The sequence below is a fragment of the Varroa jacobsoni genome, unplaced genomic scaffold, assembly GCF_002532875.2.
Source record: "Varroa jacobsoni isolate VJ856 unplaced genomic scaffold, vjacob_1.0 scaffold_389, whole genome shotgun sequence".
Taxonomy (NCBI): domain Eukaryota; kingdom Metazoa; phylum Arthropoda; class Arachnida; order Mesostigmata; family Varroidae; genus Varroa; species Varroa jacobsoni.
In genome coordinates this window covers 1-53,152 of record NW_019213291.1, presented here as the reverse complement: position 1 = coordinate 53,152, position 53,152 = coordinate 1, and the positions used below count along the sequence as shown (strand labels likewise).

General features: G+C 40.0%; 4 protein-coding genes and 2 long non-coding RNA genes across 11 annotated transcripts; 2 read left to right on the top strand and 4 right to left on the bottom strand.

The window, feature by feature from the left end:
* Positions 1-4,249: 4,249 nt before the first annotated feature.
* LOC111259977 (uncharacterized) lies at positions 4,250-21,270 on the bottom strand. 5 transcript variants are annotated; one of them, XM_022832392.2, is made up of 15 exons: positions 20,788-21,269; positions 20,021-20,593; positions 17,094-17,108; positions 15,625-15,673; positions 15,176-15,329; positions 14,499-14,620; positions 8,934-9,192; positions 8,342-8,461; positions 7,856-8,000; positions 7,566-7,678; positions 7,245-7,319; positions 6,854-6,955; positions 6,572-6,667; positions 5,849-5,977; positions 4,250-4,575 (listed from the first exon to the last, which is right to left on the bottom strand). In XM_022832392.2, exons 2-15 carry the CDS (start codon positions 20,103-20,105, stop codon positions 4,447-4,449), a joined length of 1,593 nt encoding a protein of 530 aa, XP_022688127.1. In that variant the 5' UTR covers positions 20,106-20,593; positions 20,788-21,269; the 3' UTR covers positions 4,250-4,446. The 5 variants fall into 5 exon arrangements, with proteins under 5 accessions (XP_022688127.1, XP_022688126.1, XP_022688129.1 ...); XM_022832391.2 differs by having other exon boundaries at positions 20,021-21,269; XM_022832394.2 differs by lacking the exon at positions 7,245-7,319 and having other exon boundaries at positions 20,021-21,270.
* A 1,768-nt stretch (positions 21,271-23,038) lies between these two features.
* Positions 23,039-28,274, top strand: LOC111259965 (protein BCCIP homolog). Its single transcript, XM_086968097.1, has 9 exons — positions 23,039-23,213; positions 23,781-23,892; positions 24,672-24,872; positions 25,260-25,351; positions 25,852-25,998; positions 26,360-26,497; positions 26,656-26,799; positions 27,510-27,587; positions 27,928-28,274. The coding sequence occupies exons 2-9, from the start codon at positions 23,820-23,822 to the stop codon at positions 27,988-27,990; spliced, it is 936 nt and encodes a 311-aa protein (XP_086824223.1). The 5' UTR covers positions 23,039-23,213; positions 23,781-23,819; the 3' UTR covers positions 27,991-28,274.
* Positions 28,275-31,228: 2,954 nt separating this feature from the next.
* Positions 31,229-34,431, bottom strand: LOC111259964 (uncharacterized). The gene is made up of 2 exons (XR_002679965.2): positions 32,920-34,431; positions 31,229-32,205 (listed from the first exon to the last, which is right to left on the bottom strand). It is a non-coding gene; the product is annotated as an uncharacterized LOC111259964 (long non-coding RNA).
* Positions 34,432-34,546: 115 nt separating this feature from the next.
* Positions 34,547-37,769, top strand: LOC111259961 (organic cation transporter protein). 2 transcript variants are annotated; one of them, XM_022832375.2, is made up of 3 exons: positions 34,585-34,663; positions 34,807-34,905; positions 36,137-37,769. In XM_022832375.2, the coding sequence occupies exon 3, from the start codon at positions 36,193-36,195 to the stop codon at positions 37,723-37,725; it is 1,533 nt and encodes a 510-aa protein (XP_022688110.1). In that variant the 5' UTR covers positions 34,585-34,663; positions 34,807-34,905; positions 36,137-36,192; the 3' UTR covers positions 37,726-37,769. The 2 variants fall into 2 exon arrangements, with proteins under 2 accessions (XP_022688109.1, XP_022688110.1); XM_022832374.2 differs by lacking the exon at positions 34,807-34,905 and having other exon boundaries at positions 34,547-34,663.
* A 2,496-nt stretch (positions 37,770-40,265) lies between these two features.
* LOC111259962 (uncharacterized) lies at positions 40,266-42,279 on the bottom strand. The gene is made up of 2 exons (XM_022832376.2): positions 42,067-42,279; positions 40,266-41,213 (listed from the first exon to the last, which is right to left on the bottom strand). Exons 1-2 carry the CDS (start codon positions 42,177-42,179, stop codon positions 40,430-40,432), a joined length of 897 nt encoding a protein of 298 aa, XP_022688111.1. The 5' UTR covers positions 42,180-42,279; the 3' UTR covers positions 40,266-40,429.
* A 3,511-nt stretch (positions 42,280-45,790) lies between these two features.
* On the bottom strand, positions 45,791-53,146 carry LOC111259963 (uncharacterized). The gene is made up of 3 exons (XR_002679964.2): positions 51,105-53,146; positions 46,669-46,831; positions 45,791-46,076 (listed from the first exon to the last, which is right to left on the bottom strand). It is a non-coding gene; the product is annotated as an uncharacterized LOC111259963 (long non-coding RNA).
* Between the last annotated feature and the right edge of the window lie 6 nt (positions 53,147-53,152).

The following is a 53,152-nucleotide window of genomic DNA, read 5'->3' as shown; positions in this document are numbered from 1 at the left end:
GAATTTAGGAATATATATTAAGCTAGATTGGAAACGCGGTGTGTTTCATGCCGCTGGAAGCCAGCTGTCTTAGGCAATGGTCAACTGGGCAGTAGCACCGCACGTAAAGCCCAAAATTTACATCCCATTTATATCGGTTATTAACTTAGGGATAATTAAAGAGGTGATCTAGGTTTGAAGCTGGACATAGACGCGCTTCGCTTTATGATGCAAGGACTTAGATTATCTGAAACGTCGAAGGCCAGCTTTCTGACGCAATGCTTAGCCCTAATAACTCAAAACTTTTGTCAAGTGGCATAGGGGACCGGAAGGTCTCCAAATGCTTTTAAGCAAAATGTGCTCACGAAATTGATTGATTATATCGAGAACTATCTTTGACACCCTTTACAACCCTGTAAACCTTAGGTCACCTCCCGAACTTACTCGAAGTCTATGAGTTAACCCACATATATATTTTAGCTGTAGCGCTGAATGTTAATGATTTTTTAAATACGGATATTTTTTTATTTAGTTGTCCACTTTCGGAATAATGACAGCTGTTTTTGTAGGCGATTTTAGATGCTATTGGACAATGAACAAATCTAAACGAATAAAAGATACCGCTTTATGAATTAATGTATCATAAATTTTTTTTTTTAATTAGAAAAAGGCAGCTAATTTAAGCAAATCGAACCTTCTGCTTGATTTTTACTGTAGAAGCTTGCTGGACAGTTCTATAAGCAATTAAAAATGTTAATTGACAAAAGCTTGAACTTTCGATGACAATAGTAGCCTCTAGCGATCAAGTACTTTTTGGCGTGCCCTTAATGGCAGTGTCTGGCCCCTCACAGCCGTAGCCCACCAAACTGAAGCATTTTGATTGACTGGTAGAAGAAGCAAGAGACATCATATCTACCGGACACCAAAGCGAAGCAAAATGAACGTCTTATGTGCAAACGGAGCGAGAAATTGGGCATTAGAGATCCCGGCCAAACCTCGCCTTGTACACGGAGGTGAACCTTCAACAACGGCATCTATACTAATGAGGTAAGTGCCCTTTCATGTGTGGCATGCCTGAAAGCTGTCGGCGATGCAACGTTTTATTATGCGAGTGGTTTTTCAGTGGGGAATGCTTTTGTGTAGAAAGTTGGATGAGTTGCCTTTGGTTGAGGCCTCCGGTTGGGCTTAAGAGTAGAGGGTAGATAGCTTAAGCATAGGAATTGGATGAGTTGCCTTTGTTTGAGGCCTCTGGTTGGGCTTAAGAGCAGAGGGGTAGATAGCTTAAGCTAGGAATTTGCATATAAGTTCGTTTCATAAGCGTACCAAATTTGGTGTTCATGATATTGGCAGTTTTGGCTATTGGTGGCATTTATACGTTGCCAGAAACCTTTCACAAATGTCGACGCAATCAATGCCATGAAGCCGCATCGATGACCGCCGCCTAAAGGGATCGACGGGTTTTTTAACGAGTCACAATAAAATTTAGCAAAAAAAACATCAAATTAAACCTCTATTAAGGCGATTTTAGTTGTTCTCTATAGTGTTTTTTGATGCTTCTTTTTAATTGAAGAAATAAGATTGCTTTAACTATATAAGTTCGACGGGCTAACAGCCTGTCGCCCGAGTAATAATAGAGTGACGTGGCTTTGTTTTCCCTTTTTCAGCTAATCTTGAATTACAATCATTTGAAAACGACCTAACATAGAAGACATTGACATACCTATACGTAAAAGCTTGTTTCCGACATAGGTCAAGTAATCAGACAACGTTTTTACGTGCTAGCCATACATAGTCTCTTCCTTGCCTAGAGCTTTTCGCGCTGACCGTATCTTACTGCATGAACTATGTCATAGACTGATGCGAACCTTTGCTGCAAATGTATGGGATCCCGCTTCTGGCAAACGCCAAAGCAAGGCTTAGGAGATGCCTCATGTACAAATGTATTCCTGACCTGACAATCAATGGGGACTGGATCGCGGCAAGCCTTGCCTACATGCTATGCATAATTTCATGACGACAGGTTTATTTATTATGTTTGTAGTTGTATATGGAAGATTATCTGAAACATTTGGACGGAAATGTACGCTTATGGCTGCGCTCTGAATGTTGCTTCGTCATAGAAGTTCCGCTGCATTTGTTCCGAGTCTCATCGGCCATAATATACGCTGCGTAACGTTCATTTCGATAGCAAAATTACATGTTGGCGTTATAGTAATGTTTCTGAAGATTATTTTCGAAAAGGTTTACATAATTGCAATGTAATATGTAATATAAAACGCTTGAGGAAGGTCGCGAGACACGAATAAAGATATAGGACTTCTCAGGAAGTCCTTATCCAAACAAATCAAAAGGACCAACAAAGCGAACACTAAGGATTAGGAATACTAGAATAATTACTAGGAAGAGAAAGCTGAGGTTCAATAGGTGTCTATGACAAATATTGTTTCGTGTAATTTCGCTTCCTGTAAATTGCAATGAGAGTAGAGCTTGTAAGGATCAACCATCAATTGAATCAGAACAATATAATTTAGACGAAAACTCTTAAGGTTAGAAAATACCAGGAGACCTGAAAAAATGTACAAATAAAAGTATACAGTATTCGACCAATATATCATGTTCATAAGTGTTTTTAGCAGCTAAATCGACTATTTATATCCGAATTCATTCTTTCTTTTGTGAAAGCAAGTTACGCTATTGGCTTCGTCTATACGATTCTGAAAGTTCTCGACAAACGACTAGCAAATGCAAATTGAGAGTATGGCATGTCCTCAAAAATCGCTGGGTAGCGTTCATATAGGTAGTATTGGTTAAAAATTAGGATCGAATCAAAGCCTCAGTCTAGACGGCGACTATGGGTTTATGCTCGCTGGCAGCTATCTATTTGCAATAGTGTCTAATGAAAGAGAAAAATGCCCGTGCATATTAATGCCAGCTAATTGTGCCTCAACCTTGTGCCCAGGACCACGTCTACTATCCCAGTGAGTTTCCATGACGACATATATAATTGCTCTCAATGATCACATTGTTGAACTAGTGCCCCACAGCCACTACTGTGCCATACGATGCAACAGTTTAATTAGAAAAAGCAAGGCAATTGTGATACGTATTTTTACGACCGATAGATAGATAGATAAAGATGCCATGCTGGTTATCCATGTTTTTCAAGCCACGGCTACCTCTAGTCGTATAAACGATTTGATCGCACGATGTTTCCAGTAATCCTCGTTCGTCAACGAAATGTACGCCAGGCGAGGAGAGTAAAAACGACTACACGTGCTGAAAACATAGGCGACGCTCATCGATCATCTTAGTTCACTTTATTTAACAATATTTCTTTATTTCAACATGACTCTCTAGTACGATGAATGCGAGCACAAACAATGTTGAAAGTTTACCTCTTAGGGCGTTACGCCTTAAGGCTTCAACAGATCTAATCAACATTAATAGGCCATTCTCCATTAATGATAATAATAATTGTTCAGCATTGTTGAAACTGTGTTACGTTCGATGTCGATTCTATTTAGAAAAAAATGTCATATAAAATGTTGCCCGTTATAATTATGTGGGTGAATAGATACATTGTATTACCTCTTGACAATTAATTCTGACTTTATAAATTCAAATTTTTATAAGATATAAACAATTGTAGCTTTTTTTTTAAAAATGAATTTTGCCATTGCCACTATTTACCGGTTACTCGACCACCTGAGTGAGTAAAATCTCCATTCGTACAGTTCGAGTAGCTTTTCGTTTCATTCACGACAACTTAGTAAACATCGGAACATACAATTATCAAGTCACGGGTAGTTTCGAATTCGGGTAGCTCATCCGCCTCGCGTAAGCAGATTTGTGCTGCAGGTTAACATAGATGCTGCATTTATTTTACAGGTACCATTGGAACATGTTCAATTACGGCGGCAACGATGGTGCTGACTTTAATTATAAGCACACTACCGAACACAAACAGAAGATCTGCTGAAAATCCAGCTGTCTATAAATTTTGAGATGATCCCAGAAGAACTTTTACGGCAGGGTGTCGTTCTCCAATCGACCTCGGTTTAACTATCGACATTAATTAAAGTACTGAAAAACCGGTCTATTCCGCTTCGATGGAACACGCGTTTGACAGTTAGCAAAAGACTGATAAGACAGATCACCAAAATCATTCAAGATAGCCGATTGCCAAACGAATGCGGGTTCCGTGAATCGATATTGCAGATGCCGGAAGGCTGCTTAAAGAAACCACTAAAACAATGACAAAGCGTTCGTCTAAATGAACAGCTGTTAGTGCTTAAGTTTATTGATGACAAGACTGTTCTTAATACGCTGGCACACAATTCATAAAAATACGGGCGCTTCCAGAAATTATGTGGAAATGTCTTTCCCTGATTTGGCTTGGTAACCAACTACGTAATCAAGAAAGACGGACAGTAGTACTCTACTTAACTGCAGGACAATTCATTCGAATTATGACACAATTTCACCGTCCGCGCTAGAGATCTTATCCTGAAGATCCTTGAGGGCCGAGTCCACTCTTTTCGACATGCCGGAGAATTTGTTCAGATCTGGACCGAGCATGTTACATAACGCAGGCACCTGCAACTCAGCAGAACAACCAACAACATCCGGCATTGGCCTTGCAGTATATTTTTCAACAGTGAAGCACCACAATTTAGCCAAATTATGATTCTCTTAATAAATATGTTATGTTTCACGTAACTTAGGTCTGAAGAAGATATTCATATATTACCCCTCGTAAGACTATCTGCCCGATGCCCGAGGTGAGCTCTGTGGGTAATAGTGTAGTAGTGATTAGGAGTAAGCATGTAGGAATTTCATAATCATGCTTTTAATAGGCTCTAAAAAGAGTTTTTAAAAACACGCAGCTACGAATGGACGTAGAACTAATGGATGGATATTCGCTCGAAAACTTACGTTTCTTCGTAAAAAGTTTTTGTATCACCGGCAGACTTCGTAAGAAATACTTTGAAATCGTTTCTTATACTCCTTTAAGTAACTGAGCAATCTATTTTTTAGTAAAAACTCTTTTTCTGTAAGTCCGCTTTCTTTTGAATGAGGAAAACGTATTTTATATTTGGGATATCTGTTCAGTGGAAGATTTACAAGCGCTATATTGGCATTAACATATATAGGAACTATTAAATGGCTGTAAAAGAGATATCATCTTTTATCTAGAAGGCTTTTATTATTATTATTATTATTTGAAATACTAATGAAATCGATTTGCTATCGCCACAGTCAAAGGGATTTGAAATGTTGTTGCGAAATTAGAAGATTTCAAAATCCAATTGTATTAGAGTTAGCGTAAAACGTGTACACAGTTGTCTATTTTTCTATATTTTAGTTATTTTGCCAAAAATTAACAGCTTTACAATCTATGAACAGAAGCTCTGGTGGTCTATGCAGTCAATTTAACCAGATAAAAATCTAGATTTCAATTTGACTATGATTCTAGGCTCCATATATACATTCTAGGTAAATATTCGCTGTTTTACACCAATTCATTTACCTATAAAATTTGTAGTTTTGATCCAGCGCACATGCCCAATTCATTTACTGTCCTATTATTGCTCTAATTTATATATTGTTATTTAGTTGATTTCTTAGTTTTTTTGTAATCTCGACGAAAAATATATAAACAAATATCAAACTAACAACGTAATTCGTTCCGATTAAATTGTGTACCTTTGTATTTGATTTTGGCCGCATAATGGGTTGCAGTTAAACTTCCTACTTGTTTCCACATATCTGCAATTTTTTTTACGGCGCATCAGAGTCACATCTGACACGGAATTACAGCATTAGGCAACAGCTATTTTATGATAATTTTAATGAGGATCAAACTTACATCATTATAACTTATCTGACAAAAGCGAAATAGCGCCACCAGTGCTCTCCAAGAGGCCTCTTCGCTAAGCTCGGAATGAAGATACTGCAGGAGGGCTGTCGCGAACTCCGTTGCTTGATCGTCATAAAGCTGAAAAAAGGAAAGAAAGCTCATAACGACGCCTGTCTATTATGGCCTAGGACAACGCCTGCTCACAGGGACATAATAGTTGCAAAAAGTAGCTGAACACCGTGAACACTTTTTTTTCGCTAATTTCAACCTTCACACATCCCCAACACATAATTTGATCTTAAATCTTTCTTTTGCTTTACAAAGGCGAATAAATACAAAACTCTCGGCAGCCAACAAGGGTTGCGTACTTACCATTCCCTATTTCCTGTCATGATCCGTTCGCGTACCCGCTCGGACAACTAAGACACCTCTACATTTAAATATTCTATGAGATTTCTAATTGTCGTTAAGACGGCCGGTGTGAAACCGCCAAATTAACATTTAAGCATATTAGAAAGGGTTAAAAATTTGTTCAGCATAAAACCGATTTTCTTCACAGTGTTCTCTCGTCAGGCTGCTAGCATTTTTTGTCTTGTGCTAAAAGGAATCATCAGCCGTCCGAGGCAATGCTTAACTCGGACTGTATCGGACGGACGATTCCATATAAAGTTACTGGCTATAAACTCCTTGCCAACGTATCGAGGTAATGGGCGACGGCACGCCCCCGCTTACCTCTTTAAGAGCGAGATTATACATGAGCGCGGCCGCTTTCTCTTGAGTTTCTTTCCGGTTGCATAACAATGCATGTACAACAGCCCGCGTCGTTACCTGTAAAGGGTAATGCTGAACGATATATAATAATCGGGCTTCGCTGGAAAAATGCGTTGCACAAAGCTGGAATGGGTATATATATATATATATATATATATATATATATATATATATATATATATATATAGAGTACTTGCAATCTGACCTGGTGTATGGACAAACTTAAGACACGTATATTTTTACCTTGCAGTTGTTGCAGGCACCCGGAGTCCCATCATCAGACGGCCACTCGGAGATGTACATGAGCCAATCGAAGGACGAGTTGTTCTTACAAAAGTTACACATCTGTAAATAAATAAATATGTAATTAAATGATGCGGCAATAACGGCCAAAGGCAAGCCTGCTCAATATTAAGGACTTTTATTTAACTCTAATGGTCTGGTAGCGCACGCCACAATTGGCGTATTGTATTCATGTATGAAGATCCGGGCCGCTACACATGAAATAATGGAAATAAACCCTATTAAAACAATGGAAGGATGGAAGCCTACATAGAGACAGTAATTAAAAACGAGATCAGCGTTCAAATGAATATAGTAGTCAGTTCCAACGTGACGCAATGGAAATACTTACTAAGATCATAACAGCATCTTGTTCATCTGCTGGCAAACGCTCAATTTTATAGACATAATTCAGGATTACATGGCTCTGTGAAATGTCAGATGACAGAATGCACAGATACACACACACACATAACATACGGAAATCAGAAGGTTGACGGATTGGTTGGGAAGGTTGAGGATCTTGAAATATCATTTGTTACCTATCAGTAATGACACTTATACAATGATTAGTTTACAGATTTTGAAAACCCGCTCATAAGTGAGAAAATTTCGTCACACTTACGAACATATGGGCAACACCTGTGAACTATATCAAGTAAGTCTTTAATACCTTCCTGTCCTGATGCAAAAAAAGTATGAAATCGTCCTTCAGTGCGCACGCCGCCAAAAACTGAATTGTGGCCAACCGAATTTTTGGTTCTTGAGAGTCGCCAAGCAGGAAGCCTGTCGATAATAAGAAAAATCCAGACTTTTCGTTTCATCTTTGTTTACCATAATTAATCTGAACTACTTTGGTTATAAAGAAATTAGTGGGGAGAATTTCGTGTGCGATTGTTTACTTACCGACTTAGTGAAAATCAAAGTTAAAATGCTCATAACTTTACAAGTGAGGGCACATACCAAGAAGGTAGAGATGGAGTTCTCCTAGAGACCAGCTGCCACAGTCTGTGTTGATATACTCAGCGAACTCCCGAAAGCATACCGCATCTTCTTCAGACAACTTTCCCAGCAGTCGTTCCTCAACAACTTGTAGGGCGGACGTCCCCTAAAATGCATACGCCGCAGAACTCTAACAGTTAAAAATCTCAACGTTGAATAGATGTGTTTTAAGTAGATTCAAGGAGTACCATAACTGTGATTTTAGCTAAAATTATTCTTTCAAGTGTTTTTATTATTACGCTTTTTTATTTATTCTCCAAATATTTTATTCAAAGGAATGTCTCTTGGAGGAATTCTGTACTGAGTACCTTGTTGGCATTCACGGGCTATGAGATGTTTGCTGACAAACACATTATTAACTATACAAATGAGTCCATAAAATCGTCCCTATTTCTTTACTCTGATTCGAATGACACACGAAGTATATCGTCATCTTTCGTCACGTACGTCAATAGGTTCAAAACATATTGCCGGATCGTCGAACTTTCTTGTCTTGCGAGGCGTGAGCGAAGGTCGCCGCTCTGGCGATTCGCTGGCGCGACTCGGATTCTCGACGATGTCTCCCATCTGCCAATTTATAGTTCATCAAAGGTTATAGTCATTAAATTTGTGGCTGTTTTCGAGTTCGAACATGTCTAGCATACGGTAGACAAAAGCACGCGTACGTGCCTGCACGATAAAAATTATTAAACGAACGATCTTAATATAACTATTATATAACCCTGATTTTCTTAAATGTAAAGTCTACATTGTTATCTTATGTCTGGCAGTTATTCGACTAACCACGAGCAGACTATAATAGCCACAAAAAACACTGTTATTATTGTTAATATCATTCAGAAATATTCTTTTAACACTAAGGGCTCAAATCATATATGTATATGATTTGAGCCCTTTGTGTGCCTATTCTCGAGATATCATACGCACAAAGAGATGATTGAATCCTAAAATTAAGTCAGCTGGTGACCAGTATCTCATCTCATCGTTATTTTTTGAATTCCTAGTGCAATAATGAAAAGTTTTCCTTTTTTGTGCTAACCTGCGATACACAATTACTGTCCGAAGACTGTTGGTTTGCTCCCTGTACGCCTGTGCTTCCGTTTCGAATTAGCGGACTCTCTGTTTGCTGTGGTAGCGACGTCCGAGTGTCGTCTAACCCAGGTGCCGCTTGAAATTCCTGGATGACACGGTTTTCTAAATTGATCCTGGCGTTTTCTCCGAACGATATCCCCCGAGCGTTTTCACTTCGTAGAGATGTCTGCGAGCCAAGGAGCCGCCCGATTTGGGCACCGAACGGTCTAAGGAACGTTATAAGGTTTATTATCAAGAGCTAAATGCAAACAAAATGACCTGCCGTAGAAAAACCTCTATGTCTATCTACAAATATGTTCAAAGCCCGTACGCTCTATAGGCACATATAAGCTGACCATAACGGCTTATATGAAGGTTACAAAACTTCATTACTTCCATAATCAGCAGCAACCTATTATTCTAACTTAAATCATGTTCCATGTATTCGGTTATAAATAACTAAATTAAAGATTATGGATTAATCTCATTTAGTCTTACGATGATCATCCTCTAATCGGCAATGAAAGGGACCAGGCTTCCCCTAGAGGCCCATCTACAGTCGCCCAAACAGCTTTGCACTTCTCATATCAATGAATGAAGAATGTAGGTATGAATCCTAGACAGATCGGCCATGTCACCGGCAGATTCAAACCGACTGATATTTTTTTTTCCGCTGTTTCGCCGAAGGCATGCGATTGATATCATCTATATGATGACATCGAACACCGTTTTGTAACTTCTCCACTTATGCAAATATTCATTTTAACATTAAGCGTTGGAATATACTCGGGTGCAATAGATTCGGTTCGTTTTCGTGGCATCAGTGACGCATAGCCATCAAATTAAAACAATATATCTCGAGACTGAACGCAAACCTACCACAGCAGTCGACTTGACAATACGTAAACTCGAACGTTTGTTGCACGAGCGTTTTCGCAAACGAACTTCGAACGGCTGTTATTTGTACTGGAAAATCGTGAACACATCGAACGATAGACAGCAACTACCAATGAAGAACAATCGTCTCTTGTTGCTAGCGTATCTGTAGCGGTTAACTGTGGCCGGAGAAGTAGTTGTTTCTTGGTTTCCAATCTTGCTTTGAGGGTGGCTGGCTGGCTGGCCGGCTGGCTGGCTGGCCCTCCGACTATCGACCCAACCGAAACACTCAAAGGTCTTAAATTCTCTAGCCCAACAACAGCAGTCCCAACAGATAGCATCAAAGCTGAAGGTTATATGCCCGTGGTCAATGGCCCACGATACCAGAAGACGAAAACAGCGATAAGCAGAGAAAGGCGAAGGCTGACAAGCCAAAACCAATGGCACTAAGCCTCTGCATCAGAGGCTGCGGTTACCGCGATAGACCCGACTGTCTCCGTTGTCTAAAAGTAGTGACAACAACGGCGGAACGAACGCACACTAATGGCAACAAAAAGCTGCCATGGAGAGTGCGCCCTGAACGGTTAACTCGCTAGACCAGTTAAGCAAACTCTCATCTTTACTGGTAACTGCCTGAGGAACGAGTCATCGGAAGAGCTTCCCGAGTTCCTTTAGCAGTGACTCTAACTAAGTCTAACCTATCATTTGCGGTAGAGGTAAAGGCATGCCAACCAGCGTCGTCAAGTCTGAAATGCTAATTGAAGAAAAATTAATGTTGCTCTCCTCTAATGCTGAAAGCTATGCAACTGAACTTGTACATTCTATGAGAAAAAATTAAGTTTGTTTTATATGGGCTACATTTTCTGCACAGCTTAAGCTGTCCTCAGACTGGAACAGATGGAAAAGCTCCGAAAAAAAAAACAGCCGAACCCCCTGCACTCGACGTTTTGGGTCGGACAAGCCCGCTAGTCCAGACTTCTAATAATATGATAGTATAGTGGATTGTCGCAATAGGTGGCTCTGTAGGCGAGTGGCTGTGGGCAAACCTATCCCCTCATGCCTATACAAGCCCTATTAGCTAAAAAACAAAGAAATAGTTAAGGCTCTGGAGCCTGTCAACGAGCCAATAGGAAACAAAAAAATTTAAGCGTTCTATATTTAAATACATTTCGAAATTATTAATCTATGAAAGATAGGTCAAGGTGATCCGCGCCAGAAATCAATCTTAATTAAGTGTTAGAAAAATTTTCTGAATTAGGTACGTCAAAGCGCTAACAAGAGGTTTAACTGGAAGTCGCCTAATCGTTGAGGTGCCTCCTCAGATTGATCTAAGGTATGATCATCATCTTATGTGTGCTTATTCCTCTGGACTCTTAAGTTGAATTCCCTAAGCCCTAATAAGACTCAGGAGTATATAGGAGGATATCTTTGCATCTGCATTGTTATCGCTTCCCACACACAAGCTTCTGCCAAAAGAAAGACCGTAGTCGGAGAGATGTACACTGCTCAGCCGAGTTTACCAGAGAAGTAAGGTTACGCTCGAAACTGACGTGATAACCCTGGCTTGTCACGCATATTTTTATGGGATTTGTTTCAGTACCGGTTTTGGCATACCATGAGATTCTCTAAGGTACAAAGACGGGGAGACTGGGTGCATATTTTTCACCAATAGGACGATGATTTCGAACAGGATGTTTCGGTTAACCAACGACCAGACCTACGGAATCTGACATGCACTAATTCGCTATCAGTGCTTTTTTTTTGCTGATCAGTTTAATTTTGTGACATGAGCTCATACGAAGATTTGACGCTATGGCCAATATGTTTTTTCAATTTCATTTTAAGTTGATATGGTTTGCCGTCGGCCATATTCATGCCTCAAATATGACTTGTTACGAAATTTGCCATATTTGGTTTTTCATCGGTACGTAAAATAGTGTGTGCAGATAACATAGAGAGAAATTTTTCGAAGATGGTTTTAATTTTCCAGCATGAGCCCATTTTCATTCTAAAAAACGACAAGGCCGATTTAATGTAACCTTGTGCGTTTGCGGGCATTAGTTAAAAAAATTAGTGTCATACGCAAAGTAGAACAAGGTTCTAATCACATCATTACATTCGGAGGCGATCGGAAGATCGCTGTGCACACAAGATCTGCACAAGCCTAAATCATCTTAGAAATTTCCGTAATTAAATTTCAAGCATATATGGGATTCAGTAACTGCGTCTTAGCAATATTTGTTTGTTGTTATACCATAAATATATGATTCATGTCGCAACACAATGAAGTGCACTGTGAAGATATAGGCTTTATTAAATCGACTGTATAAAACAACTTTCATGTTCCGTAAAAACCTCTACAATAAAAGAAATACAGCGCATAGAAGCAGTCTTGCGTATACTGCTATATAGAAACTCTCGTAATACCGAAACCTTGCTCGGGTCTCTGCAGTGTAAGCTTTATCACACATTCTGAATGTTTCGAACCGAATTGATGATAAACTGTGTCCCAATACAATTCACTCAGAAAACAATTTGTCAGGCTCCGTGATTGGAGACTATTATTCGAAATTAAAGCTGTTCTTGGCTGGAAATCAACGAGGCTTCATTCGGTGATTGGTAGGCATAGTACCTACGATCACTGCTTCTAGTTACAGACTCCAATCACCTCGTAAGTTGGTTCAAGTCTCCTATTTTTTTTTTTCCTATTTAGTTTTTATTGGCTAAAAACAACACTATTCTCCTTGTTTTTCCTTCTTCCATTATTTTATTTCTTCTTCTATAAATGAGTCAGCCAACGAGATTAAACTGTCATTCTAAAGCCGATTCTGTCAGACTTCATCAACGTTGGCCGGTAGCTCATACCGCCTCACTCGCGTCTGTTGCACGATGTCAATAGGATGAGCGAACCGGCCTCTAGAGGCACGATGACCCACTGAACGTTAGTCTAGGCTTAAAGCACCTACTATCTGCCAAAAGATACTTCATGAGTTTTAAATTATCACGTGTTTACGCACACGGGTGCAATACGCTAGTCGGGGCCTTGTGTGTAGCCTTTCCAAGAAGCGGACTACATCTGAAGCATTCGCAAGCCGATCAGATTGTCTGAGAACTTATTTTTTAAGCAAATGCTTGGATTCGCTAGTTGACAAATCCATAATTTCTTGATTGAATCGAGTTGTACGTGAATTTGAATATGAGCTGTTTCTATAGTTTTTGCATATATAATTCACTTACTAATTGCCCCGAGAATGGCATGGTTATGACGTTCAGTAATAAAAGCCCCCTTTTTGCTTAACTCTTCGGCTCTATGACGCCTCTTCTATGAAACACAACTATTTATAGTACTATACAATTCTAACTCGAAGTTCATAGCAGACTATTACCGAGGTAACGCCCCAGTAACGTGTCCGCCCGATCAGCTTAGCTGGCCCACACCTTCTAAAATAGCTCAACCTTCAAAATCAGCTACAGTGCATCTCGTGTTGAGTATTGTCAGCTGTCTAAGTCGATGTTTAACGCCAGCAGTACCGAATGTACGACTTGGGACATTTATCAGTTCTTTTCAAGCTGGTCAACAAAGGTTCTGCCCATATACATTTTTGTTACTGTTTGCTTCTTCACCATAATTAGTCTTCTTGAGAAGGCTACGCTAGCTATTTGCTTTACTAACATGTGTTCAGGAAATTCTTACAAGATACGTTTATAGCGCCTTAATAAGGTCAGCTATTAGAAATACGCGCAACTATACTTGAGTTTAAGTCTACATTTTTTTTTATTTGTAACCATATTGACTAACTTCTTTCTAAGCCTTTTTATGCATACACAGATTTATGTTGTTCGCATTTCAAAAAAACGGTTTCTCGAGGGGTCTCAGGTTAAGGAACAATACATTACAGGCGGCTGAGACGGAAATTTCCATCTTTATCGGATTCTAAATCGGCTAGGCGCAACAACCGATTTGACCCTAGTGGGCAATGGTGCGACCAGTTTTGCTAAGCAATAAACAGCAGTCACGCGTTCCTCTAATGTTTCTCTAAACACCATCATCGGGCTTAAAGTGCGCACACAAGCTGGGATTTCCGGTACTGCCTTTCGATGAACGTTTCCTAAAGAAATTCACGTCACTATAAAACTCATTGGAATTTAGTTCCGCACACGAAGTAGAAATTTGAGGGAAGCCTAGGTTGTAGGTATAACAGCTATAGCAAATAAAATATTTTAAAACAGAAATAATTAATAATCTATGAAACCTGTGCTTGTCTTTTGCCTTGCAGTTGCATCAGAAGCTTGATACAGATGTTTTCAGCTTCTGCAGACGGTCGCTTACGTTAATAATAATGCATACTCGAACTGAATACGTAGGGTAAAAATATAACCGTGATGTAGAAAACCAACTACGAGCACTAACGAAAACCGTTAACAAACCGCTGTTCAGAACTTGAAGGTCGTAACAAACCAGCGGTTTGTTATAACCTTCAAGTTCTGAATTCAACGAAGTACGTTAAACATCTGATAATTATTACAGAATAAACAAGTGGTGACATGATTTTGCCGATAGCATTATATAATAGGACCATGATAAATAATGAACAACGAAATATCTAGCTATTAGCTATATGAAATGAGGATACGTGCTCATAATAGCCATGCTTACGTATCGAGGATTTCTTCTGGTAAGTCAAGTATTTCTTGGGGGATACTTCTTCCTGTCAAGAATTGCGCTACCTCCTGTGTAAACGTGTTGCAGTTGTGCCTGAATAGGTCGTATGCACTCTCCTGTAAATGATCAAGGTAAAAGGAAGCAAACAGACACCTTTAGATAGAGCAAAACAGTATGAGCCAATCGCCTGACAGGTTTAACGAAAGCACCCGGATAAAAAAGTCGTATACTTTTTAGTTCCAGTCGTATTTCGCCCGACCCCTATTCAACTGCGAAGATTAAATTATGCTGATTACGTCGCACGCGTGGTTTACTTGAAAAATCTGGTTTCGACTTCTGGGAGAATTCACTGGGGGTAACCGTATAAACAGTACAATACACTGATGAGGGGACTTGATTCCATTTACGGTCCTCATTTCATTTTAGTTCTCCACGTATTAAAAGATGGATATATTTTTATACTGTTACTTATTTTAAACAATGACAAAAAGTGTCAGCCCAAAAAGGCTCTATTAGAAGCTATGAATGACATTGAAAAAATCGCTTAAGCCATTATACCGGAAGACCTTTCAAATTTAGAAATCTTCATTATTCTTTGGCAAATTGCCTGTATAGACTTAGCGTTGCGTCTTTTTTGCCTACATTCGATGGCTCGGACAGAAATTGCTCACCTTAAAAGAGCTTTCACCCAGCTCGAAGATGTACTCGAGGAATAGGGCATACGGTATTTCAGTTTGCCCCAGTTGCACGATCTGCATCGGCTCCCCCATAACTGTCTCTCCTGGACCGCATGATTCGATGCCCATGCCCCCGAAAAAATATTCCCTGTATGCAAAACGGCACAACACGACATGAATAAGTATGAAGTACGGCGAATGTTCAGGGTAAAATGCGCTGGACATAGAAAAGCGACGAAGAGAGGGATGCGCTAAATTCACAACATTTAGAGTCTCGTCTAACTCCATGCTGTTTATAGAAGATAGTCTCGTTATTCAAAAAGTAGGACGTCACTCGAAGATTACTGGGTATCTATTGCATACAGTTGTTTGCCAAAACCGCATATAGTTTGTTATTTTAACTAGCATCTCTCCATCGTGTCGAGTACGAACACAGTACTAACCGGCCGAAAGCGACGATCGAGGTGTGCCATATCGCAGGAATTTCCTTTCCTAAAACAGAATCAAGGCACAACGGAGTCACTGGTCATCACTGGTCGTTAACAAGGTCGATCAAGGCTCATCACATACTACAACGCATAGTAAACAATTCATCAGTAAATAATTTATCCTTCGACAGTTTTCGCTTGAAGCTTCAATTGGGACTTCACCAAAGCCCAACCATGCCGACAGCCAGTAATCAATAATAAACTTTTACTATGTAACCCATGGGATAATTGACAACCTGAGCCTGAACGTAAAAAAATCAGAAATAACTACCGTAGGATTTAAAATGACCATCCTTTTCTTCATGTATTTCTTTAGATGACAACTCGCAAGTTTTTCGCAAGATATTCGATTACTAGATTTTTAATTACTTTCAACAGCGTAGCATAGCGTAGCTGACCTAACAAGTTTGTGAGTCTCCCCATCATTGTTTTTAGCTCATGCCATCGATGCCTATAACTTGCGCCTCATAGATCCTACGAGGTCAGCGAACCATCACGCACTAATTCACAATTTTTAAAGGATCGCATGATCGTTGTTATGCCGAAGTCAACAATTATATATGTTTAACAACGAATGTACGAGCAGTAAAATTTTGCTACTCACGTCTCATGGGTACTTAATGAACTGTAGTTAACGGTTTAGAATGTTCGAGAATTCGGCAGCCCAAGTACTGGTAAATACGTGGTTACTGTGGGCTTGAATAGCGTCGGTTTTTTTCTATAGTGAGCTCGGCCATCGTTACTAATTTATTTGATATTTAACTATCGGCCGTAGTGGCCTAGTGAAAACGTTAGGTCACCGTACTATAGAAATTCACCATGCCGAAATCGTTTAGGCCCTAAAATCTCTTTTATTATTAGAGTTCAGCGACAAATGGCACCTATGCTAGACAACTGTCTACAATGGTGCACAGCCCAAAGTAATGAGTCGTGGTTTATATTCAATAGACGATTAGCATATTTGAGCGGATTGCTTCACAAAGTCCTTTCTCAACAGTACAAAATAGGTAAGCTAAAAACGCCAAAGTATCTTATCTATAACTATATAGCCTTCAATAGGAAAACTTATACACAATTGTTTCACACACAGGTTAGCAACAGTTCGCTTGCAGAAATTGCAAGTAAGCATAAGGGTGTACGCCTTTACGGACGGACACATTTTCTATGAACGTCTTTATATATATATATATATATATATACGTCTTTATATATATATATATAAAGAATATCTAATAATAGGATTAAAGTTTACTGGGTAAATTTGAAGCGCGGCCGTTGGTAGTTTGCGATCACGCGGTTTACTGATAAAAGCCGATAGCGTCACTGCAAATGTATTACTTCTTAAGGTTACAATTCACTCAATATACCGTCATTCCTAACCAATACTTCGACCTGTCGTTGATTTGCACTCTGTCACTGCTTACCATCAGGGAAATATTCTGAAAGTAATTGTACAGCTAATTAGATTTTCAGCCGAAAAAAAATAAAGAACAACGCTCAAGCATCAACTTCCTGATAGACATAGATCTACAGGACGGCGTAAAAATCAGTTTAAAAAATGTCGTTTGATATATTGAAGAATCTCCATTGCACTTTTTTTTGCTGTCATTTTTAGCACATTTACCTTTTCTGCTATTAGAGCAGACGCAAGATAGCGGGTTTCAAGCAGTCAAGCGACGTTTACCCCAACCCGTATAACAGACAACGGAAGGCTGTTCTAGGCCATGCAGCAACACACGCATGAAGCTGCAGTTGGAAAGCGTTCATATTTAGGTCCATTTTGACGTACAACTATGGATATGATCATACGCAAAATAGCATCTGAATACGATACGCACGTCGTTCGACACCCCTATTACAATTATAATACATTGTAGCTATGATAAATACTTTGTTATTTTTTCATCCTGGCCAAACATTTTCCTTCCGAGTGCCTCTCGCTATTACTTTCAGCCCTCTTCTCCTTGCGTGTCTTTTCCCTCTCCAGTTATTACCGTAGATGTGGGCAGTTTCGCTCTCTTTAAAAGGAAAGTGAAACTATTTTAATTTCGCTGGCTCTTAACGGCACGTTTCCGTGTTTCGCACCACTGTCACTGAAACCTGTACCGCCTCCACCCCATTGAGGGCCTACAAACGGAGGCACAAAACCGCTGCGGCGATGGCGTGAACGACACACGAAGTCTCAAGAATAGTTTCTGGTTTGTTAGGCGGCGCCGATTGGCCGGCATCTCGGGCAGCCCGTAGGAGTACTTTTATCACTTGGTAACAAGCTATGGCACGAAATTGGGCACGATGTGGATAGCAGACAACCCAAGCTGGGCCTCTATGATACACATGTCTGTTACATATAGAAAAACGCGAACAGTATCGACAGACAAGAGATACTGAATGCTTGCTCATCGTTCAAGATTTCACCGCTCAGGGAAAGAAAAGCGCTCTGATCGTCTTCCAGTATATGGTCTATTCGCGCTACTCTCTTTTTGGGTCTGTCTACCCTAGTTCAGAAATCGGGCTCAGTCAGAGAGTTAAAGCCCAGAGTGTTCAGGTCGTTAATGTTGACTCAAATACTTCATATTCGACGGCACTGACGAGATCAAAAAGAAGTTTTCTTAGTAGGCGCACAGAGGAAAAACGTGCTATAACCCGTTTTCGATACATAACGGTAATCACCTAAAAGGGTTGGCAGGTCCCATAAAAGAAAAATTGATGATGATCGCTGCTAAGGTTACCTTTTGCCCAGCCGGCTGAATAAAACAATCTTCTCTAGTACCTGGCTTGAACGTTTGAACCCGGGAGTCAACTGTCGGACGTAAGCACGTTCACTAAGCAAAAAAGACGCAAGCAGCGTATTTTTGGTATCTACAAGTATAGGGATAGTACAGCACGTAGCAAAGTAAACAATTATGAGTTTTAAGTATGCCGCTCTAACGCTAAGCGTTGCTTGGCATGTCGTCCTGCTTCAATTAGCAAAGTATCTGTTGTAGAAGGGAACGTTTTTTAGGTCCCCCCCCCCCCCCCCCCTCACTTTGCCACTCAGTATGTATATATATATACTTAGAGATACTTTTGCTTTTTAAAACAGTTTAACTACTTTAATGTGTGACGTTTTTCTAAAATCTTAATAAACTAGCATATGTTAGTATTCGTCGTTTATGAAATACGTCAACAGTCAACCATGATAAGCATATATATTCTGGTATTTTCGTACGAGAAATTAGCCTCCCCATTTCCATCACGTATTTAATTCGAACCCGAGCGTAGGCATAGGGTTCGGTTGAAAAAAGCCATCGGTTTCTTTGACAGTTTGAGTATCGGAGGTAAAACTTCACATATTTATTTTCATTCTGTACAATTCTTTGCAAAAGAGCTATCTTTTTGCACTTTGCCAAATCTTCCACCCTGGGCACACTATGAAATATGAACACATCGGTACCGAACAGCCATCCTATACCACAGTTGTTTGTCTATCTAGTCGCTGAATATGGCAGTTGTCTTAATGTTTATTCGCCATACGGTATGACCCGATCGTCTTTTGCAAATTGTCTCTGTTTTTTGCTCTGCGAACAGCAGAAACAGCGCCTGATTCGTCATTGAGCGGGAGCAGAAGAAAATGATTAAGATCGCACCAATAATCGCTCGGTTACTGGCACGAAAGATGAAGTACCTATGAGGATTTAGAGAGTGCGATCCTCGCGCATAACTGACTGAAAAAATAATAATCTGTAATGTTTAAACTGAAGTGAACTGCGACAGTAGGAAGTTACTCCGTTGTTACAGCATAACAACGTTAAACGTCAAGTTGTAGGGCCTTATCAACGTGCGCCATATTTCATTATAATCGGAGTCCTTTTCTGAGTTTACAGAAGAATAGATCGGATACCACAAGTCTTTACCAGCCTCAGTAAAGGTCTATTTTAACGTGAAGTGTATTTCATTAGCACCATCGTTTTTATTTCTAATGGTGGCAATAGTTTGTGTAAGTGTGAAAATTAACATTGTAACTATATGATGTTTAAAAGGTTTATGATCTCAACATGTTAACCTCATATCTGAAATATGCACAGCACTTAGTTAATGGTGAGATATATATTTATTGGTGGCTTCTAATAAGTCAGAACCATACACGCCGATTAACTAGCTATAGTTAACAGAGATCGCTTTTGGGGCAGCAGGAAAAGTCTGTACACAGAGAAACGGGCGAGTTTCAGAAAGTATGAAACTTACTACACGTACTTTATTAAATTATAAGTAAAACGAATAAATCGATGATCTATACATACACACTTTAGGTCCATTTAGCATCGTGGGTTATATGTGTTGGGTTCGATCATTAGAAATGAACGAGACTCACCCAGAAACATGGGGCTCAACGCTCGAGCCATTCCTCGGGACAGGTCGTACACATACAAACGCACTTCATGCGCGCTTTCCCCCATTTTGGTGTCCGTCTTTTCGACTTGGGCTTAGATTGCGCTTTTTCTGTTGTCTGTTTTCTCACAGCGAACAAATTCGAATTCCCTTTCCTTTCTTTGAAAAATAACAGATCTACAATCCTCTCTACCCTCTTTAAACACACAACGTCGTTCCCACAACCAAAAGCTGCTTACTCGTGCCGTCGGTAGCTATATAGTTAAGATAGGTTATAAATTACTTTCCGAGAATTTACGTAAACCACCCCAGTTGTCATTCTTAGCACGTCCACAAAACTACACCACCAAAGTATTCTTTTTTCCACTGTGTATTAACCAGGTTCTTATTCTTTTTCTATCTGTGCGTGTTGTTTCTCTTCGTTCTTGACGGCGCTCCACTTCCAAATGTTTCCCCTTCACCGTGACCAGTCGCAGGACAGCCGACGAGCTGTCAAATAACCGTACCAGGCGACAACAACTGACTTTATCCCGATTGATCCTAAATAAAAGAGAAACTACGAAAAGAAAATAACAACGGTGTTCAACTGGCACGTAAACAACAGGACCGCTGTTCTTAGAGCAATGATACACTGGAAAACACAATTAATTAGCAACACTAGTAGTAGCGATACCCCGGTATGCCTCAAACAAATAATGCCACGTTACAGTTCGTTCTCTTCACTTCAATTGATGACTTCAGGCCACAAACCTCTCTGTCCTCCGAAAATAGAACAACACTCAAGCTGCGCGCGAGCCAGTTACCACCCTTCGCGCCTTTGGCAACATGGTACGCTCTGGTCTTCGAGCTTTGCCGGTACTCACAGCGAAGAAACGTCTCTAAGCTATACTCCAATATAAGTGTCGGCAAACAAGACTAAGCGGGTATGAGATTGCGAACAGCTCGTAGAACGAGCTAAGCTAAAACTGGCGGGAGACCACATTTGAATGCTGTCGTATGCAGGTCCTTTACATTTTTCGTCTTATTTGCGTCTAGCACTGAAGCCGGTGTTACTTCAGACAGACTGTATGCTGCACATTTTACGCTCTCACGAGGACCCTATATGTATGGGCTTTAACGTGAAGACTAAACACCATGTTAAGTTTGGTATAGGTGGGCCATTGGGCAATGAGAACGACCTATAGCGACAGTCGGATATTGTGGGTGACTGGCAAATACCAGTAGCCCATAACACGGGTGCATTCTAGTGATCGGCTGGAATGTTGACAAGGCAGCTTTGTTAGACGACCGCTCGGCGGCGCTGCAATAGGCGGAGCATTGAGGTTAGCGTAATTCCGAAATTATTGCGCAAAAATAGGATGATGTGTTTGAAATGACAAAAGATTTCGCTTTTGTGGTACACTTTGCTGGCGGTAGATGGTTAAAGAAGAAGCAGGATTAAAATATAAGAAAATTCAGGTGGAGATTGAATATATAGTAGTATTTTTATATGGTAAGCAGAATGAAAAACTACGTCAAATCAGAAGGAGGAACATAGGTATCAACCGAGATATATTTAAGGGGACGTTTTTCATTTATTCTGTTACTGGGACGATCCGGAAGAGTTGTGAGTCATGCTAGCACATATCAATCATAAGAAAGATGAAACTATAATCGTATTCAATAGACTGCTGCGATACGTGACGCTAAATATGATATATATGTTGGCTGGTGGGTTAGATCATAGTATGAAGAACGATACATTGAAACGTTTTCAAGGTATCGTTCTTCATTGAGAATGTAGAACGTCTATTATCAGCTACTGATTCCATGTGTCGCTAATATTAATTTGAGAATTGTCTTATTTTTAGCATTTTCTTAGGAGTGCTTCAAAGAGTTTCTAAGTAGTTTTCTGGAACATGTTGAAAAGCAGAATTGTTTCTATTATCTTCAGATTTTTGGCTATTCTCAGTTAATCTCACATTAAGAATCGTTTGTTGCATTATTAATTCTTGAGTCATTCATAGATGATCGCGAACCAATAACATGGCTGTTGGTAATAGTAAGTTTATGTGAGAAGCCACGATTTGTAAGTCAAAACACAAGGTTGTTACGCCTAATTGCTCAATACAAAATCACTTAAACATTTAAGCTATTGTATAGCTAGAGGTAACTTTTGTGTGAAAACGATACCTAGTTTAGTATTTATTCCATATCCATATCCACTTGGCGCAATTTAGAAAAAGTTTTTGGCATTGTAAACACCGCGTAATCGGTAAGCGATGGCGTGTCTAGTTAAAAATACGTAATTCTGAGAACGGAAGACCGAGCCTCGAAATTATTGGCACACTTATAATTTTTGCAACAATGAAAATCAGTTGTTACAGTCAACTTTCCGGAGGATGGGTCCTGTACATATTTCCAGATTAAAGACAAATCTGCTGTTGATGGACTTGCAAGTGTTGGTTCTTTGCCTCTATGCCCCCCCCCCCCCCCCAAAAGGCTGCGACATAGACGGAAATAGTAAATCACGACATTTAATTTGCCTAATAACAACGTTTAGTGTATAATCAACTTAATCTCATCAAAAAGTGTTGGAACATCTTCGCTACTGACGGAGAAAAAATTTATTATTTTTTCCTACACATAGGCGAGAACAACTGGGGATTTTTGCTGTGAAGGCATGTTTACATAAAAAAATTGAGGTAGACGTCTCAGAATAGTTTGCAAAAATTATTGGGAAATTCAGTGAAGCTAGGTTTTGCTACTTGTTCCATTGGCATATCTCAGAACCAGCTTACGCTACACAGCGGTCTAACCAGTAGCGTACAAATGTCGTCTGTCGAGTTCCCTTTAATTTATATCAGCCTGCCGTCTTTTTAATGTGATGCAGTGTCGATTTGGCGAGAATTAACTTCTGCAGTGCCCGGCTGCGCGCGCCAACTGCGTTCAAATCGTCGAACATACCGGAGCCCTTTGGCGCTTACTCACCGCATCGTCGTCGAAAACATCGATAGTGCTCTTGCGATCCCAAACACACGTGATTGCTGCCATGTCCATCTCTCATTGGCGGCGCCCGCCGTTCGATTGTGAATTGTTTTGTGTTTGGACGGAAACGTTTTGTCGAGTGTATATGTTCGACGAGCTTGTGCCGGAGTAGCTCTTCAAATTCAACTTTGCCTTGGTGACAAAGTCGGGTAGGTAATTCTGGCCGGAAGGATCAATCATTAATGATGACGACGTAAAATAGAACGGCAGTAACCGTATCTGTTCGAACCGTACTCGGCGATTAAGTGGTACCGCATCAAAATTTGACCCGAACGAAAGCATGATAATATATGCATGTGTGAGCATTCAGCAATAACGTGTCTGTGAATTAGGAATGGACCGTAGAAGAAAATTCTATAATTCTCAGTTAATCTCCACCCTGTCAAAATATTTGAACTCAAAGGTTGTCGCGCTACTGCATCGGAGTGCGACATAGGACAACACAATTTCGTTGCAGTTATACGTATGTCTACATATCTAGATCCTCTCCGTTCTAGATTTTCCAGTCGATTTTTAAATGCGCATTGGATCAACTTACAAGAATCATCGATCGACAGCGATAAATGGCATAGCTACCAAGAGGAAATTGTTTTTCTTAGAGACATAGCCAGACGTATGTGAAGTTTTCCGTATAGAAATTTGCTAAGTTTTTCGCTCTATTTTCTTTGTTAAATTGATAGTTGTAGGTGAAATATAAATCAGGTATTTCATATTAGTTTTGTTTTGCAAGCACAACAACAACAAGTTCAGCAAAAATGGCCAACCCGAAGCGGGCGAAAAAAGCTGGGGATGTCGCGGGTGATGGTAAAACCCAATCGACCCCATTGGGTGAGTGAGTCACTTGGCTATTTGTTGAACCATTTATTTTCTCGTTGTTCGACAGCGTTCTGGGCAGTTATGTAGATTTTAGTGCGGGACAGAAGAAAACGATTCTTTTTCTTTACTGACTGATCGCAAATGAATCGTTTCTGTTTAATTTTCAAGGCTAAATGGCATTGATGACGACTTGTTCTAGATCTGCGAGTCGTAAACATCTATTGTTTTGTCGCGTTAACAGCCACAATCCGGTGACAAAGCTTCTACATTTACTAGTTACTATACTATGTATGGTTCAGTTTTACTGTGTTTACTATTAATCCCACTTGGGTGGAATAATTCACGATGACCTTGATTATCCAGTAATCAAAGTTCACTGGCCATCGTTCGCCAGATTATCCAGTAATAACTTTTAACTTATCACCTTTCGTAATAACATCGCCAAAAGATAGCGCTATTGTAGCTGAGGACTGTCTGCGATCGTGCTACAAGTTAATGCTACTTATTGCGAGCCTTTTTAATATTGTCTACCAAAATGGTATAATAACTACTAAGATTGTCATTGGGATATTATTATGTGGGATGGAGGTTGCCTTACAATTGAAATTGTGCCATATTTGAGTGGTATTTAAAAATATGCCACTAAAAATACGCAGTTGGGCTTAAGTTACATATTCGATAATTTTATAGAAGCTAGCATTGATATTATGGATTTCATCAAAATGTCTATGTGATTATGTATATACATATTAATCAATTGGTTGTGATGCTTGTCGCTTCGTAATCAAAAGAAACCGAAAACGACGAGGAGCTGTCATCAGGAGAGGTAATGGACGACGACGATGAAGATGATAGTAGCCATGGTAACTCCGAAGACGCCGATGACACTTCTGAGAGCACCGATTTGATTAATACCGTGGTTAACATCGATTTCGAAGCGTTTCCTCCCGTCGATTCGGACTTTCACGGCATCAAGAAGCTCTTGCAGCAGGAAAGTTGAAATCGTCTTGACGTGGCGTGCCTCGTCGTGAGAGAATCCGTAGTTGTTCAAATGACGTAACTGATCTGGTTGGAGCGCTATAATCCCTTATATTCCGATACTATCTGCTTATACGATTGACGATACGTTGAAACAGATGTGTCTATTACTTATTCTCTTTGTAAGCCATGCTACTTAGTTAAAAGCTGGTATTTATTAAGCCCTATTTTTTCTTGCACTTAACCTTCCGTAGGCTCCCAGTTTTTTGTGACGTTTGTTTCTCTAGCTATACAGGTGGAAGTTGCCATTTCAAGTTCAGCTATAAAAGGCATTCTAAACATGAACTAGCCCTTACGTGCGCTTTATTAAATGTGTTAAGACGGTACGGCTTATGTGCAGGTGTTTCGCAATGCCCACGTCAACGTGTCAGATTTAGCGCACCACCTCATCGAGCTGAATAAACTATCCGTGATCCTTCGACAAGCTGATCAGGTAACTATCCAGTGATGCTGGCACAGGGAATGTTTAGTTAAATGCTAGTTAATGAATTAATGATAGTTAGCATATGACTTATCGGGTATAGCTTGTTGAATCTCCGAGCACTTAAGTCGACCTTTTAGGCCTCGCAGCCTTATTCCCGCAACGGTGCGGTGGCTACGTGTCTGCCTACCAAACGTATGTTCAGTACGAGCAGGCTTATGTTCGAGACTGAACGTAGATAGATACACGGTTCGTTTCGTGCAGGTAGGAACTTGTTGTCTTCCGTAATGTCTACCTAGGGCAGTATCGGAAATAAAAACCTGATACATTTAGCCCGTTTTTTTTCAGCTTCAGCCAAACGTGTTGCCGTCCCTTTGCTATTGATTTCAGTAAGATTACTACGAATAAATTCCCGGTATATGGGTTGAACTTTTTAAAGCTTCACTGAGATATCGATTTTGGCCGCAGTTACTAGTTACAAACTTACAAAATTAACCTATATGTGCCCTCAGGATATGAACGATGATGATAGTGATGATGATGATGATGATGACGACGGGGACGTATATGGAATTTCGGGGGTGATTCCGCTTGGAAGCGATCGAGAAGGTGCAAAGAGTGTTCAAAACTATCTTCTTGAGAAAGCCACTGATGGAAAGGTTAGCGCACGTTCTATACAGAGATGTTAAAAACAAAGAAAAACGAGTAACGAAACGTGCATGTTGTTAACGCGATGTTTTGTAGTCTATATAGGAGTGAAGTTATTTTGTAACCGTAAATATCAACTACCAGCTGTTAACTTATGGAGTATAGTTTGTTTTTGCCTTTTATTTCACATAACTGTATAGCTTGTTTTGAACGAAACGTGGGAAATGGTGAAACTTTAAAATTTCCGTGAAAATGCCTGTTAACCTAAACCATTGATGCTTAAAGGGAGTTTCTAGCGAATTTGGATGTAACACTTACCAGGTACAACCTAGTCCATCTCTGCAGTGTGGTATGGTTTTTATTTTAATTTAGGATGAGTCGATCCGATCGAAGCTTGAAACGGCGCTGTCGACCGGCAGCGTAGCGTTATTTGTATCAGAGCGTTTCGTGAATATTCCACCAAGGGTAGCGTTGCCCCTCTTGGAAAGTATACATGGAGACTGGAAAGAGGTAAATTATTTGCTGGCCGAAGTAACAGATACTAAGAAAAAAAATAACATTTTTAGTACCAATACACGAACAGCTTCCATCGATTATTTTGAGATCGTGCCGAATTTGTCCTACTAACGGCTGAACTCATGCTCTGGGGCCAATCTAATTATCCATAGGCCAAAAAGGTGATACCATCGCTGTCAAAGGTTCAACACGTCGTTATGATCTGTAAACAGTACGCGGGTGCTAACGAGGTAATTTTCGCAAACGGCGAAGAGGAGCTGTTTGTTGATCTTGCTGAACTCCAATTCGACTATGAGGTAAGTCGATGGCGTAAAATGCTCGTTTTTAAGGCATCAGTGTTCTGTTGAGACGACAACAGACATGTATTTGTCCTTATTGATAGTTACGGATTAAATGCCAAGACACTTTTCAGATACTTTCGAAAAACGTATTGAAGTTCAGCCATTGCTTTAAACAACGGGTTGAAACCCCTTTAGCTTCAAAGCTCCAGCTGGAAGCCTATCGCTTGTAGTGCTAAGTTTCTGAACACGCTAAAATCTTAGTTGGAACGAATCCTTCAGTTTAGCCAACGTCACAGCACATATGTCAAATAAATATATAGGCAATGTATTGCCTCGTCAATTGCAATTTTCAGGCATATGGAAAATTCACCAACACGTCTTATCGAAAGGCACAGCGCACCCTTTAATCTTGTATCCGTATATCCAAGCTGAGAATATGACTTATTGCCATACTAGCGTTAGGAAACAATGTATCAGAGCCAGTAGCGATGATTGGACAGCTGTGATGGTGTAGTGGTAACGTCGTTACCTACTGTGACACTCAGTGACAGATGGCCTTTGCTTAAAATAGGGTTTAGACAGACTTAACTTCACGCTAGGACGGGCCAAGGAACACTTACTTATAGCAATACTGAACGAAAGACATAAAACAGCTTCTAGTTCCATAGAACCTTTAGTCCTTATTCACCGAACATCACCTCGTTTTTGATCACTTTATTGCACAGGTCCCACGACAGGATGCCGATACGGCGCTTGCTGGCAAATGGAAGAAGAGCGATGAAGAACTAAAACAGATTCGCAAGGTACGATGAAACATCTGATAATATGAAAATAATTGCTTTCATTTGCGAAGGTCTAGACAGCTTTTGTCTCTACAAAATTTCTTCATAATGCCTTTCAATCATACACAGAAATTTATTTTTATTCTATATAATTCTGGGTTCTATATGTACCGCCAACTGAAGCAACGCTTAACAGTACTATTGGAGGTGAAACTTCAGCGACCTATATATCGATGATATACTTTAAACCCGATCATAAGGGGTGCGAATCGCTTCAAACAATAACATCCAGTAGCGAAAGAAATTGACACGGAGGCGGAGCGTGCAGTTTGGTGTAAAAATACGATGTATTATTTGACAGGTACTTCTGCTAGACATGAAAAAATTCCCTCAAATGATTCGGCTGATTAAGGAGAACGTATGAAAGGGGAGCACGTTTTCCAGCTGGATAAACTGTAATTTCCCAAACGGCGAAAATTTGCAAAATGCTGGAGATATGCTTGTATCACCAAATCACTCGAGTGTACTACACGGTGAATAGTCTAGGATTAACATTTAAAGTTATTAATTGTAAAATGTATATGAACAAACGTGTTTTTCTATTTAAGTACTTTCAAGTGAATGGTTCTGCTTTCTGATGATGATGATTAACATAAGTAAGAAAATAAAATCCAGCTCGAATTCGAGGATTGTATTTCCAATATAAGACACCTCTGTTTGTTAATTTGTATTCACAGTAGCTTCTAAAAAAGACCTTTGATCTAACGGTAACATACGTCCTAAAAAGCCACGATCTTACGTTACAGAGAAGTTCATACATACAGTAAGTTGAATTTTGGGTTTAATATTTGCTGGTTTTTTTCTAAGTTTCATTTGGTACAGCGACGACAGATAGTAAATTCGCGAAAATAGGTAACATGATGATAACGGGGCAATTTTATCTTTTTAACTCCATGTTTCTTCCGAACAACTGAGCGCTGAACAAGTTCCGCAAATGTTTTTGGGTATGTGGCCGACCCCCTGCCTCCAAATCTTCACATTTAGCGGTATCAATACGGAGGTTAAACTACGTACGCACGGTTTTGCAAATGCAGAATCTCCGCCCACGGTAAATTCAGCTGTAGCATTAAAACAATAATTGTAGACTATAAGGTATATGCGGGGATGTTAATTGAATTTAATTAAATAATAATCAAGTGTAAAAAGAAAATACGTACATGTCTATGCCACTGTAGAGCGAAGACTCATTTTTGTTTAGTCAATTAAAGTGCTGACGCTTTACAGTGAAGACTTTCGAGTCCAGTACAAAATGGCTATCAGTATTCCCTGTACTCGAGACGCTAGTGATAAATGAGGGGTTTTCGTGTGAATTACTCTATATGATTATGGTAGCTTTGTGTCCGTGATTTGTCCTACTGAATTTAGAGACATGGGAAGTGTTTCAAATTCGAATCCGGGTCTAAACACGGTTCTAGAACAAAGTCACTTTGTGTATCGGTGTATGTTGCCTCACACGTAACGCCTAAAATTTACTCAAAACTATGTCGGTACCGTGTGATATTGTTTTCATTACTGAGAGTTGAGCCAGCGACTGCTGATCTTCTCGGCTGGAAGCTTAGCCATCCAATCTACCGTCCTGCGAAAGAATGATGAGACGATTAAGTAGTGAAAAACCAAAAGACCATTTTGCGTTCTCTTGTGTAAGAATAGGATTCTTAATCGATATCACGATATGATTTGGAGTGCAGAAAAGCTTTCTATAAACGCTAAGCAACAACTTGAGCTTCGTTGGAAGCAGCTCAAAAATAGTTCACAACTAAAAGATCTGCGTGCGTGTATCGAGCACTTTTCTGTGCCGAATAGGACAAAAATAAGCTTGTTTTATACAATATAGGTCAAAAGTACGCAGAAGGACAACAAACACCGAAGTCAAATATATTAGACTAGAGTGGAAATTAAACGTTTTCCTAAATTGAAGCGGGTTTTCTTCATAAGTGCATACTTCGGTCATTTAAATTTCATTTATACACCTTTCCTGGTAGTAGTCACTTACACGGGTCGACAACATAACATTATGATATCGGAGCGAGTATGTAATACCATTTAAAATCATTTTCGTCATATAGATTGTACGAGTCTTGCTGAATTTATGAAACTACTTCAAGAGATTAAGTATAGAAAAGACGGCACCAGCGGGCAAGGAGCAGCATGATATATACCACGATTTCCGCTGCATTTGAAGCACCTGCATGTATTGCAAGAACTTGGTTTCTGGCAGAGTCTATGATGGTATGTAACTGATGCACGGCAAAGCGAGTGACGACATGTCTGTCTGGCCGGTTGTTCCTTATCATAGCTGAAGTAAAGAAATCCCTATTGATTTTTGTAGACTTTTGCTCCGACTTTTTAGCGTTTGTCTTGAAGGCTTCTGTTTCCTGCTAGTTCAAAGCGACATTATAGATGCTCGGACACAACTGGCGATCTCATGTCACTGTGTAGTGCCAGTGGTTGTGTAAGCAAGAGGGCTTTACCACGACTTTTTTTGTTTGTTTTGCCAAACGACGCATATTCCGAAGAAGTTCGGAGTGGTTACGAGAAACAAGTGATGAGGCGATCTGATCGCCTATCTGTCCTCCTGTCTATTTTAATGAAGTGCACAGTGAAGTTTCTGTCGTTCGCAAAAAAGACAAGTCAAGTACGGAAACCGACTTACATAGGCCAAGAGGCAAAGGGCGACCTTGAAAGGCAGAACGTGAGTTCGGACATGTAGCGTCGCAGCGAGAAAACCCATCTTATCTCGAGTTTTACACCCGGTATGGCCGTTAGGCATTCCATCAGAAGTCTGGACTCCAGCACGGAACGCTATGTGTCTCCGCTCGAGTTCGAACCTAGACCACAACGTATCCATAAGATTGCCAGGCAAGCGCACGCGTTGCCCACTAAGTTAACGAGGACACACAGGAGTTATTTGGGCAGTTAACGACTCCTCTATAAGTGAATAAGGCCAGCGGTAACATAGTTCGAATAGCTTTCGCCCACGAAGCACCAAGGCGCATGCTTAGTGGAGATACCTTTAACGCGACGATCAGAGCGATGGTTTGATTAAACTAACGTGATAAAACCGTGGACTGTAGGCTAATGACCCCGTATCGCCTCCCATAACGGGACCTCGATAGCCATCGCCTTTTCTCGTATGGGTGCCAGTGGTAACACCCGCCGGCGACCATGTTTTCGACAGATTTACCTAAAGCATGTGATTTATCAATTAGAGACATTTAATTACGAAGTTACAACGTTGACTTTTTATTGCCCGAAAGTTCTATATATATATATATATATATGCAAGTGTCACCAAAGTTCTTCTATAGAATAGAAATATTTCGGTATATTTTCATTGAATATACATAGCAGGAAAAAGTGTACATGACTAGCGAAGATTCGTTCTTACACCTGCTCTAAGAGGAACCGAACCCGCTGGAATCATTCTTTTTTCGAATTATACCATTACGGGTAAATATCAATCAATCAATCAACTTATTTAATGCGCCTATTACGTAGTGTACACACCGCATAGGTTAAGTGTAGAGGTGGTTACGCAAACGATTTACCAAAATCATTTATAATCACTTACCAAATTAAAAATAGTCAGACATTCGTGAATATACGGGGAAAAACTTACGGACTTTATTAACCACAAAGAAAAAGCCTACTAGCTTTTAGGATTTTGAGCATTAAACGAATCGAAATATCTTTCAACTTAAGCACCTGTTTACGACTATTCCCAGTAACTTAAACACGTGCTTGTTTAGTCTGCAATACAAAATGCGAAAACAAACTCGCGATTGATTCTTCCTCAACAGCTCAATCCAATATCATTAATAATATATTGAACAATTATGTAAGCTAACAAAAAAAACTACTTCTTAAACCTGTGCTTAAGGTCCTATATGTCGACAGGGGAGCACCACTCAGAGCTCACACAGGCATCCTGCTATCCAGCCTTTGACATACTAAAGATTTTAATCATATAAACACCTCAGTCAATTTTGTTATATTTATAGGTATAATTCAATTGACATATATGTTTTGCAGAACTAAAGGGGACACGCATACGTTCAGTTATTTCTGAGTCGTTCTCATTAAAAAATTACTTTAGGGCTAAGCTGGCCATAATATCTATTGCAACAATGCTATAATTAATATTATATATTCACGTATAGAAAATAATAATAAAGCGAAATAGGGACAAAATGTTAAAATGCGTCTCGTAAGCTGAAACAGACCATTTAAATTATGAGAACAACTTCGCCTTGAAAGGCTCTTTAAGAGAAAACTAATCACATAAGAATATTGTTTACTATCTGGCACTAATTATCAATACTAACGATCAATAGTATGTTATTTCCTTACTTAATTATACCTGTCATGCAGTATATCGATCTCTGGCCAATTATCTCTCAGCATCTACTAAGGCTTACTCATCAGGTGGAATATAAGTCGTTCTTGGGGAGTGCACAAATCTGAGTTTGAAAGCAGTTTTGGCAACCCGAAATAACGTTTGCCGAGGCACACTAAATCCCATCCAAGTTCTGCGAGTAATTTAAAGGAGACCAAATAGTGAGCAGCACCGGTCATCAGACTGGAAGGACAGATGTTTCACAATATGAGGATCTACGAAACAGCATAGTTCGTACGCGCGCTATAAGAACGTTTTATACAAACATGTATGTACAAATGTATGAAACATATCTAAATTAAACAGTTTATGAAAAAAATACCGTTTTCGCTAACATAGATATGTAAGAAAAATCCTATCGGGATCTCCGTGCCGTGCAATATTAAGACACTATAGTTGCATATATAGAAGACAGCGTTCTGATGAAGCAGGCTCAGTATTAATAATAAATGCATATACTCTACAATTTAACTACGCAATCGTAGGGCGGAATCTTTGCTGGCTTGATATTTCCTGAATTATCTAATAAACCCGGAAAATCGATCTCTTCTATAGCTGCATCTAGAACTCACATTGTTAACAGCTTCCTGAGGTCGTGGTAGTACAAACTACCGCGCTTGACAGTGAATATGATTTCAAGGTTATTACTTTTTTGGCGCGCGATGAGTTAATTTATAAAAAAAAATATGTAGGCTTTGTACAGAACCGTATCATGTACGCGTGGCGCCAATATAGGGGCACTCAGTGAAGATTTTGAAGTTAAAAATTTTGGTTGTGTAAAGAAACTGAATGATTCAGAATTCTGAACTTTTTGAAAATTTAGCTTTGAAACTGGGCATAGATGTAGGCTTTGTTTTGTACGGGAAAGAGCCAGCAGCTTCCTAAAGCAATACTTACGCAAAACAGTAGAATCGAGCGTAACACTTCCAGCATTTCTTACTTCACTAACATTTGATTAAACAAATCGTTTGATGTTACGTAGTACTATCCTACGCGTTTGGTGCTGATATGACGGTCCGGCGAGACCGCAAGTTTCGTCAATTACACAGAACATCTGTCGTCAATCGCAAAGGGGGCTACGAGAGACTGTTACGCTCCGACATTAGCAACTGACAACGCTTCTTTCTATGGTATTTTTGCCATCGAGGAGAGATCCTTGGGAGAGTAGTTCTAGCCATAATGCATAACAGGCAAGCACCGTTTAGGGACACTCGAAACCCGGAATAACGACTTGGATCTGTCGCTATTTTTCAATATCGGTGCTTCGCGTAAAAATAGCACTTACTGTAATATAACTTAAATAAAATAAAACTTAAACCTTTGATTACTTGAATCGTGTTATATGATTGTGTAGTAATGTTTAATCATTTGCCAATTCACGATAGCCAATTAAAATGGACAGACTTCGAATACGAACTATAAACGTATCGCTTACGTATTTCTCTGAAGTATTTCAATGCTTGATTTAAATAGCCAATGGAATACATCGTGCAATCTCGTTTAGTTGTCGTAGGATCAGAATGACGTCGGAAAATCCGCGTCCGCCTGATGACATCCTAATCGACGATGACCTTTCACGAAAATCGGACCGGATCATTGAGATTTGATCCAATATTCTCTGAAATAACTAATAATAATAGTTTTATTATCAAATATGCGGTACCACCTAAAAAACATTTTCTTAGAAACATTGGACTCGGCTTAGTTCCTTGTAGCATTGTGCGGGATTTTCTTAACACCCCGTACATATTTAAAATTGTTTGTTGAAAAAATTGAGAGGTTGATGCACGTGTTGTTTAATTCACTGCCGTCTCCCCTTTTAGCCAAGCATTCAATTATTAGTTATTACCAGAAAACCTTACCCACCCAAGACTTTAACAACCTTAAGCCTTCTGATATATATAATGCAGAGTATACAATTGCATTTTTGTCCAACAGGATATCTTGACTTTCAATTTTGCCGCGTAAAGATATGCCATAATAATCGCCGCTGGTAAAATTAATAGTGCACTAAAATCACCCTTTATTCCATAACGGAACAGCCGTCTTAGTATTTGATAATAGTAGCGGATCGACAACCCGAGACGTTTTTTAGAAATCACCTGTTTTTACTCGAACCCGAATATTACAGCGACAGCATTGATTCATACAACTGGCCGCTTTCAGCACAAAACGAACAGTGCGTCTATGTATTTACCATTACTTTAGGTAATTTGTAGAAAGCCTCGTTAGTCTAAACCTCAAAAAAGTTGTTTGAGGCAGTCTGGGGCGCTACTGCCGTACTGAAGACAGACGTTCGGCTTCCATCACTCCAGTGAGGATCTAGATTGGCTCGGTTTGTACACGAGATCCTTTCGTATCAAGACTGTGTTATAAGCGTTCGACTTGTTTTATGGCATACTGCGCAGCCAACACGCACGCGAGTAGGTATTTCCTCGCCGCCATACCATCGCATCAATGAAAAGCGCAATATTTTTTTACAAGTTGTCTTAGCGTTTTGAGCATCTTATATTGTTTTACGCGTTTAGAAGCTATTAAAAGTTATTGGCACATAAGGAGGCCGGTGACAAGACCCTCATCAGCGCAGCCATGAAAGAGCTTGACGTTGTTCAGGTCATTGGGCGGTTTGGCGTTTACCATGGTAAGACAGAATGTAATTTCTAGTTTTTAAGCTCGAATGAGGAATGCATGTACTTATTCTCTTCATTATTATTATTATAGAAACTGCTCTACTTAGATGGTGTCTTCATGCAAAATAACTTGTTATCATGGAAACTTGTGAAGGACTTTGTGTATGTTGAAAGCGGAGAAACAGGACAGCTTACCCTTCGTTGATGAAACGTAAATTCAACGGAGTTACAGTCGCAGGATCATAACAAATATGTACGTAATTTGTTGTGTTAACAAACCAATACACCATACTTTGTTACACTTTCTCACACTTCGGCTTGTGGAACATTTAAAATAAAACTTACCTGATCTGTTCGTATTAGGTCCATGAGTTTTAAATTTTGCGCGATTTTATGTGTGTCTTATGGTAGGGCAGCAAATTTTCAATATCTTTCCTGCTTTGCAGGGTTGCACTCAAAGCTACCCTTGTTTGTTAGCAGACAATAAAAACGAACGGAAGCGATTATGAGTTTGAATAGAGTCCTCACAAGAACGACTGTATATTTTGAGCTCGCTTTGCGAAAAAAAAATGCTCGTCTAAATCCATACATTTGAGGCAGTGATTTGAGATTACCACGGGCACTCGTCCTCAAATAAGGACAGACTTTCTACAAAATATAAATATATCCTTCCCTCGAATCTCGTACGAAAATATTCGCCATCTACGCAAATTCTATATTCATGGGTTGTATCATACATATACAGGCTACACAATTCGAATAAATCTATGGCTATTTAAAGCCATAGAATTCAAACCCTCAATAACAAGACATTCCCTGCAAACAGATGGCGGTGACGTAACGGTGGATATGGTAATCATTGAAACAGAAGTTGTTGGATTAGGCCTTGTGTGATCGTAATTACTGCGTATTGCTTATTGTCGTTCCAAGGATCAATCCGATCTGGCGGTTGCTAAGTGAAAAGTTTATGTCCTTCAAAGAAATCGCATAACACTAAATTTAATGCTTGATATTACATAATAATTAGAAATTCGTTATGCGAAATTTACCGGGCATCACATCGTTAAAGGCCATGTCCTCGTTGCATTGTCCATTTAAAACCACATCATAACCGGGTTTTATGTGTAGATCATTTGAGCGTTATAAAAAAATTTAAGTACTCAACTAATAATGGCGCCAGCAGTTCTAGTAATAAGGCCATAAAGAATTAAGGGCAAAGTATATCAGTATAACTTAGAGCTAAGTTGATAGTGTTTTATATTGGCTGGCCTTAGTTTTAATGTCATTCAATGACGATGTGATGCCTGACGAGCGCAAGTTCCACCTTACTCTAGCTCTAGATTATTACTGCTTCTACGAGTTGTTAAATCTTTACAACCTCACGCAAATCTGTTTCATGCTCATACTGTATCACCCTGGCCATATATGATGTAGCTTAATTACACGGTGATATTCCTAATGCTGATGCGATCATGTAATTCCAGGCGTAGTCACATTACTAGCGTGTCTGCGCGCCTTCCCTGTCGCGTGGACTAACTTGATGTCGCCTTTGATGGCGGCCGACGTCAAGCACTGGTGCGCCCCCCCGAACTCCAGCATACCTCGAACCTGGTGGAGGAAGCATGGCTTGCCCCGTGTCAACAAGTGGTCATTGGAACCCGACGGATGTTCGATGTACGCCTGGGAAAGCCAGCCAAACGAAGAGTTCGGAATACGTTTTGATCGAGAACAGTTGCTGAGTTGTACTAATGGTTTCGAATATGACCGCGAAGGATTCGGACTAACAGCTACTGAAGAGTGGCAACTCATTTGTGGGGACGCGTGGAAAACATCCGCGATGCAAAGTATCATTATGGCAGGCTCGTTCGTAGGGGTTATTATCTTTGGCAGGCTGTCCGACAAATTGGGCCGCAAACACACGTTCTTCGTAGGCCTTGCTCTCCTGTTAAGTACTGGTATAGCTGCAGCCTTTGTCCATAGCTTTATAACGTTCAACATTTTGCGTTTCATTTTGGCCGGAGCCACTTCCGGTATGACTGCGGCGCTCGTTACAGCTTTCATGGAAATCCTACCCGAATCAGATCGCATCTATATGAATATTGGCTTTGGAATAGGTTATACCGTGCCTGTTATATTTATACCCTTGCTGTCCTATTATCTGTTGAATTTCCGTTATATGCAACTCGCCATCGGCCTGTCGGGCCTCTTGATTCTTCCGTTCTTCTGGGTTATCCATGAATCACCCAAATGGCTCGTGGCCAAACACCGTTTCACTGAAGCGGAGCAGGTCATCGTAAAAATACTTAAGATGAATCGGCGACCAGTACCCGACATGACAGAGGTCATGCCGAAGCTCGCAATTCATGCCGAAAGTGAAAGTACGGTCAAGAGTCGAAACCTGGGGTTTATCGATATTATGAAAATTCCCATACTACGCTATACCGCACTCACTACAGGATTGAACTGGTTTTGCTGGTCCTCGATTAGTTACTATTGTGCACTAAATGCGCATCGGCTACCAGGGAACCCTCACCTGAACTTCGCCATATCAACCTTCGCCGAGTTCCCATCGGCATTTATTGCTATGTACCTCATCCGCAATTGTCGTCGTCGACAAACCCAGATGTTCAATATCATCGTGGCGGCCTGCATTTTCGCGGCCGTATTCTTTCTCGATGACAGCTACAAGCTGACGAAAGTCTGGGGAAACATGATTGCAAGAGTGTTTGTGAATAACTACGGCTTCATCGTCTGGGTTTCAGTGCACGAGGTTTATCCGACCCCGGTACGAACGGCTGGGTATGCATCAGCCATGATGCTGTCCCGTGGCGGAGCTGCATTCGCCCCTTTCATCAAAAATATCGGAGACTGGACCCACACTTCTGTACCATGTTTTATCATTCTGGGTCTATGCGCATCAATCATCGGTTGTGTTGCCTTGCTGCCGGAAACGCTGAATAAAAAATTACCCGACACGATTGATGATGTCAAAGCTTTGTACGGGAGGGACGGTTACATCGTTGCGAAGTACGCGAAAGCTGTGCCCACACACATTCACTCGGACTGTATATAACGCAATTGAGGAGGTAATATGTAATAAAAAAACAATGTAGTAAATAGAGTTTGTCTTTCTTGGGATACAGAAGCTAGTGTCTAAGTTCTACACGTAGCTGTATTTTTGTGCACGATTCTGAGACGTGTTAAGTAGCCAAACAAAGTCATACAAATATCGATAACTATCTTAGATACTGAGAAGTTACGTCATACGTACCGTTAGCAGACATTCAAGGGGCTCAGATCTAAATTCTAAGAATAACTTTCAACAACAATCAACCAAACATGTTGGTGCTTGTTTCCAACTGCCGTTTACTCATTCTGTTTTACTGTCTTATAAAGTAGATGTATACACTTCTATAAAAGTTGGCACTATGTTGATAAATACAACTGTTAATATAGACACCGAATGCGTTAGTAATCAAAGCGCTATATCTAACTCAATGCGGTGAAATTTCATTTATTACCATAGGATTTGAATATTTTAAGTATATAAGAATGCTCTAAATCGCGCGGCCTTTTTTTTCAGTAATTCAGATGTATTCGTGAGCGTTTCTCTAACTAAAATTCAAAAATCTTGCTCAGAGAAGGTATGTTCTGTCGACTATACTTTCATGTAAATGTGCTCTCCATTGCGAGATTTCGTGGCGGGATCTTAACCAGAAGCAAATTCGTGTGTTAATTCTTGGTAAGATAAGCCTAATGATGGAACGAAGTACAGGCGTAGATAATGATCTTTGCTCGTGGAAGGCCTACAAATACTTCACACCCGACTTCAAACAAACGCTTATGGTAAAAGTTTACATTATTAACTTGATTATCACAGACTGAAGGCTATTACTTCGCAGAGTACCTTCACATCGCCCTCTTAAAACCCTACGTAAGCGTTTCCCGCTGTGTTCACGGAACAAATGTTACAGTGAGTCCGCTTCTTGGAATACGCTTAATTTAAATCCAAATATTATATAACAAACGCAGCTTTCAGATACAGTTGTCGATGGGAAAATGTATGTTGTTGTATAATATTGAAAGTCGGAGCTAAAGTTATGGATTTTATCCTGGTGTTGCGTTGTAGGGCGAATAAATATGAACTGCCCATGCTCCAGAACCTCGATGTGTCGTGTTAAATGAGATCGCTAGAGTTCACGACCTCAGGAAGAGATTGGTGAAGGTAAACCTAGAAAAAAAAATTGTATATATAGAATTTTGGATTTTTAATGATTAGAGCAACGTATAGAGTCGTTAGTGATCAAACATCAAATGGGCAATGACGATGCCGACATGTATTATTGATTTAATTACGCGAATAACGTTTCTATTAGGATCGTTATGCCTAGGATATTGCGGCAAATCACCTACGGCCGTTTTGTAAAGCATCATGTTGATCGGATTTTTTTAGAGGAGTCATACGACTTCAGAGATCGTCTGAATTACGAGGATCGTTAGGATAATTACATGTCTCTTGAATAAAAATAGATTTGAGTACGGGCAAACGGCGTGAGAGATAGCTTACTTTGCATTCAAAATGTATTATAAGCACGGTCTTATTGTTGTGCGGTGCCCACTCTTGTATCATATCCACCCATTGTGTGGCTGTATATTAATTAGCGTTTAGAAAAATGCTCTTTCTCCTGTAAACCAAAAGACCATAAAACATCAAAAATGAGGTAAATCAATAATTTTGTAAATAATATTCAAGCGGTCCATCAACGCACACATAACCTATAATTCCACTTTAATCGTTACGTGTAAAGTTGAATGCTCATAACCGAAGTAGAGATGGGTGTGATGATAGATTACTGGGTACTTGTTTGCAATATCATCCTCGTATGATTTACAAAGCAATAAATACGGCCGTTCTGTCATCGAAACTCTGCTCTTTTTTCACACGACTGAATATCAGCCTTATTTGGCAATTACTAAGTTTTCATAGCGGGTCGAGCGTGAACCCGGAGAAGAGCCTAACACGCGTTTATAGTTATGACACATTGCCTCGTTTCCCATTGCCGCCGGTACTGTTGCCCTAATCAGGACTGCTAAAAGGACACTTTTTTTAATATTTTTTTTTTAAATCATTTTAGAAGTGTGCATCAATATATCGCGGCGGTTTCGTTTAACAGCGATTAAAAATTGCAGAGATCGCTTTTTCTCAATATGACCCGAACAGTAAAAAAAAACAATATTTTCAAACTACCTCTCATCCAGACGCAATATAACCCCCTCTATTCTTAAACGGTACACGAGCCAAAAATGTTCAGAATACTGTAGATTTTATTACACCATAAATCTCTGTACGGGAACGTTCCTAGTCAATTTGTAAAAGGTGTCGCTCGCGGTTAACCTGGTCTTCACCTTTACATCCGAAGTAACCTTCATGTGTTCTGTAACCATTTGGAATGACATCCTGAATGTGCCACTTCCGCCATTCTATTCAAATGGGCGGAACACGTATCGACCCAATTTCAATAACGTAATACTTTGTACACCCAATTTCAATAACGTAACATTTTGTAACAATTTGCTTTGACTTACTATCATGATGAATGAAAACGATTCGACTGGGCAGTCAACTGCAGATAAACTTCTACCAAATTTTACTTCTAAAACGCCGATTTATCGATTGTCACATCTCTCAACGCCTTCTATCTGGCGGTTGCAAAGCCGTCAAGTCTTCATATTGAATTACCCGAGGACTTGTTCCAATTCATTCGCTCGAAATAATGCTAGTCACTGTTATTCCTGTTTCTTTCCGCATCAGATTTTTTACTCGAAGTGTTAGCCGGTGGCTTTCCTGCAGCTAGGTCGTTACCTTGCGGCGTCGATGCAGACTGTTTGTCTGTGGTGATGCGTCCTGGCGGTACAGCGTTAGAAGTTTTGCTGGTACTATCCTTCGACTCTTTCGAAACCATTGGGGGCTTTGCTAGCCCAGCTTTGACAGGACTAGGCGGTGCCTTAGCCCACCCGGCAGAAGCTGGTGCTGGATGCGGTTTCGCTTTAAAGCCGGGTTTATTTGATGCAGTGGCGCCTTGCTGCGCTATAGCGCCATGGCTCGAAGAATTAGCTGAGCTTCCCAGAGCTTCATTAACGTCATTTGATGGCTGGCCACGCAAAAAAGCATCGCAGATAACCACGTGCCAGAGCAGTCCAATCGCTTCAACGGGCACATGAATAAGGAGCAACGCGAACTGCTCCAGGTTCAAGCCTAAAAGCGATCCGATCATTACTAGCATCGACGCTGGGAGTGCGACGCCGCGGTAAATCACCATAAACTGATGATATAGATGACACACTCTTTCGCAGGGAGGAACCGGGGCGCCCCCAAGAATGTTCAATACGAAACAGGCTGCTGCAACACAATGAACGCCCATGACGGCAAGGCGAAGGGCAATGAGGACTAGCTTCTCATATAGCTGAAGACTTGGACATTTCGTGAAGAAGCTCCAGACACCCACCCAACCGGAGAGCACCATGTAAACATGGAAAATAATTGCCACAGTGTAGATGTATCTGGAAACGAGGTAAGCGAACATTTGCTGCTACGAAACTGCTAGAAAGCCAAAAGGTTTCTCGCCTTCTTCTCGAAAACGTTTTTATTTGAGGTTGTTTTTATGTTTAAATGTAATCGCTAAGAGGTAAAAAACTGAAATTCGTAAAAGAGCCGACTAGAAAATTTCGAAAGTAACCGTTCTTTATATAAGCATACATAATTTTTGATAATGGGCAACATCAGCTCTTGCAAAGATTAATCAGCTACAACATTTCTCCCTGTCACTTTCGTTGAATAGAGAGCATATATGCATAGCATCGCTTTAAAAACATCCCTTAGGTTACCACCCCTTGCCTCTCCCCCCTGATGATGCTGTGAAAACGTTCTAGTCAACGATGATCGTTCAGGTTTGAATCCAAACGTACGTACGTTTTATTTATTGCTAAAATAATAATAATTTATTGCAGGTCATCAGACGTTTGACGCAATGCCTAGTTAAGGTAGTACCAGAAATCCTACGTTGTAAAACATCTAAATTTTCTAGAGGTTTCAGGAGCAGGACACTTAAATGTTCAACGAGTTCATAGTCAATATAGCAGCAGATTACTTTTCGGTTCGGATAGACTTTGTTTAGGTGAATGTCTGTAGTCAGTACAGACGTGGAAATACCCCGCTTTCAGGTCAATATTGCTTGATAAGCAGGAGATATCGCATTATCGTCAAATCCACTCCTGTTTTGAATGGCCTGATCAATGAAAGTCCTGTTCGCCACAGTACGACCGGAAGATGGCCGGTAAAAAATAACAACGAGTACAATGCTTATGCGTCATGGTTATAAATGTTCGACATGCGTTAAATGGCAAGAAAAAATACCTCAAGAGATTATCGCCTCGATGAATGGGTGGAAATTTCGGATGTTTTTCTATCTTTTCCAATAGTCGAATTTTCCCAACATTCCGATTGACGAACTCACAGAAACTCGACATGATCTTGTTAATCGGAACTCTTTGCTCCCGCAATCTTTGTCTCACACAACGAATTTCGTTTTCGTTGTGAAATTGATCAAAAGATACTCGCTAATTTCAATATATGGTAACTGTATCAACGTAATCTGGTCCCCAATGATTACGATCACCTAGAAACGCCTAGCTACCGAACGCAACAACAGTTATCGAGACTTGAACCTGAACTAATGGCGTTAATCGAGGCACGTAGCTTCTCAAAAAATAGGCTTTATTCATATTGGCTCCAATGAAGACATTGCATCGACGCCTTTAGTAACTGCCCCGTACGTTATACATAGGAGATATAGGGCTACGGATGTCATGCGACGTTCAAGGTCAATTGTGTTTTCAATGAATGACTTTCGTCCTATAATTTTTGGCTGATATTTTTTGGATCTAAGACGGGAGATCGATTTGCCCGTTTTCACTTCTTCATATATCAGAATAAGCGTTTACTTGCTTCGTCGGAGGAAAAGTTAGCCGATGATACCCTATCTGAAGCTCTACGAAACCTCTAACCCGGTAATGCTAAATGCGCAGTGAGCTATAGAACCTTAATGTGCAATGCAGTCCATAGCACTAAATAAACAAAGGTTCGAATCAATTAAGCTCGAGAGTGGCGGAAGCAAAAATCTGGCCCCAATGATGTTAGGTCCAGCCAACAGAATTAATTTACATAACATGTACTTATACCCTAGTAAGGTCAAGTTCCAATGCAAGTATTACTCAAATTCTATCGAAAGAAATTTTCAAAAAAATATAAGTTTTGGTGCCGAAGCATCAACTTCGATCTGGCGCACCAAGTACGGCGGCAATTTAAATAGCAGATAGAAATTATCGTCATTAAATTGGGACAGATGTATTGCAGGAGAATATGGTGGTCCCGGGACGATGTTGGCGTTGACTAATAGCTAGATTTACCCACTTGACGATTTGCTGTAGTTTTTCGTCTTTGCCTGCAGACTTGACCAGGGCAATGCCTATTTCAGGCTCGAAAGGTTAGGCCTAATTTTGCTTGAGCCACTACCTACTATTGTTGATTGAACGAATCTGGCTTTTCGCGCAATAATCGTATAAGTTAACATAGCCGCTACTTCGGAATTGAAACACTAGAAACAGCGGTGGATACACATAGCCGTAAAGCAATCACGACAGAAAGCTTATCAGAATTAAATATTAGATAAAACACGCAGGCTTTTAGACAGTCGTATGTATTCATTTTCCCTCAGCGAACCAATTAACAAATAGATACTAGGAGACCACTTCGGCTATGTGTTTCGATATCGCTAGATCAGAAAGCTGTGTAATTTACTGAAAACAAACAAATATAAAGTGAAGTCTTTGAAATAACAAATTACGTTTTTGCACAACTCATTGCCATAATACTTTGCCGGTTGGTTCTGAGGTATTTACTGGCCTATTTTTATGACACGCTCTTTGCAATAGTTACCACGGGATCAACATGATTCGCTTCGGATTCACCTATATTTGTATCGTTCAGTGTACCATTCGACGTATCTGTATATTGGATTGTGTTGTCTAGCTCGTTCTTTCGTACAAACAATGAATGCCATGCCGAGAACAAAGGATAAACATTTCCAAAGAAACAACAATTAGCTATTCTCACATTCATGATCTGTCCTGTAAAGGATACAGTTTTGAGAACGATCGTTCAAACCTAGCCTATCTGATCTCTGCAATTAAGCAGCTTTAGTACCGTCGAACTTGTATTTTCCATCAAAATATTGCACTAACATTTATGTACACCTATCGATACAAAGTTATCAGTTGGAAAATGACCTGAGCTATAGCTCAACTGTGGAACTTTCTGCCTGAACTTCCCGGGACATTCGTCTCCGCTGCTCTATATCCAATTCAATAATAATGATAATAATCACCAGAAGTACGGAATCAGGCCACTTGGTAAGAAGGGCTCGCTGGTTCTCCTAGTGTCGACCGGATTCAAGAGAGATGGTGCCGTCCCAACGGTACCAATGGGTTTCGGGAACGTAAGGTTTGAAGATGCTAGTTTAAGCTGTTAGAGAAATATCTGATCACGCCTTAATGTTAATAATACGGAACAGAATGAAAAATCGCACATCAAGCTCACGAGGAAGTAACACAAATGATTGAATAGTATCTAGGATGTTTCTGCTCGGAGCTAGTTCGAAGAAAAAAAATTTAAAAAACAGTTTCCCCGTCTTAAAAAAAAATTTGCGCCAGAATAAACGGTCAAGCACTGTGATGCTGATCGGGTCTGGCTAGCTCTTCAAAAAAACTCGATAATTCGATACGCATTAATGTAGAACTTTTTCGTCCAGTATAGAAGATGTAGCATAAGGAAAAACTGTCAATTTTGTAAACGCCAATAAGTTGAAGTACACACGGCATCTGTCCCTGGGTAACTTGATTAGGAATGCGCAGAGCTCCGTTATAGACAACATTCTGAGAGACCGAGGGCATCGATAAGCCCCACTAGCCAAGGAGGAATGCTGGAATGTTCTAGCAAAATATGCTAAAAATCTATAAATGGAAATAGAGCGTCGATTGCGTTCAAGTTGAAAAGTTACATTTTGGCAGTGGTAGACGCTATTTATCCGAGCTCAGTGAAACAGTATCGCAGCAGTACTTAGAACAATGCACACTTACTGAGGCAAACTATTTAGGGCAATGGAATTAAATCGCAGCACCAGTAGGCATAGTTATTCCACCATTATAAATCCATTTGTCACGTAGGAGTACCGTGTAAGTTTACAAGGAGCATTTCGAGCAAAAATTAAAAATGGATCATTCCAGTTACTTGAATCTATTGTTGCACGCATTCGCAAGGACCTTTATGATGTAAGCTCATAGTTTGTCGATAAATCTCTGGACAAAGAGGTCCCATAGATTACGTTGCCTACTGCCCAACCAATGATATCGATAAATGTCTCCTTGTGAAAATACGTTAAAAATACCCCAAAAAACAAATACCCTGGTGGGAAATTTAAAAGCTGTATTTGAGTCAGGACACGCCACAGGGCCAAATAAGATATAACCAATGTCTTACCGTTATTACTATTTTACAATTGAAAGACTAATTATATGTGATTAGAAGCTAGAGGTATAATTACTGAAATTTTGTATAGATTTTTGAAACACTCCGTGAAAGTGACGACAATTGATTCTGCAGTATGATGCGACGGCACCCTTTGGTGCGCTGGCAGTACCTACAGTGGGTAACAATGCCTTTAGCATGGTGCTGCTACATAGTAAACGAGCAATTTCGCCAATCGTAAGCGTGCGTAGACAACGAAATTAATTGTAAAGCCATTTTTGTCTGGAAATCTGGGTGAAAAGCAGCGGAAATTGAGTCAAGCAGAGGAATGCAGGAACATAACGTACGAGAAACCACCTATTGGAAATGCTGCCGGCTCTTGGGATCGTATACTATAAACCTTATAATAATAGTATTAATAACCGAAACCCATACAATCAAAGTATGAAGGCTTTAACTTTATAGAACTTTGTTTCAGTATGAAATTCCTTCGATGCTGTGCAAATAATAATAATAATAATTAGAAAGTTAGCTCCTATTAGTGCATTAAAACGGCTAGGCTATATACTTTATTGAGTGAATGGTTTGCAATCAGGTCACTGTTTAATCGAAATTATTCATTTAAAACTTAATAGGGTTCCTTGGCTGCTCCGTCCGTCCTTGCCGCCTTTTCTATTTGGCAAGGAGATGCTACGAACACCCTTTTGTCGATTTAACCCATCTCTTGTTTACAATGACTGATCCGAAGGCAAAGGTAGCTCCGCCTGCGACTTGTAGCACACAACTGCCTGAAGTCAATAGCACGTTTATCTGTTGCCATTCAGAACGGCGGTAGTCGACATCTGTAAAATCGATACATTGATAATAGTTTAACATGCAGCAGCAGCGAGCATTGCCTTGTCCCTTTTGTCTTTGAATTTGATGTCTACGAAGCCTTCAATAGTCCCGGCCATGGCTTTCATATTTCGCGAGTAAGGGGGGGGCGGGGGCTAAAGCTGTTAATAACTTCCAGGTTAAGCATTAATATTGTAAGGATCTTTCGTTTTTACGTTACATTCTAGTCGCTGTATGTGTTCATCCTAACGCCCCTGATCCTAGCTATGCCCCTAACTCGAAAAACAAGAGGCTACGATAAACCTAAAACTTCGTCTGATATTTCCAAAGATGGGGGTTTTCATCATGTCCATCAACAACGTCACTCTTTGAAACTACGACAACAACTTTCAGGTAGCCCTGATCAGAGTGAATTCGACAGAAACTCTCTTGATGCTTCTTTGAAATTAAGAAATTCATTGTCGAAAACGGATTTATTAGTCAGTAAATTGGCAAACCAACAATACATTGCAAGCGTCTGCTACTGGTATATCAAAAGGGCGTGACGCTTTCCGTTTTCTGATTTCTAATTGCTTACTCCAATCATAATATTCTACTCACATTTTGGAACTAGCTTTTTGCTTTCGCAAGTCGTAGGCTCTTATTAATGTTCCTTTGGTTACTATGATGGGGAGACATATGGAGGTTGCGTAGCTTTCGTAGTAGTGAAGTTTAAAGCGACTCCTGAAATCGAGGCTACGAGGCAGTCCAGGCCGAAGGTCGGCTAAAGAAGAAACAGTAATAAGTTAAGCATTGCTTCAGGCGTCAGGTTTTTTGAACATGAAACGAAGCATGTCCATGCCCGATTTTGAACCTAGGCCATTACGTGTTCCTAGTTCTAGCAGAGCGCTTCCTCACTAGCGCACCATCACGAGTACTGTTTAATTACTCCGTGTATGTCATTCGTCCACTTAACCCCTGTAAAAGGTAGTCAATCACGTTTCATTTCTAGGCTGGTTTAACAGACAAGCCGCGGAACCTTCGGTGAAATGGCCTGAATAGGCGAAAGACGGATATGGTAATGATGAATGTCGCCCTAATCAGCACGACGTTCTTCAGTAACACGGCCAAGATGTCGACGTTTCTGCAGATACCTGTATAGGTGTCGCAGATTCTGCGGTGTAGCTAGACTCGAAGAAAAGATCCATCAGTAATTCATGACCAGCCAGCGACGGGTCAAATAGCAACGGTAACAACAACAGCAAAAATAAGAAATCAGAATTGACTGCCACGCCCACGTAACCGTCAAAACTTATTGTTCCCTAAGGCGGTTTTCCCGACCCAAGTTTTGTTTTGGGTGACGACATTCTTTGGCCCGATGCTCCGTCCATACAGTTTTACAAGCGTCACGCGAATCAGAACGGTAACGGAATAATCAGTAATGGAAGTGATAACGGCGTCGATGCGCTCCTCTTGTCCGAGGTCCTGTCAGCCCGGTTAAAAACACTCTCTACCCAACTGCGACCCGTACGAGTAGAGCTAGAAACAGAAACGGAGGAACCTTTGACTGGGATCAAATTCCTTTTGGGTATACCCAAAAACAGCCAACTTGGATTCTGAAAAATCATTATGTTCAAGAAGTCGATTTTTTCTCAGACAGACTGCACCGTCCCTTATAAGTAAAAAAAAATCAATGCCTGAATTTTACTAAAAGCAATGATTTCGCCTACTTGCCCGCGCTTTTGAGTGAATAGATGCTTCAGGCAAAGGACGTTATAATTGAACTTCATAACTATTATAATTTCCATGCATTTTCTTAAACAGCAAAATAGACAAGAAATTAGGCTCACCTTATTACCACCTATGACGATAGCGGAGAAGCTCTTTTAAATTCACAGTTTTATGCCATGAAATTTTCGACATGGTTAACCACTCGTTTATTTTATACCGGTACAGCTTGAAGTAGAATTCCCTAGTATGCTTGACATATTCTACCATCGTTAATAACGACTTCAATTAGCAGACGAAAAGGCCGCAGATGATGGATAAGTGGAAGGTGACGGTAAAGAAGCTGGCTGGACTGACGAAGGCTCAAAACAGTTGCGGTAACAGGCCGCCGATAAATCCAATGATAAGGGCTTCATGATGTGTGGCTTTGATGTTAACGGCGGTTGTGAAATCTGCGATGGTCTAACACATCACAGTTAGGGCGGTGATCTTTAGGGTTCAGGCACCGGCAACCGAAATGGGGTCCTGAAGGTCAACAACAACAACAAAAGCAGCAGCAGCAAGGACCGCATCAGCCTTGCGTCGCCGGGTCATCGTCAATCAACAGTAACTGGTTGAACCTTTAGAAGGAACTTTACAGGTACTTATTTTGATAACAGATGTGACTTGTAAAGCTTGTTACCCTGTCTAGATCGACAAATACAATAGGATAACGAAAGTGGAAAGTAACGTATTTGATCAACAGCGAAATACGTGCCTGTTTTATGTGGACAGAACGTTTCACAGAACAAACTGTACCACAGAACGAAGAGCATTAATCTCAGCATTAGTAAAGAGTAGGTGATCATAATGCGACCTTCTCTTTTGTTGTTGAGCGTTCTCAAACGCGTTGAGAAACGCGTAACGTGCATTTAATAAGGAATCTGCCATTGAGAGCGTCTCCAATAGCAACACAGCTTGGCCTAACGAAGGTGGGGCAAAGCATGGTTCTGCTTGGCGGCAGCACTGGAATTCGAATCAGGAACCTTCCTCGGCGGCCACGCGAACGGCGATCAAGGTAGTATTCGCAGAATCATTGCCAAAGCGAAAAGATAGTAATGCGATGGAGCCCAACCACATCTTAACAAATTTCTAACTAGGCGACCCAATCAATAATATGTATTATTAATGCGTAATATAGGATAAACAAACTGGGGTACTCAACTTGATATGTTACGAAATTTATTGTCGAAAAGGGATTTATTAGTCAGTAAATTGGCAAACCAACAATACATTGCAAGTTGATATGTTGATAGGCTCAAACTTTTACCGACGAAGGTGGTCAATAGTAAATCTTGTAGATAACAAATACGCAACGTTTACTGTGGGTCCCAAGTCAATTAGTCAGTTGGCTCATCACCGGAAAGTATATAAAATATTCAATCTCTTACTGAATGCTCAAACAGGGATGCTAAGTCGACATTTATTACGGACGGCAATTTGAAGACAGCTAATGAAGCAAAAGTTTTTCTCGACGAGAACCAGCAGTTACTGTCTTTGGATGAATAAATATTTTGTTTAGTCCATATAAATCGCTTTCATTCTAATGACTCACATAGCAAATGCTACAAAACACGCGTCATCATCAATTCATCTAAAGGGTAAGAGGAAAAGTTTTATCAAACAGTGACAGGCTCAATTTCCCTTTTGGAAGATTTACAGAAGCGGTATAAGTCAGGAATAACTGAATTAAAATGGCTACTATGATCGAAAGTGAAATATGTCTAACCGAAATGCATTATCATGCATATAGCTTAAGCCTAAATGTCTATTTGAATTTTACGCGCGATTTCCAACCGCGTCCGTCTCCTTGAAAAGGGTGACATTTTGTATTTTATGAATTATCAGGTTTTTAGAAAAGGCACACGCATTCAACTTACGAGAACACGCAACGATATTGACAACAATACAGTCAAAAGAAGCTTAGCTAGATTTTGTGCTATTTCTTCAGGGAGTTAGAGTCAACTTCAGGGGGTCTGTCAACTGTCAGTATGTCAGAGGTGCCAATGTATCTTGTGGGTTGGCAATCCACTGCATACTTAATTACGCGCTAAATTCCACAAAACAACAGAATTAATGCAACTTATGGCTAAAAAGGAAAAAAAAATGTTAATAGGACCGAATAAAGCTACAACCAGTAAAAAAAAAGAAGCAGACGAATTCAGCAAATTGAATTAAAAAAATCAAAGCAAAATATATCCAAAGACATTTTCAGGAGTCAAGCTTGGAAGAGGGCACGCCAAATTCAAGATGGCGGAGCTGTTTCTACGTAGATCCCTCACCATAGAGAAGACACGAACTACTTTACCACATGGCGTCGTTACTATTATTAGTATATGAGCTTTATATGTCCATGTAAGTTATTAGAGAAATAACAAGTGTTACCTAAACGAAATAGCATTTTATTTACGCCTAGGTATGATCACGCCACCTACTGATCGCTGATGTATATCCAATGCCTTCATAAGTTAGCTCTCGAAAGTAGCATTCCTTTCGAATTGCATATGCACTCGTACGCTGTATTCAGGACTTGTTCAATTAGATACAGTTTGAATGTTGAGCGCTTTTTACGGCATACTTCTCACAAAGTACTTGCGTCTTGTCGTGAGAACAATTACCTAATTTACGTTGTGCGTCGGGTTAAATATTGGTAAACTGGTCTTTAGCTCTAAAAAATAATGAAACTTTCCGCCATTTTATATCGACCGAATATTAGGCAATGTTGAACGCTGTGGTATAATTTGTTACATTCGGTGTAGTTGTTTAGTTGGATACTTCTTGCCTGCCTGAGAAATTTCCTACGAGCTACCGAAACAACATCTCTGCAACGAAGTTGCGTGTCTGCTTTTTGCACGGTAGGACAAATGGGGAGAACAAACGGGCGGGCGATGGCTTAGTGTATAACGTATTTGTCTACAAATCTTAGGGATAGGTTGTGGTCTTCTTGTGGGGCATAGACGGACTTCGTTACGTGCTAGAACCCAACAGATGGAACGAACGTAAAAGTCGAGGCACAGAGGACAAATGGGGTAATGCTGGCTAGCATCGATTAATTCTTGCTTCAAGCGGATTACTTGACTTGTCAAACATATTTGACCGGATGTTGATCACATAAGATAAAACAATGAATGTGAACATACTTGTTGCGTTTCTGCACGTATACATCGTGCACTAAATAGGATTCTAAGGTGCACTCAACAACTGTTCATTGGTACAAATTCCAGCTGCAGGACCTAGTCGTGGGTGAACAGCTGCTAAGATCAATTGCTATAGCTAAGTTTAGAACTTACTGAAAAAAGAAGGAAATGGCGCAAATGAATGCTCCCATTGAACTTCTACCGACATGGCCACTATTATATGCTATTTCTATTAAAACTGGATTGTTTCACGTCACGTGTCTCACTGCCGTTGTGCAAGAAGAAAAAAAGGACCGTATCAATTCTATTGTAACCTAGTTGACACTGCTCATTTTAGTGGCAGCAGCAGCACGTAGTCACTATAACGACGTAGCGAATAAAAGTATAGTTCTTCCTCGTCGCAAGATAATGGTCATCGTTCTCTATTAGGGATTGATTCTGAGATCTGTTGAGAGAATTAGCTATGAGCATCAGTGCCCTAGTTTCGCTTCGTCTCGTTAACTGTCACTATAATCATTTTTAGAACTGTTCGTTTCGTAAGATGTCAACTACTCTGGACTGATTCCCTATAGTGACTTTATTGAACCCGCGGATTTTCAAACGAGTAAACATTCTGACCTGAACCTTTCCCATAGCTACAATATAGCGACACCATAAGGTGCTAGCATTTCTAGCTAGCAACAGACATAAGTAATAAGATCTAATAGTAAAATATAATCAATACAAACATTGAACCATAATTACGTTTCTATAGACGACAGACCCAATATTCTGTGTTTACTTTTATAAAACGGAAGTTATTCGGGAAAAACAGGCGGGCACGAACCACACAGGAAAATATGTCTTATTTATTCGTCCTATTATTAAGTTAAAAAATATGCGGCGATAGGTTATATTTAGCATCACTGAAAAGGCCACTCGAATCTATAAATATACGACCAATTATTGTACCTGTTCATCGACAAACAATCCTTTGACCTTTGAACCTAAATTAAGACAAGTATACGATACTATCGAAACCGCAAAATATGTAAAGTTAAAGATATAATGGTTTTTATACTATAGGTTTATGTCAAAACAAATCGATATTATGAGCCAATAATAGACTGCTGCTAAAAACACAAGACCTTACTCTTAACTATAATCAGTATTAAATAAATTACTATGTACGGATATATATACGTCGATTAGTAGTACAGTTTTGTATTTCAAAATAGAATTAAATTCAAACATGACAGGTTATTGGCCCGCATCATGTCACCCCTATTTCCTTGTAGACTATGGCTACAGAAAATGATACATAGCAATTAATTTTTCTTTGACGTTTTACTAAACAGGTCACTCCGAGGACTGTCCTCGTGAGGGGAATAGCCCGTGTGTGTGTGTGTGTGTGTGTGTGTGTGTGTGTAATACGAATGAAAAAAAAAATAGGAAAATCAAAAAAGTGCTGCCTGCCATTTGTAAAGGAACAACACAATTTTACTAGAGCGAACAGAATGTCAGCCTTCAACTTTTGCTAGAATAGACTCTCCGTGGACAAATTCACGTAGTTTTTGTTTTCCTTACCTAGATATAACTATCTGAATATAGAAAACCAATACATATATTTATATTGACAAAAAAGAGTGAGTTTGTTTATATTACATGAGTTAGCGCTTTCTTCCATTTGAAATGTAATTCACAGATTAATTAGATAGTAATGCTCTCTATGCCTCTCGTGTTGCTTATGTTCTTGTTTTGTTGTTGTGGCCTTTGTTGGAATTATATTAAATTTTTCTGTTTACTTCTTGCCGTCATTATTGTGTTTATAATTGTGTTTTCGTTCGCGATGACAGAGTGACACCGCATCGTGTCATCCGTCCATGTGCGCCGGGAGTGATGATACGACGCCCACAAATATTGTATGATCACTCCACACGGTTCTGGTCGATATATTATTATAGTTCTATAGGCCGCTTCTATGTATGCGTTTATATTAGCTATATCCGTTTATCTGTTTGTTGATCTTTTTCACTAAATGTTTAATGTCGCGTCATTCTGCAGGCCCCGTTTTTTGCTTTGTTTAACATCATCGATAATCGTAGCAGTCGTCGTCGTCGTCGTCGTCGTCGTCTGTCAATTATTCTTCATTTTCTAACCTGTTTACGTTCTTTGCTTTGTTCTATGCGTTGGCCTGCTTCGTTACGATTCATTCTATATAT

Coding starts and splice junctions, on each gene's coding strand:
- LOC111259977 (XM_022832391.2), bottom strand. CDS start 20,105: ATGGGGGAAAGCGCGCATGAAGTGCGTTTGTATGTGTACGACCTGTCC. Junction 7,679..7,855: donor ACTCCATCTCTACCTTCTTG/GTATGTGCCCTC, acceptor TATTATCGACAG/GCTTCCTGCTTGGCGACTCT. Junction 4,576..5,848: donor GTCAGATAAGTTATAATGAT/GTAAGTTTGATC, acceptor GCTGAGTTGCAG/GTGCCTGCGTTATGTAACAT.
- LOC111259965 (XM_086968097.1), top strand. CDS start 23,820: ATGGCCAACCCGAAGCGGGCGAAAAAAGCTGGGGATGTCGCGGGTGAT. Junction 25,352..25,851: donor TCCTTCGACAAGCTGATCAG/GTAACTATCCAG, acceptor ATGTGCCCTCAG/GATATGAACGATGATGATAG. Junction 27,588..27,927: donor AACTAAAACAGATTCGCAAG/GTACGATGAAAC, acceptor ATTATTTGACAG/GTACTTCTGCTAGACATGAA.
- LOC111259961 (XM_022832374.2), top strand. CDS start 34,612: ATGAAAGAGCTTGACGTTGTTCAGGTCATTGGGCGGTTTGGCGTTTAC. Junction 34,664..36,136: donor GCGGTTTGGCGTTTACCATG/GTAAGACAGAAT, acceptor ATGTAATTCCAG/GCGTAGTCACATTACTAGCG.
- LOC111259962 (XM_022832376.2), bottom strand. CDS start 42,179: ATGTCGAGTTTCTGTGAGTTCGTCAATCGGAATGTTGGGAAAATTCGA. Junction 41,214..42,066: donor CGAGGCGATAATCTCTTGAG/GTATTTTTTCTT, acceptor CCTCGTTTCCAG/ATACATCTACACTGTGGCAA.